The sequence below is a fragment of the Parambassis ranga genome, chromosome 2, assembly GCF_900634625.1.
Source record: "Parambassis ranga chromosome 2, fParRan2.1, whole genome shotgun sequence".
In the NCBI taxonomy this organism is placed as follows: domain Eukaryota; kingdom Metazoa; phylum Chordata; class Actinopteri; family Ambassidae; genus Parambassis; species Parambassis ranga.
The window spans coordinates 11,950,378-12,019,447 of NC_041023.1; the positions used below are offsets into that span (position 1 = coordinate 11,950,378).

Consider the following 69,070-nt stretch of genomic DNA (forward strand, 5'->3'; position numbering starts at 1 on the left):
ATGTGAGAGGAAAGCAGATTGTGAGATATGGGACTGAGAGTTTGAGAGGCAGAGAAAACAGGAGAAGGGATATAATGAGATAACATCCTGTGTTTATAAAGCTGTTTAAACCCATAGATGATATGGGCGGCTGGTGAGTAGAGCTGAAATGTGTTATTTTGAGTTTTAATCTGAACACAATTGACCAAATTATTGCATCTTCTCAAGTGTGAATTTAATTTAGAAATCATCTTTGGCTCATTTGATGAAATATGAGCTTTTTATCCTTTAAGCAGCTACTAAAACCTTATAATGTGTATATTTGAGATTCTAAGTTGCATTCATACTTACCTGTACAAAGGATAAAGTGCAACGACAGACAACTTTCTATGTGTAGCCGAAAGAAGAAATAACTCTGCAGAGTTTCGAGTGGATGGGAGATGGGAGGAGAGGGAGTCCCCAGGTATGCAGGCCACTGACTGCTGAAACAGAAAGAGAGAGAAACATTCCTTAATGCCACAGCTACAACTTTCACTCTAATTTAGCAGGAGGGAGACAAAAAGTCTTTCTCGATTCCTCCCTCCCTTCCTCTGTGTCTAAGTTTCTCTAGGTCTTTCCTGTTGGCACCGGTCCATACAGATACCATGTGGACTGGGATTCCAGAGACAGAGAAAGTGTTTCTAATCATAAGATCACATCTAGGGGATATTCCTTCGAAACTGGGCGTTCACATTAAAGATTGAGAAAAAAAGAGTATTTAATGTGTGATTATTTTCATGCAATCAAAAAGGTGAATGATTCTTAATATTCTACTATATCTGGAGAGGAGGGATTCAGGTTTTTGTTCTACTTCTTCTATTGTCTCTTTTTTTCTATCTGGCACAGTGACTGCACTGTAGATTGTGAACATTTGATGTGGGCGTGTTTTACCTTCCTCCAAACCCCTTCCAGTTCTATACTTGACCAGAAAATCCCTCATATAGTCAGACTGATCACACTTTTTGGAGCCATGGGCAAAAATGCATTTACAGAGTAAGACTGCTGAAACGGATATGATTGTTTGGTAGAAGCATACCTTTAGATATTGTACTGTTATGATAAATGTAATGCTTGTGTGTTGTTTTGGTTCAGCAAATGTTGCAAAATCATTGACTAAGAACCTATTAAATTATGTAAAGCATCTTTGGATCATCTGTGCCATGTATGTGTCCTGAGCCTGTGTTATCATGGATGAGAGTCAGACAGAAAAAAAACTCCAAGCATGCGCATCCGGCAGGATGAAGGTGCCCCGCAGATGAAACTGGCGCCAGTCCAAGCTGCTTCCCCTCACTTAACGTGAACTCACAACAACAACAACAGCAACAATTGTACGTTTACTGCAGTACTGTCATCACCTGACGACTTCTTCCTGTCTCAGGTGGTTTCAACACAGGGTCTCATTTAAACCATGAAGCTAAACTGCAGTCGCTGGTTATTAAAGTCATTAGCATGCTTAATAAACACCTCAGTGTGTTCCACTCCTTTGTCTGACAGGTTCAAGCCTGGGCGTCCAAAAATGGAATATAATTTGGCACCCTGGCTTGGGTTGGGTTCAGCTGATACAAAGGACTCTTTTTTTCAATGTGTTACTGAAGAAGCGTACGCTCCCATGGGGTATGTTGCGAAGCAACCACAAGCCCAACCTACCATTGCAAGGGATTCACCTGAGCGGTGCTCACGTGACAAACGCCGAGGGTTCATCCAATCAGGAGTAAGGACAGGTGCTTCGACATTAGAGTTTCGGAGGCGGAAACCTGCTGGTTTAGTCGAGGAAAGCCGCTCCTTATAAATGTCACTTCATCTGTACTTTTTTCAAGAGCAGACGAAGAAACGTAGAGATATTTAACAAAAGAAAGAAACATCTAATATTTAGGTGGAGGGAGGTATGAGGAGACGGTTCGCCTGGTTCGTGCGTAAAATGGATAGGTCTGCGACCCTTTGAGAGATTGTTGTTACAGTTGATCCAAGTGCTTCACTCCCGGAGAAGAAGACACTCCTATCTCCTTGTTTATAATCAACAACGTGACATTTACGTTTTGATCAGGGTCGTGTTACATCAGTTGTCCCACTGGCTGCAGCTCAGGTGAGTAGTCCTTGGAGATTTTTTCCTGCATATTGTTTACCTGTGAATCACAGTATGAGTTTGCGCTTCCGTTCTCACGAGTCATTAAACCAGTTTTACAAAGAAGCTAAACTTGGTTACACTGGTTATTCACAGGATTAGCTGGGGAGACTCAGGTAATAATGACAGATGGATAGCCAGATATTAAAATGCATTCATATTTAAATGATGACAAAGATTTTTGGTCATTGTGTGGTTGTGAATGAAAGTGTAGAGCAGAATGAATACTACATCACACAGTACCGTTGAAATTACATTTAAAGAGGACATATGTGATGAATGGTTGTTGATGGTTGGTACAGATCTCTACCTCCAAAGATGACAGAGAGGACACCGTGGTGGAAGGCATTCCTGCCAAAGAGAAAGAGCGGAGGCCCCAAAGACTCATCCCACACCTTGGGCCCAGACTTTGACCCTTTTGCACAGCGGTCAGAAAAGCAAAAAGATCCATCTCCCTCCAAGGCCCCTGGTGACCAGACCGTGCCTCAGCAGGAGTCCAAAAACAGCTCCAACCTCCTCAGTGATGAAACCTTTGACGACTCCCACATAGAGTCGGTCTTCAATGAGCAGACATGTCGCAGGAACATGAAGGTGTCCCGCTCAGGTCGGTTTAAAGAGAAGAGGAGGGTGCGCTCAAGCCTTCCTATACAGGACAAAGAGACAGAGAACGTGGCAGCTGGGGACAGACGGTGACAGTGAGGAGGAGAATGAGGTGATCAAAGACTACTTTACAGAGATGATGGAGAGTAGTTATATGAAGATGCTTCATTTCCATGAGCCAGCACCAAGAAGTCAACTGCATGTTGGTGATGTTGAAGATAACAAGCATTCAAGTTTTATCCCAGTACTGCAGGAATACAAGAAATTTGCTGATAGACATTTGTGCCAGAATGCCCCAGAAAGTCACTTTAAAATGAATGAATCAATATGCCAACAATATTCCACGATCAATGCTATAAAGTAACATACAAGCCTTTATAAAAGCACAAATGCCAGTTTCTGTCAGTACTCAAGATGTGTGATACGCTTCAGGACAATACTGCTTATAAGATGTTTACATCGTTTCTGTAATAAGAATAATATATATTTAACAATGAAGGATAATGCTCATTTGTCAATGCTTTTACAAACATGTTGATTCTAAAGGGTTAGAATAAGGTTTATGAAGTAAATGATTTTATTATATGTGTGAACAAAAACAATGATTGTGAGCAGCTTTTAGTCAGAATGCACAACACTTACCAGTAAAAAAAAAAAAATCAAATATTTTAATGAAGGATGAAGTATGGCACGTTTTATGAGGCCCTTAGCAAAGCTACTGTCACTAAGAGAAGGAGATAATGTTGCAATCTATATATCTATATGAGATATGGACACATTAATATTGAAGTAATGAAGACTTGTTTTACAGGATGACTGTAATTTGAACCGTCTGTGAATACATACATGAAGGCAAAACACAAGGAATAAATCTGATCTGCTACAGCCGTTTGTGTGTCTGTGTGACTTTTGAAGGACATTGAAGGTAACTTGTTGTAGAATTTATCTTGAAACAGCCACAAATGCAAAAAAACAACAAAAACTATTTCAATTGCAAAGTTCAAAGGGGTCATATCTACAGCTGTGTTTGTGCCTGATTATCACTCTGCCTGAAAAAAAGGCCATTGCAGTGCCAATGTTACCAATGTACAGTATGTCAAACACAGGCCAGGATTCTGCTGTCAGGTAAAGGGAGGAGCACGCTTGTGACACTGCATTCTTTTGTCACTGTTACTGGTTAAGGTGTGTGTGAGAGAGAGACCTGCACCTCGCATGTCTGTGTAAACTATGAAATTATAGCAGATGCTTCAATGCACAATCTCACAGGAGCCCGTACAAATTAAGATGCAGCAGGTCAGACCGGGTTCTGGATTCTTCAAAGCTGAATCAAAACGATTTGCAATGCCATATTTTCAACACAAGAGGGCAGTAATGCGCTGCAAACATACAGCTAGAAAACAAAGATGATGTGAAATAAATATTGTAAGATGAACAAGTGTCTGTAGTTTTAGTAAAAGGCAGCTCTCATCACATGGTGTTTTTTGGTTTGCAGGTGTAATTGAAGTTGCAGGGAAAGTTTCTTGGCACCTTCAGCCACCCTTCCCTTCCTCTCCATTGGCCCCGCACTGGCTGCGGGGTTTGTAAAGGTGTGGCTTTCTGCCTCGTTCAGTGCGCACAGAGTGCAGTGGGAATGAACCGCAAACAGCCAGAGACGTTGTGCTGCACTGATAGCTTTCGTTTCCAAACACACAAATTAGGTAAAATACAAAGTTTGTAGAACTTTTTTTAGTTGTTTACTGGAGCTCCAAGCGGACCAGCTGCCGAAAACCAACAGCGTCAGAGAAGCGGTGTCCTCAATTGACTAAAAATAACTTTTCCGCTATGAAGAAGGAGCCACTGTGAGGTCAGCTCCATCTTACTGAAGCTTTTCTGCAAACAGGTGGATATTTTGTTAAAGGTGAGGACGCTGCTTAATTGTTGTGAATGTGTTGAGTGAGAGGTTATAAGCTTCACCTGATCGTTCCCTGTGTTTGTTCAAACAGCATATGCTACCTGCCTGCTGTTTGATGGACTCTGATGTAATTGATGTTAATGGAATTATTCGAGGTGTAATTTGGTCCCTCCACTCTCTTAAAAAAGATACTTGTACATTTGTTTTCTTACAAAAATACTAAGTAGGTTTATCAACAAAAAGAGGGTTTCCTAGAATGTTTTCAAATAACTTTATTAGTTAGATTTTTCTTAACCCATGATGCTATTTAGGGTTTTAATTGGAGAGGATGGATGTGAAAATGTATGTTTTCAAAAGTAAAGCTAAAGCCTTCAGATGTAGTGGAGACAAAAGTTGTATCCCAGGAAATACTCAGGTAAAGCACAGATGCTTAAGTTTGTTTAGTTACATTAAACGTTTGCCATGAGCTCTCTCTCTGCAAAGTGTGTGAGTGTCTATTCTTTAGTCTGCAACAGCTGCCAGCTCCAGCTGTTTGCTTATGTCACATTGAATCCTCTTTACCTCAGGAGTGGTGAGACATACGAGAGGTCAAAGCAGAGCTCAGCTGACCAGCGTCCAGCGTCACCTCCTTTAAAGATCCAAACTGGCAGCGTGTCACAGAGGCTGCTTGACACAGATATGAAGATAGAAATAGCAACAGTCTACCAGTTGCAAAGAGGGGGGAAGCACTGACTGCACACACACATGCGGAATGCAAGAGTGGCACATCAACAAAAACGGGCTCTGTTTGGTGTTTTATTAAATTACTAAGGAGGAGCATGTGCAAATTCCACAGAGAACTGAGTGTGCACAGACCTCAGGCTGTTCTTCACTCATGGCGGACATCATGTCCAGAATGCCTGGTGTCAAGATGGTGGGTGGGGGTCCCAGTGACTGTCACTGCAGAATGTGGAGTTTGAAGCTTAGACAGATCCTGGAAAAATGATGGTGTAGATTTGAGCGACGCATCCTGAACTTTGTATAATCTGGAAAAAGAACAATGTGTTCGCACACTGTTACGTTTTCTGTTGGACGTCCCTTGATGTGTTTTCCACTCAGTCGCTGTGGTGAGGGCCTATGGTCGTTGACTGACGGGCAGGGGTCCATTACTCACAACACTCGCCATTGTTTCTGGTCCAACTCCTGCCACAAGGCATTGTGGGAAGAAGAGTCGCAGGGGCGGAGAGGGGAGATGTGTCAGATTTCTCTGGAGAGGATGGAGTGCGTGCTGTTTCCTGTTTTGTGCTGTATGGTGGTGAAAGCTCTTCCTGTTCAGGAAAAAGGGTAAAGGGGTCATCAAATGTGCCCCTTCACACAGTAGCAGCTTCTGACATTCAGGAAAAAAACAGAAGCTGGTCAGCAGCAGGGGTTTTCCATTAATAGAGTGTTTATTGTCTTATGCAGGTATCTGAAGCCGAGGCATGCCAGTCCCCCCTCCTCCCCCTCCACCTCCCCCAGGGCCCCCTCCGCCACCTCCACCCAGTGCAGCCCTGCCACAGGTGAGCATTGTTCTCTCTTTCAGTCTCCAGCTTTCCCTCATGCAAAGGTAAACAGTCACGTCCTTCTAGCTGATCGTCAACCAAACACCTGAGGATATTTGCATTATTGATTAAGCTAGTACACACACACACACACACACGCTCAGGATAGGACAGAGTGTAGACTCTCAGTAACAGAAGAGTGTTATGTTTCCACAGCAGGCTTGGCTCACAGTGTCCTCAAGTTAAATGCAGCCAGCACACAGAGCCACACTGCACCGACATAGACACTGGGTAAAGCAATTATCTAAAGTGTTTCCCAAACAAAAGCACTGAGAGAAAAAAAAAAGGCCAATGTGAATTATTGTTTCTCTTCTTAAGTTCCTACACCAAAAACATTTTGATTATCTATCAACTTAATATAATTTAAAGAAATAACCAAGTAGTAAGAGTAATTATTATTTAGAAGCATCAGTGTAGGCAGCATTGTTTTGATTGCTCTCTGAGGGAATATAGAGTGAACACACTGTAAACACAGCCTTGTGTTTTTTCCTCTGTTTGGCAGTGTCCATTGGAGCCTCCTAAGCTCCAGACTGGCGGAGGAGGAGGAGGAAGGAATGCCCTGTTGGCCGACATCCATAAAGGAACCAAGCTCAGGAAAGTCACACAGGTCAATGACCGCAGTGCCCCTGCTGTTGATAGTAAGTCCAACAAACTACCTGGACTAAGTGGAACTACTTTGCTACAATTAACCACATAATAGTAGAGCTGGGATTTAAATTGTGTTTGTAATCTGAAATGTATTTGTTACTTCTAAAGCAGGATGTTGTGTTTGTTGTGTTTGGCTTGTATTTGAATATATATATATATATTGAGGAAGGAAGAAATAGAAGACAAGGATGCAAACACAAAAGGACCAAAGACAATAGGCATTCAGCAGGGACAAATCACATAACACAACCACACCAAAAAGGAGTATGTCTTTTAAAATATTGCAAAGAAATGTTTGTGTGTGTTTTTTTTTCCCCAGAACCCAAGCCTAACGCCGGAGATACATCTGGAAATGGTGGTGCTTCTCAGGGTCCATCAGGTGGCATGGCACCCATGGGACCTTCTCTGAGTGGGCTCTTTGCTGGAGGCTTCCCCACTCTCAGGCCTATAGGGCAAAGAGACTTGGCAGGAAAAATCCTGGGTTGGTGCAGACATAATAATGATAGATGTGTGTATTTTTAGGAGTTGCAGTCTAACTAGTGTGTGGTTGTGTATGTTTCAGTGTGTCGATCAAGCTCATCAGCCTCCCTGAAGCCGCAGTGGAACCCACCACCTGACGCTCCCACTGAGCCTCACAAGACCGCGGACGTCCATACACCTCTCCACTGTTCACTCGCTCCCTCATCCTCTGCTCCTTCCTCACCTTCACACAGCAGCAGGCACCCACCTCCTTTCCCTACTTCCTCTCCCCCTACACCTCCACCTGCCCCTCCTTCTGCTCCTCCCCCACCTCCCCCACCTCAAGTCTTCCAGGACCGGCCAACCAACAGGCCTCCCCCTCTCCCCTCCTGCCCTCCTCCACCACCTCCAACACAGGTTACCAAGCCAACATGGCTCCCCATCCAGCATTCTCACCACATTTCTCAGCCCTCTACACCTCCTCCTCCCCCTCCTCCACCAATGTTCCAAACTCCTTCACCTGTCCCAGGGGATCGTTCCTCAGGATGTTTCTATCCTCCCCCTCCCTCTGAAGTGTACTCTGAACCATCAAGGTTTCCTATTCTACGTGACAGTCCCCTCGGGCCTCCTCCCCCACCTCCTCCTCCTCTCCCAGCATCCTTCACCCCGACCTGCCCATCTAACCTCCCACCACCACCACCCAAGTTAGCCCCAGTGCCCTCACCAGCCATGCGATCGCTTCCTCCCTCATACCCCTGCAACGCTCCCACTCGACGACCACCAGCTGTGCCCAGAAGTGCAGGTAGGCATTGGCTATGTACAGTCGTAACGTCCCGTTTTCTATTTTACCAGATTCCTCCAAGAGCATTTTTAATATAGATGTGTGTTAAAAAAAACAACAACAGTAAAAATATTTGTAGATTATTATCTGTGCTGTTTTTCTGTTGCTGGAATTTTTAGCCAAGTATAGGTTAGAAGCTGTTATCGCTACTTATTAAAGCCACCGGTATCTTTGTGAAACAGTGAAGTGTTTTTTTTTTCCAATTATAGAAAAAAAAAAGTCTAAATCGCTATTAGACAATATGTCGGATTTGTCAGACGTTGTGTGGAGTCCTGTCCTGTTGCTGATGTCCATCTCCTCTCTGTAACAGGTGTGGGTCGGCTGGCTCCACCTCCAGCTCCTCCAGCACGTTCCCCCACCACAGAGCTGTCCACCCGCATTCCTCCCCCTCCTCCTCCCCTACCCCCATCCAGTCTAAGGAACGGGCACCTGCACAGTCTGGGTAAGACTGGCATTTTACAACATATGTTATTTATCATGTCACCCAGCCATGCATGTTCAGGTTTCAAGGTGAAATGCAAGAACAAGGAATGTGTTAATACAGGATGAAAAGTGCACATGGTTGGTATCAACCACACATCACACTAATCGAAGTTGTGTTTGTACTCCAGCCGATGACTTTGAATCCAAGTTCCAGTTCCACCCTGTAGAAGACTTACCCCCACCAGATGAATTCAAGCCATTCCCTCGGATCTACCCTAGCAAAGAAAACAGAGGTAGCCACGCTGCACACATAATTTCTCAACTTTTGCCAGGACTTTGGTGTCATCTTGTTCCTCTCTGCTTGCTCTCACAGTGAACCCCAAACCACCTGGAATCAGGACACACCTCAGATGAATCTCACCCTCTTCCTCATCCCTTCCATGCATCAAAATAAGACGAAATATTCCTCCACTGTCTTATGACAGTGATAATATAACTGCCATGGACTTGTATGGATAGAGGCGTTGTGTGTATGTGTTGTGTGTGTGTTTACAGTATTTGTGTGTGTGTGTGTCTGTGTGTGAATGCAAGTGTCAAACAGGATCCCACCTTATTCTGACTATGTGACCTCTGACCACTTCAAATGTGGAATGTTTTGAATGTGTGTGAAGAGGTGGTCTCACTCTACATACAGCCGCCACATATACACACTCCAGGGACAGTGTCTTCCACTAACTATATTTAACTCTTGAAACAGTTTGTAACACTTAAAGCACTTCTGTACACATACAGTACAGAATACTCATCTGAGACTTTTGTTATGATGTATCAATCTGTCTCTCTTTGTGCTAGCACTTTAATAGTTGCATTTAACCCACAAACGCACAGCCTAAAGTTCTTTTAAAGATACAAACTGGTTTCCATCAAAGAAACATAGAATCCTCTGATTTTTCCACCTGTTTTAAATTTACCACCAAGCACACTTTTCAGCTGGTTTGCTACAAGTTGACCCAATTTCACTGTGAAAACAACTTTGCATGTGAATTTTGGCTATCAATTCTACTAACCCTGACTTTTTATTATGAATCATTGTTCATACAGTGTAGTGGTGCTCTCCTCTATTAATGTGATTATGTGATTTTACACTTACTGATGTAAGTATTATGGGATCAGTTGTTAGACTTGCCGCTAATGTATAGATAATAAATGAGGTGTACTGTTAACCTTTCCTTACAGTATGTAGGCTATTAACCAACACTAACACCTGGTAAGACAGTGCCACCTGCTGGTTAAATGTGTGATCACCAAATAAACCAAAGTATCTTTGTTTAAAAAGTTGTTTTCTACTGATTACAAAATAGAAACATGTTACTCCTATTTGGTTCTGATGTTAAGTTTACAACCCCAAAGCTCCAGAAGCAGGATGGTCTAGATTCTAGTCAGTGTGCTTTTAAATATAATGGATACAGCTGAATACCTTTGTTTTTTTACGTGATTCCTCTCTGTCATAACGCCAATTGTCCATTGTTTTCTTTTTAAGAAACAGGACAAACTGCAGTGAACGTTATAGACCCTGTGACATGTTAAGACAAGGTCAAAAATATATCCTAAAATAACACATTTAACTGAAACATCAGATACACAAACTCTTCAGTATCACACACAGCTCCACACGAAATGGGTTGAAGAGTCACACAAGAGGCTTCTATAAAACTGAAATATGTTCAGAAAACCTGAGTGACTTTCTTTCCACTGAGCTTTTCACAGTTCATCGTGTTTATAAGTGAACTCTCTGGATGATATGAAGCCATCCTTGTTCTCATCCTCTTTGGCAAAGATGTCCTCCATCATGTTCTCGTGTAGAGTGTCATTGGGAGGGTAGCCATGGCGCTCATACTCCTTCTTTAGATATTCTTTCACCTGGCAGACATGTAAATAACAGGATAACTTAATGATTTAAACATACAGAAGACACTGCACTGATTAACAAAGTCTTTCAGTATATTTTTTCAGGTAGTATTTGACATACAGGCGTAACTGAGAGAAAACTTTTTTTGGGCTTCTGTGTCACATTCTCTCTTATTTTTACCACCTCACCTCTTGCTTGGAGAGCTTCCAGTCATCGTTGAGGTCCATCTCCTGGAATGACTCGTGTGACCTTGGCCCATTTCTGATCTCAACTACCTCAACGATGAAGGTCAGTGTACTTTCAGGTGGGATCTTACCTGAAAACAGACAACACATACAATATTTCAGGATAAAGCATATAGTTGATTTAAAACAAAATGAACAAAAACATGCTAAAAGGGTTAAAAAGAAGCAAACGATGCATAAATACTATCAAGTTAGGGAAGAGACAGATGTTACTGATTAGGGAAAGGTATGCTTACCAGAACAAATCACCATATTGTTCACATGCTCCATGTTAAATATAAAGTGGACTAATGTTACTGAATGAAACCTTCACTTCAGATGGGAGTCCTAGGAAGCCATTCAGAACAAGACAGACAAATATAATATATACATGCAACACATACATTAAAATGTTACATAGAAGAAGCATGTTGTGAGGCTTTATAGATGCTACTGTACCTTTCCCTTCCTTCCCATAGGCCATGGCTGGAGGTATGACCAGCTTCCTCTTCTCTCCGGCACACATGCCCTGCAGACCTTTATCCCAGCCTTTGATCGCTTGTCTGATGCCTAGTGTGAACCACATTGGCTGTCTGTCACCGTGGTTTCGACTAGCAGACAAACACAGATAGAGACTTAAGTGTTACTGCACAGGAAAAGAAGAGAGAATCTAAGAAGGTCCAACAGACTTTTAGACAACAAGTAACAGCAGCTGGAATTAGATGTTTTGGGTTAGCCCTGGGGTTTTTTTATTTTGGGGTTTCTCAAACAACAAAAACAAAAAATGTTTGTTAATATTGACAAACGTAAAATTAAGGTGTTAAATCTACCAAAGATTGAAGAAGTCTGCAAAGTAGGTAAGGAAAAAATAAGATTTGAGTGTCATTTGAGTGAACTGGCCCTTTATCATGTCACGTGATACTAGCGAATGGATGCGTAACCAATCAGATTTGCACATGCTGCTGATACATGAAGACGCAGGTAAATCGGCGATAGTTTCTTGAAGCAACTTTTCGGAAACATGGCTCCCCCTGTAAGTTCAGTTTCCAGCACTAGTGACTGTGCATGAACCTCCAGGCCGAGCAGAGGAAGCTAAATTCCTTCTTAGCTCAGGCTAGTTGTGATTTAACATACCTGGAGTGAAACATAGTCCCGTTTTCAAAGTACCCATCGTGATGCACCAACAGGATGTCTCCATACTTGGACTTTCGGTGACAGAGGAAAGGCCTGTGCAGCACTTCTATGGTCACCTCAGCTTCAGGCAGCTTCCCCCCGCGGACAGACACCAGCAGAGAGGAGCAGAGCCAGCTCAGCACAGACAGCAGCATGCTGACGCGTTCAACTTCCAGGAGAAACAGCAGAAAACTTCCAACACATGTGCAGGCGTGCAGCTGCTCCTCTACGTGGCAGTGACGTTTCATCATGCAAGTTGTTGCAGGAAGTTTTCCTCTGATTGGCTGCTTGTCCTCAACATCCACGCCCACACACTCCTCCTCCGCAGCAGCAGCCCTTCAATCACCTGAAGACTCAGGGTAGGCCTAAAATGTGTTTATTGGTGCACAGTGTTTTCATGAAATGTACATGTACAGGCATGCAGGCAACTTATCATCTAATCATTTCCTTCTGATTTCATATCTGAGGCATCAGAAGTCACTGCATGCTGCTGCAGTAATCACAGATACTTTTTTTTTTGCTTTTGTGGGAACACATTCATTGTCAGATTATTTGGACACTCACTTCTAAAGGGTCATACATTAACAGCACTGGTTAAAGCAGTTTGTTGGGCACCAAAATACATTTGCATGCAATATCACAACATTGCACCTTTTATAAATATTATGTTTTGTAATACATTGCACAAAATTACACACCCCTGATTTGCATACTACAGTACATATAGTGTCTATCATTTTACTGCCTATTTGGAAAGGCTATTTGTTCAAGAACTCAGCTTATTTCTGTGTTAACAGTCGGCAAGTCATACACATTGTAACTTATAAGATACCATCAAAAATGTTTCCCACTATCTCCGGTGTCTATAACAGTACTGCAGCCAGTGGTCTGACAACAGGAAGGAGCTGTTCTCTGTTCTCCCCCTCAAGAGGTGGACAGATGTAAAGCTGTCTCCCAAGACTTTTCATGGCCCAGAGCAGGCACAACAGTTTCCTTTTAGCACTCTCAGTCCATCAGTTTTTAACAAGGGGTGAGACCTCTTGAGAAATCTGAAGTATTATCCCCGTGGTCAAAAGGAGGTCCTGCAAAGATCCACTGTGGCCATGTTTAAACATCAGAATTCAGGTGAAGTATTTGCAACCAGTAGAATCAATGATGCAAGAATCAGTGCATCTGAGATGTCCAAAGGATCTGCAGAGGACAAGAAAAATGGTTTTCAAAAGTGCATCTAATCACTGCGTCATTGTATTATCAGTGAACATACCCGGGAAGATATGACTTGCATGTCTGATAACCAAAGTCCTTTCCATCACACTCCTCCATGCCTTCATGTCTGTATCCGTCTCCACAGTAGGCCCACTTACAGTCTGGAGTGATGAAGACAAAGAAGATGAGCAGAGTGTTGTGGCAGAGGCAGGAGAGAGTGAGGGATAGGCAAGACGTTACTAATTTCTTTGGCAGCGCCGTCTGTTTCAGTGATGCCAATACAGCATTTTCCTGCTAATTTAATTGAAGAGACGCTGAGAGTAGTGAGGGGGTGGTAGGAAAAGAGAAAGGCTAAGATTAATGAAAAATCAAGGAAAGGTTTCACAGCGCCTACTGCTTTTATCCTGTGCCCTGCAGGCTTAGGCGCTGTGGTGTACTGCAGTTATGCTCTGCAGGGTGTCTCTTTAACAGCTGGGTGTGAGGGCATGGTCATGTAGAGCAAAAAAAAACCCAGTCTACTATCACTATTTCTAACGAAATGATTTGTCATAAGAAGATTATTTAACTACTAGTATTTTTCTTTCTTTAGCTCTACATTACTGTCTGTACCTGCATGTAAGCAAGTGAGCAAAAGAAACATGTAACTCACTGAGACAAGCGTCTGTGACAATCTGGTTTCCATCATCACACTCCTCTCCATGCTGGGCTTGCACTTTTCCGTCCCCACACATGCCAACTCTGTCCGGGACTTTCTCAGTGGACTGGAAAGGCTGGAAAGGCTAGAGGAAGTGTAAAAAGTTTGGTTATTGTTAAAGAAAAAGATTAGGCTGCTAAAAAAATGTGTGCTGGTGCTGAAGGGAACCACGCTACCTAATTTATTCCAAAAAGGTATAATACATGGTAACCAAAGCAAGTGTTTTGCAAACTTTTTTTACACTTTTTCTGCAAACTTCCAAATACATTTCCACATGACCTTCCTCAGCAGACCTGTATGGGCTTCCATCCATCTTTGTCTTTAAAGTACAGAATCCTCTGGTCCTTCCTGAATGCTATTGAATTGTCAAGATGCAGACGTTCCATCTCCTCCTCACTATTGACCACAAATATCTACAAACACACACAACAGAAAAAGAGGATGACATATGATTAATTCAGTGATGACATATTGTATAAAGTCTGTGAAGGGGTCTTACTGCAGTAACTTTATCGCTGCCACGCCGTTGTGTGTAGCTTCCAAAAGGTGCATTATTTGCTCCAAGACTGTCACAGTCACAACGGCCTGGTGGACCTGGCAGACCTTTCTCCCCCTTGTCACCTACTACATAGAGACCTGCAAGATACACAGTGTTTGACAGTAAAGTTGGCTCACATGGCTGATACATTACAATAGTAAGGTAAACTGTTAGTAAGTATGTGAATTATATTTACCTGTAGCAGGAGGACCAGGTGGTCCAGGGTGGCCATTTGGACCCGGGGGACCTGAGGGACCCATGACTCCAGGTGCTCCTCTGTGGCCCTTCATACCCTATTTCAACCAGGCAACATCCCAATTTTGTAACTACACACTGGAGGTGGCCTACATGTCACTGCCATATGTTCACAGATGGTGTGTATGTGCACATGTTTACACTGACGGGTATAAAACCTCACACCCAAGTGAGAGTCTAAACTTAAGAGCTGAGAGCTTAGATGTCCTCGTCAGGGATAAATAATGCTGTCAGTGCAGTATATGATTAATCTTACATTAAGGTCACATACATTTAAACCAAAATAACTTGTGAACTTGAGTCTAATTCTTGTCTTTTTTTCCTCCACCTGTTTGCCTCTCTTTCCTGGACGCCCAGTTGGACCTCTTTTCCCTGAGACTCCTGGCTCTCCCTTTGGTCCCTGCTCACCCTTGGAGAGGAGAAAAGTGAGTAATAATCACATGGCTCAATCTAATCTTTCTATGCATACATGATGATTCCTACCTTCTGCCCAAGCATCCCAGGCAAACCAATCGAACCCTAAACAGAGACAAAGCAGTCATTATCTCATACAACACACACTGAAATGTCTGATGTTAAAAAGCCTCTGAAATAGACACACAGATTAAATGTGAGCCCCTGAAAGACAATGTCACTTTAGGCCGTACAGGGTGTTACAGCCTAATCAAATCACTAGGTGCATGAGCTAAGAGCTTCACTGTCATAGTCGAACGTGAATAGGATGAATATTACACAATATAAATGGCTTTAAAATAATTTAGGGTCTGTAAAAAAATCTATCAAACCTTGTCGCCTTTTAGTCCTGAAGAGCCATGATCACCACGTGTCCCCTGTTAGAACACAAGGAAGGAGGAAGTAAGGTAAAAACTAGGATTTATTATTTTGAGGTAACAATAGTTGCAATTGACAAAATAATTGTGAACATGCCTTATCTCCTTTGTAACCAGGTAAACCCTAAAAGCAGAAACACAAAACATAAGAGCAGGATGGAATATTTCTAATGTGCTGTCTGTGTGATTCTGTATATAATATTGTGCATAGGAAACTAACCTTTGTCCCTGGTGGTCCCCTTAGTCCTGGTAAACCCATGAGTCCTGGGTCCCCCTTTTCACCCTTATGGAAAATATACCATAGTTGTCATATAGTGCATTTGGGATGTGCTACACACTGTATGTTTGTATAAAATCTTAATTTTGTTAAGTGCTCTAAATTGTGTCTGTACTTGGAAAAAAGCCATGACACTTACCTTGGGTCCCTCTGGACCAGGCCATCCTGGAAGTCCAGGCTTCCCTGGAAGGCCTGGAGCACCAGTACGACCCTAAGACACAAACATCACCCAGTAAAACTCAGTGACAGTATTAATGCATTTCTTTCTCCCTCCTCATTGGTGCAGTGATATTAAGCTGTTCTTTGCGTTAGGGACTCTGTGACAACCTCAAATTTTAGTGTTTGTTCTCTTAAATAACAGAATCTAATGAGAAAGTCAAACTGGCTGTTTTCCTTCTAAGGAATTCACCTATGGTGCCACTTAGTGTTGCTAATTAGTGGACAGGAATAATGCCTAAATTGGTTTCACTCTACAGCCAGTTTCCTCTGAGCAGAAGAACGAATGTTACTCAACAGTCTTACGTCTCAGTGACACTTTGACTAGAATGGCAGAGCTCCTGCCATGCTTGCAGTGTGCTCTAATTTAGCTGCCTGTCATTAAAACTGCAGCCTGTAGAGACACCGTGGACCTGCTGTGTGTGCGGAATGATTTATCATGGAGCGCAAAAGCACTTAGGGAGATTAAAGTGCAGAAGTGGAGTGCTGAGGAGGCTGGATCAGCAGGACTCCAGTAGAGGTCTGATGGAGCCAGGCCAGGCAATGAAGATGAGTGAGGAAGAAGGAGCAGAGCAGGAGAACAGGAGAATGACAAAAGATTTGCAGAGCGGGAGGATGACAGAAGACATCCATGGATGCCATCGAGCTTCGCTGTGTGGTTACATTGGCTACTGAGACCAATGTAGCATGACCCATTTAGCAGCTGCAGAAGCTATTCGGAGCATATCAACAGACAAAGCTCATCAAAGAGAATAAGGATGCATCGATGGGACAGGACAGGCAAAAGCGGAGATAGTCCAGATCCTATTATTCCAAGGGCATATGAGAAGGACCACAGAAAGAGATGAGCAATGAACAACCCCTGCAAGAGGAGGAACAACCCACCTTTGACCCTGGACGTCCAATTTCTCCCTGGAGGAGGACAAATGAAGAGAGAGGAGATGCAGTGCATGTCAGAGCAGAGAGGAAGACAAGGACACACACAAATGTTTCCAAAGAAAACTGCATTAGAGACAAAATTCACAAAACACACACACACACACACCTTCTCCCCTTTTGGTCCTCTAATTCCGGGTAATCCACTCTGACCCTGAGAAATGACACAAAACTTATACACAACTCTCATATCCCATTTCCAGCATGCTACATTTGTAGAAAGATCAATACTAAAAAGGTCATGTGTCTTTTTTCTCCATGCTCGCTTAACAATATTTCCATCTACTGTCTTAAAACAGCTACAGTAACCTGATGTATCATTTAATTAGAGTTAAACGCTAATGTAAAGCTAACCACATCAGGTAATGTTTCATTTTGAAGCATGGCCTCACCTCTGGGCCAGGTGGTCCAGGAGGTCCAGGTGAGCACCCAGGGCTAACAGGTTTTTCTTTTTCCTGCACCTCTCCTCCAGAAACACTGGGCTCCAATATGCTGGCGCTGTCCTGCATTCAACCAATCAAATGCACAGTTTGCAATAAGCAGATGTACAAATGTCAGTTACATAATCAGGTGTGTGAGAAAGTGTTTGCGAAGACCTACGGGGCTTCCTCGCTTCCAAAGTTTAGGCGGTGGAGGGAAGAGTGGTGGCGGAGGAGGTGACATGAGACAACAAGGGTCAAACCTCATGGGCTCATCCAGCAACCTGAGGGCTGAAATAAAAAGCGAGAGTTGATGATGGATAGCAGTGAAATGTAACACGCAACATAACAAATCCACATGAAAATCTTACCTGAGTGAGCTGAATGGATGCTGTCCATATAAGAGTGATGGGATAAGGTCCATGCAGGACACAGAAGGAAGTGAAGGGACACTGCAATTTTCATCATCACCAGGTCCATGCTGTTGCTTTACTTTCCGTAAAACACACAACACAATCTGTGTCACAACACACACTCTATTTCTGTTTCCTGAGCTTAATGCAGACACTGGCAGCTGTCACTTTTCCTTATTCCCACTTGAGGGTGTAACTGTTTCATCACTTCAGTCCACCAATGCCCCTCTCCCTCCCTCCCTCTCCCTCTCCCTCCCTCCCTCTCCCTCTCTCTCCTAATAAACTTGTTGCAGCTCCACACTGCAGCAGATGCAGCCACCGCTGTAATTCCAGCCATGCACCAACCCCCTCTGTGCCTGAATTAGACCAAGGGGAGGCCACTCACTGACAGAAGTCATGTCAACAATAGTAAGGCTGCCACAGGTTCATTCACACAAACATTTTTAGTGTGCTCACATTTCATGTGGTCAATGATGGTAGCCAGTAGGATTGAGATTTGCAGTAAAGATGCTCTTTAGTCTTTTCTATGTACTCATTACTTTTATCGGCTTATTTATTATTAAAAAAAAAGTACATCCTGTCCTAATGACATGGCGACAGTGTCATCTACATGCATGGTTTGTAATGTACATGATCCCGCTTACCTTCCACTTGAAATTGTGCAGCACTTGTACACACGCCGTCTGGCGCTCCTCTCACCTAAATGAAAAGCGCGGAAATGTGCGGAGACTGAGGCTCCTCTGATTTTTTGCGTTCTGTAGTCAATCCGGAACGCTAATAAATCCGATCCATTATTGACCTGCTCCTTCTGCCGGTCAATAGCAACACAATTCTAGAGAGGGGACCTTGTCCTCCCGGAGCTGAGTGCCCAGCAGAGGCCACTGGGGAGAGCCAATACAGCGGAGGCTGCAGCTCAGTCCCAGTGGGTCTGGATCAGATGCACATTAACTGGTGTTTCATCTGTATCTCCTTCAGGACAGCTGGCTGGATAACTGGGAAAAGGCTAACACTTGAAGTCCGCGTGCTTACGCTGGTCAGGCACGTTTTTTTTCCCTCTCGCCACAGTGATAGTCTCTTTAACAGAGCAATGGCGCCCTCTGCTGGGCATTTTAGCTCACTGCAAATTTTTTATTTTTAATATTTTATGTGTTGTCATGAAAAAAGAAAAATAAAACAATTTATTAAGCCTACGACGTTATTTAGGCCATTTAGCATTGTGTTCATGAGGTTGTCCCTCATTAACAATAGGTGCATTTTCTAAAGAAATTAGAGATAACATATAAAAAACAAGCAAAAATAGGAATTGAAAAATTGGCGTTTTAATACGTGACTTTAGTCAAAGTCTGAAAAATGGAACTCAGTATAAAAAAGATTATACACGTTTAACAGGTTCCTAGACCATGCCTAACTCAGAAATATCCTGATCATTATTTTTGTCAAAAGGAAGCACCTGTTTTATAGCTAGTGCCAACCATATGACATTAAATTGTAACAGATGAGTATTACACAAGTAACAGAGTAAAAACAACAGTGTGAGAGGTTAAAGTGGCAAAAAGTGCAAGTTTCAGTAAAAGTTGTAGCTAAGCAATAACATCCCACAGGAAAGGCTGCCTCTTAAAAAAATCCTGACTGAGAACTTGCTGGAAAATCCTCAAGCTACAGGAAGGCTGACTCATGTAATAATTAAAAACAGGCCTCTGCACACAAAACAATGTGGCAGCTACATTGTGATGTAATAATGTGTAGTCATAGGAAATTAAAAACTAAAATATTAAGGCAGATATAGCATTTAAAGTGTAAAATGTAGTGTTATACTCTGTGTGTTCTGTCATGTTAGGAGGTGGCATCCTTCAAATAGGCTATAAGATCTTGTCTTTCCTTTTTCTTTCTGATCCCGCTGAAGATCATCTTGGTACCTGGAATGTACTTCTTTGGATTCTGAAGGTAGATATTCAGCTTTTCTTCATCCCATATGACACCTTTAAAAAAGCAAATATGTAAGGTGCACAGAATGTTATCTGCATCCGATGGGTGCATCCAGGTTGTTAGATCAGAGCTCAGAGTTTGAGAGGAAAACTCTGAGCTCTTATACTTTAATACCTGGCAGACTGACTGCCAGTTATAAAAAACACCACCCTCCACCTTGTTAGAGTTCATACGTCCTGTACATCTGTGAACTTTACCTTTTTTGATGTTGGCCTGTGTGTAGGAGTAGCCAGGTGCCTGCCCTGTCTTTCTTCCAAATAGCCCCCACAGGTTGGGTCCCACCTTGTGGCGTCCATTCTCCTCTACTGTATGACACTGGGAACATTTCTGCACAAACACTTTCTTCCCTTTCTTAATGTCCCCCATGAGCAGCAGCTGTGACGAAAGGGAAATCATGGCAAACACACTCACAGTACAATAATATGTGAAGAGAATAGAAAGATACTGGTTACACAAATGTTGGATACTATGCAGCCCGGGGACCATGAGCAGAAGTCCCTTTAAAGCTGTGCACTGTTACGCTATAAAGAAGTTGTGAAGTTTAGGTTCAGGGAACAAGAAGCTGACAAGTTTGGATAACACATATGAAACGTCTGTTTGTGATTATCTCACTCTGTTTACAAGCTTTGGTGGAAAAGGGTCGCTGTTGGTTACAGAGCAGTTATCTACCACAACCACACAACAGGCATCTTACCGTCAGACAGGAATGCGTTGTTCAGGTACCTCCAGGCAGAAACAGTGTTTCCACTTTTCCAGGTTTCAACATTACTTTGTGTTTTGTAGTGCCTTGTTAAGTTGAATTGTCTGTTTCTAGTTGTACCGGATCTAAAAGGAAAGTATCTCAGACTACAGAAAGGAGTGGCAGGTTCCAGGCAGGTGAGGCATGTTTGCAATGTGCAGATATAAGCTGGGAGATGCTGTGAAACAGCTGGTTAGGTCACATAACTAGTTATGGTTAACATGACCTGTGTGTACGTGTATATGATGGTAAACAGTTGGGAGGTGTCTGTGGATTCATACTGTTTTGAGCTTGAATTGATTGATTACAATTTTTTATAGAGTGCCCTTATTTATTTATTGATCAAAGTCTAGATTAAACCTTTCCCAAACTATTCTGATGTAGATTTGCTGCTGTACTTTGGATCATTGTAATTTCCACTTTAACTTTTGAACAGATGCCCTCACATTGGCCTCTAGAATACTCTATATTATATACATAGGAGTGGTTGACTCAGTGACTGCAAAGTTCCTGGGTCCTATTGTTGCAAAACAAACAAAATCATCACCCCTCCACCGCCGAGCATTAAGGCCAAACAACTTTGCTTTGTTGTCCTCCATGTCCATACGACATTATTCCAGCAGTGTTGTGGTTTGTTCAGATCCAGTCTTGTGAACCTCAGTGGTGCTTCTTTGTGCTTTTAGACAGAGGAGGCTTTCTCTTGGCAACCCTTCCAAACAAACTGTTCAAGGACAAGAACAATTAACAGGCTCAGTGAGGCCTGTAGACACTGAAATGTAGCTCTTTTTTATATTTCTCTGAACATTTCATGGTCTCATTTTGCTGGGAATTTGCTGGGATATCCTGTAATAATTGACAACTGTTGATGCTTTCCATTTGTGAATAGTCTCACTGTAGAACGATGAACTCCAAATTGTTTGGTAATGGTTTAATAACATGGTTTTAAATATATTGAAGCTCACCTTTTAATCTTATGGAAGCAAAGGGGCCTATTTAGTCTTGCCGGCATGTTTGTATTGTCCTTTTTTTTGTCCTTTTTTGTTTAAAATGTATTTGCTTAAGAGCCCTTATAATCAGAGAATTTTTATTATTTATTATTTTAAACATTTCTTAACTATGTTCCTCATCTCTCCTTCTGCCTGGTAGAAACCACATTGGGTATTTCTATTTTATATATTTCTATTTTATGGTATATTCTATTTCTATATCTATTGAAATAGATATGAACATGTTGGTTTTGTAACTCTGCATAGAGGAGGTATATTTGTCGCCCTCTAGTGGACACTAACTGTATTCACTGAATCAACATAAGGCCTGGGTTTTAGGAGGGTAACAGGTTATGCACAGGAAGTTTTTTTTAATTTAAGGTGTTCATGTTTTATAACATCCACCATTCATGTATGAAGTGATTTATTTTTATTAACAAGCACAAACCACTCACTTAAAACTTTTAATATTATCGTTTAAGATGTTTTTTTATCACAGTGACATCTTAACTTTAGTGTGACAACTTTATTCAAAGGGACTAAAGGATAAACACTTCCTAAATACTCTTCAGTATTTTTAACACATTTGAACACTAACCATTTGAAATTTAAAAACACAAAATGTTGTGTTTACAGTGCATTAGATCTCACAGTAGAGCTGTATCGTCTTGCACCTCTGCTTCTTCTTCCAAGCTGGTTGTAAATTCTTCATCCCTGTTGGAAGAGAATACACGGTTTGGTTTGGAACTTGTACATTTGGGTGAGGTCAAACTGAGAGTGTATAGTTGCCTACCAGTTCACATCAGTGTTCAGTAACTGCTCAGTGGCCAGAGTCCTGAGAAGTGTCCAGTATGGACTGCTTCTGCCAAATCTCTGAGGCAGCACAGGGTTAGCTGCTTCACGGGTGTCCCTGCACTCCGCACACATTCGTAACAGCTCCCAGGACCGACCGAATCTCTGAGGCAGCACAGGGTTTGCTGCGTCACGGGTTTCCCTGCACTCTGCACACATTCGTAACAGCTCCCAGGACTGACCGAATCTCTGAGGCAGCACAGGGTTTGCTGCATCATGGGTTTCCCTGCACTCCGCACACATTCGTAACAGCTCCCAGGACCGACCAAACCTCTGAGGCATGTTGGGGGTCGAGTTTGGTGACCTGTCATCACCAGGGTCACTCTGTCTCCCAAAGCGCATGGGCATGTTGGCATGCATGTGGAGAGGTTTGGCAGTGGGCGGATAGAGCTTTATGATGGTCGGGAGGCTGAGCTTGCTGGTTGGAGGGGTCACCTGAATGTTAAAGCTCTCCAGGTCTAAACTCCGGTGGATTTCACTTTTTGTCTGGGGAAAGAAATTTAGATGAGTGGATCAGATCATTTTCATTTTTCTAATTAGGTGCCAAGCTACACTCTTTTATTTGACTGAATGTACCACTTGTCAATCATCATCAGTGACAAATTTTGTTGATGTTGGAAAAAAAAGTATTTTTTTTTTACTAGTGCAAACTATCACTTCACAAAACTCACTATTATGGTTTGCATTGCTTTTATTATTCCAATATGCAGTTTACAATTAAACTGTAGGCTATATGACACTTCAACACATAAATGCTTACATAAATACACAAATAATGTGATGATTAATTAACTCATGTATTAGTTAATTAATTCTTTTTCTTTTGAAAAAAAAAAAAACAGACAACAGGTGAGCTGAAAGAATGAAATGGTTCAATATATGTGTCTTACTTGTTGCCGTGGTTGTTTCCTCACAGAGTGTCTGCCCTCATTGCTGCCCAGCACAGTTTTATCACCATGGAGTGATTTCCCATACACTTGGAGATCCGCCGCTGCCCCCACTCCGACACCCAGCATCAGGAGAGCTGACAGCATCACTGCTGTCAACATGTTAACCGCAATATTTGACAACTTCTCTCTTGTCAGACGTAAGTCCACACTGTCCCTTATTATTAAAGACCCCTGATAACCTACGTCACCACTCACGCACATCTCAGACTGACACATGCATGTACTTCCTCACACCTCATTTACACTGAGCACATTCTTGACTCATCCACTAATCATGCAGCTCTGATGAATATATTTGAAAAGGTATGTATGTCCTAATTGGGCTGCTGAATGAACATGAGCCTTGATTTTTTCCCCCTTCCTCTCAAAGATCACAGCAAACTAACAAAACAAAGAGGTGTTCAATGAACACTAAATGGCAGCTTTATATGTTCAACACAATGTGTGCAACTTGTGTTGTTTAAATCTACAGAGGATGTGGTTTCTCATATAAACTTTACTAATTATATCCAGGTTGTCAATTAGCAGCAAATCTAACACTAGCATGAGGATGTGTTGATGAACTGATTGACAAAATGAAAACATTTATATATTTTTTCATTATTATTTCAAAACCTTAATGTTCACTTAAAAAACAATTATAAATATATTACCCCTGTAACTGTGATGGATTTTTAATTAAAGACATTTTCAAATTACTTCAACACCTTTATCATTAACAAGCTGTGGTGAAATAATGTCATCTGCACTGAAGATGCAGTTTGAGAGAAGCAGCAGTGATTAACTATTATTAACTGTGGGCAGAACAAGCTGTAAACACAACTCTGATATGTAATCTGAACACAAACCTGCTATCACGAATGACCACAATATTCAAGTTATTTCGAGTCATGTTTATGTCCACCTGATGGTCAGTCCCCTTCTTATTTGGCCCTGTTTTATTTCTATAGCTGCTAAAGGCTACATTATGTTCACCAGTGTACTTTGTACAGTAGTATATTCAGGCTGTGGACTTTGAAGAGCTCTGTATAGCTGTCGGGTGACCTTTTTTTTCCTTACAAGTAAGGGCAAAATTTAGCCAACACCTGATGATCTTTTGTTGTCATTTCCTCACCCTTGCCCTCATAACTTATGTTTTTATTCTGTGCTTGTATCTCATTTTGTAAAATTCCTCTTTCAAACATGTAGACAAAAAAAAACATCCCCTCTCTTCTGTGTCTGTGTAACCGTCGGGCAATTCAGCTGTGCTAACTATTTGCATCGAGTGTAACGTCACTCTTTCATTCCAGTTCCTGAAGGTGTCAATAGTGTTTTTAGATACACAAATGACTCACTGGAGCTACATATGTATCCCAAGCAGACAGAATGTAAGGAATGTCTGTTGAGAGACACAGAGTGATAATGACAACCCTAGGGGAACTTTAATTTGATGACATTGTTGCCATGTTGCCATATCTCGTCTCACCTTTGAGCACAGAGAGCATTTAACAGAGTGGTTTCTCAGCTGTAAAGCATCTGAAACACATCTGGTTTTAGTGATTCAGAATCAACCTTTAGATGTTTTTATGGCTATTGTTTCAGTCTATTTTTGCTATACAGTATTATCATTTACCTCCCACCTCTACTCAGCCTGTCTCTTCATGCTTTTTCTCTGTGACCCTGGCCCCAGCTTGGAGACTATAAGGGGTTTGGGATTTACGATCATGTCACTTATCCCGAGTCCTATCCGCAGAGGGCTTCACTCTACCTCAAGCTCTCCCTTTGTTCTTTCACTGAGCTCTCTGAGCACTCCCTCGAAGACCTTGTTCTCTGCCACTGTAATTCTCTCTTCGTAATGTTTTTAATGTTCATCCCTCACCACCCCGGCAGCCTTTTCATCTTTCCATTTACATGCTTTTGGGCCTCCATCTCCTCCCTTCAGCTTCTACATGCTTGAAAAAAAAATGCTGCTTGCTTGATAGAAATATAGCCCAGGTTTGATTTAAAACGACTCAGTCTTCCATAAATAACATCGTTTTTTAGACAAATCTTGCCTCCTTGTTTGGGAAATGTAGAATCTTCTGAGAATTTCATGGCTGTCTTTTGATTTAATTTTCCTCTTAAGTCCATAACAACTAGTCAAAACTGACAGAGAAGCAAAGTGAATAAATATATAAAAGGCCAAAATTTGTAAAAACGGCAAGAAAAGGGAAACAATATGAACATTGATCTTTTGCTTGTCTCTGCGAGGGATCTGGCAATATTCCCAGAATTCCACTCCTGGTTCAGGACACCCTCAGATCCCTGCTATGAGTTGTGGGGGTTTGTTGTTATCGCCCTGTTGAGCTGATTTATGCCAGGTTTTATCTATCTCCTCACTTAGACATGAGCCAGGTCATCAACACAACACTTCACGTGCCTGTACACTTAGCAAGGAGACACATTCATCAAGCCTCTGTGACAGGTAATGGCATTATCAATGATCAAATCCATTTCTGTGGAATCACAGAATTATAATGTACGGGAAGATGAATTAATGCCAGCAGGCAGACACACACAGTGCTGCGTGTGTGTGTGTGTGTCCAGTGTAAATCTGTGTCTCTGACTGTGTTGGATGATAATCATCCAGGATCCAGGATCAGTAACACAATCACACCCAGGAACAAAAGATGCCTAAAGCCTATAAAAATTCCAAGAGATGGAATTAGGAATAGAAAGGAAGGGAAACGTTGTTCTCTCTCCACAGAGTGACAGAAGGAGTTTTATGTGAAGGTATTTAACCTTTTACACAGGCAGAGCCCTGAGCATTTTTGGGACCATAAGCAGAATTTGACAGCTCTGCCCTCTACTGCAATCATCTCAGGAGAAGACCATAAATTAGCCAGCTTAATTTTCTTCTTATGACAGGCAGTAGAACTGTACAAACACATGATCTTTCATGACCTGGCAGTATGCTGTATTTTTGTCCATATCAGCAAGACCCAAGAAAAGACCAATACTTATCCTAACATGTTCCACCTCACCCAGCTCGTCTATGTCTCTCTCACTCGTCTCCTATATCCTGAAAGCAAAGCGGTTTATGTGTAAAACCTTGGTTTAGGTCCATTTAGGGCATTGGTTGACTTTAGAAAAAAAATACAGATTACCTTCATGTTTATTCTATGCTAGGGAGAAATTTAATGCACTTACAAGTAATAAATCAGTGCACTGAAAATTGTAATGTTTCCAACTAATTAGAATAAATAGAAGTTGATTTAAGATATAGGAGATTACTGCACAGAGAGAGACCTGGTGAGACAGTTTAATTGTTCATGAGGGAGATAGCTTATGGGAAAAAGCTACTCTTGTGCTTAGAATATATGACCTATAGGTGTGAGGGCACTGATGTGACTTTTACTGTCCCTTTCAGCATTCTGGAGGAGTACAGTGTCCTAAAGTGTGGGCAGGAGAGCACCCATAATCCTGTCAGCAGCCTGGACTGGACTTGTGTCTGATTAGGTAGCTGAACAAAACCAGACAGTTTTAATAAGAGCTAGTCAGCAGCAAGGAAGTACAAACATCCGTAGACATAGTCAGTTAACATGTGCCTCCCTTAGGCTAATTAACCCTTCTCAAAGCTACAGAGGATAAAGGCAACAGTGCAATTTAAAGCACGAAGTGTTGTGCATGGGTCAGGACAAGTAGGAATCGTCTTGACACGTAATTATATTCACATTGATTTGCTCACATTCACATTCTTTGCTAAATTATAGCCTGTCCTGTTCAGTCACGAATAATGGAAAGAATCCATTATTTGGTTTTGCTGTTTTTTGTCTACAGTTTAGTAAACCTAAAACTTTAAGTTGTTTGTTGTTATGGTTCCCACATAAATCCACTAGATGGCACTAAAGGATGGGACAATCCCACAAAGCATAGATGTAGAACCTGTTGTCTTTTTTTTCTCCTTTTAGGTATTGTATCTGTTTTTAGCTCATTTTTAGACTTTTGTTACATTTTGAGGTGTATATAGTGGAGAATAGTGAAAATCTAAGCTGCATTGAGCACAGAATGAAGAGCTCCTACCACCAGGTGGCACTCTAAGACACGTCTTTTTGGGGTAGGAGGAGCACCTAAAAAGAGGTGGAGAGTCTGAGAAGGAGGTGCATGATAGAAGGATGGGAGTGTCCCAGAAAAGGGGAGGTATTGTGATGACTGTCAATGAGGGGAGGTCTTGAAAGCATTGACCAATCCGAGGCCATTAGAAACTGACCAATAAGAAAAGCTGAGGAAAAGCTTGAGCAAGCAGGCAGGAAGCTAAGCAAATTACCCTAGAGAGAGAGAGAGAGAGAGAGAGAGGAGGTGGAGGATGGGAAGGATGGGGGGAGGAATGGGGGCCCTAGGAGAGGAGAGAAAAAAAAGTGGAGGTTTGCCTGAAAAATCTGCCATAGATTGTGTTTTTATTGTAATATATGTTACTTTCTCCAACATAAACTCTTATGGTCCATTCAAGTGTAAAGAGATAAATAACAGATGTACGGTGGAGAAGATGAGCGATTGAGTTTCAGCAATAAAATGAAGAATGAAGGAAAAACACTTTGATGAAAGAAATAGAGAAGTGAGGATGAGCTAATGTGTTATTAGTAAGGAAAGGGGGGAAACAGACATTGGTGAAATAATAAAGAAAGAATGTCTGATGATAAGAGATTAACGCCTGACAGGGTTTAGAAATGCCTGCTGTTTGGGGTGGAGGAAAACACAGCCCCTGTCATGTTGTTGTTTTCCTAGCTCTTACTTAATTCGAATGTTTACACGGTCATTTATTTGTTGAGTGACTTTCATGATCCTTGGGCTCTGGAAACCTCCTAAAAGCTTGGTGTTTAAATTCCAAAAAGCACTAGTGTCTGTAAGAAAATAAATACTTTTTACTTCACTCTTGCCATTAAGTAAGAGGCTTAGAGGTGTTTGTGCCAGTGTGAGAAAGAGAATAGAAGGAGAAGTAGAAAACATGTTTGAGAAAAAGCTCTATCCCTCAGTGTGTCTTCTGACCTCTGGGCCTTCTCTCTGCTCCCAGTTGGACGGGCAGTTTGGCCGCTGTTCCAGGAGTCAGCAGCGGTCAATAGGTCAAAAGACACCCACACAGAGAGCTGTACTGTGACCCCAGCCCCATCCCCTGCAGGATACAGCTAAACCCTGCACAGCGCCTGAAGCAAAACATTTTTAAACACATAAAATTTGATTAGATTTTCTCCATAAGGAATATTCTTAGTCATCAAAGTCACTTTTAATTTGTCACATGGAACAAGACTCAAGTCTCAAGTCAAAATAGTTTTCAAGAATTCATTAATGTTCTCTAACTGTAAAAATAGAGATGAGACTGTTCAACATTGTCAGTAATTGAATACTTGAGACTTTCATACACAGATAGGAAGCATGTGCTGCCTTATTCATTTACCGCTGTCTTTATGATACAGACGACAATTAGCAAACAAATATCAAAACATGACTTCAAAAAGCAAAATGTCTTTTTTGTAATTTGAGCTATTTTCCCTCTCAATGTGTCTTTGTGTTTGGTTTTACTGCAGACTGAAACTCAGACTTGCCAGGTCCAAGAAAATGGGTCCGCTAAAAACAAACATGAGCTTCATAGTAGCACGGTATAAGGGCATAATTTAAGAAATCCCCTGCATTCTTTACCTAAATTTGTACATAATGAGCTTCCAGCAGTGAAACAGCAAATGCTGAGTTGGCACTTTGCTTACCACAGGTTTCCTTTGATACACACAAAGTAAAAATAAGCATTAAGCAATTCCAAATGTTAAACTGCAGTTTGTTACGCACGTCTGCGTGCACTCTATGTCAGAGCGACTGGAGGAACAGACAAAAGTCTTTATTAAATCACTGCAGATCCAGCATAATGGCCTAAAGTCCTCCGTTCAAAAGATACACTCATTGAAGTGCATGCACTTAGCTGCGTACAGTTACAGTACAAGCACTCATGTTTCACTTCCAGGAAGCTCTCAGCTTCTGACACGTTAACCTCCATATGGAGAGTATTCAGTAGTTAATGCTATATTAAGTGTAATGCTGTCATATAATCACTTTTCTATGCTGCATTCTTGATTTTATGGGATTTTATTTTAAATAATTAAGTACAAGACAAAAATAGTTTACTGTTTTTAAATTAAAATATATTTTATGCAATAAGCATATGCTTGTTTAACACTGAATCTGTACAATTAAATATATGTATACAGTATATAATGTCATTCATGTCTCAATGAGGACACAACATAAGCCTAGCATTAACTATTCTGACTGAATTACCCTGTTTATATAGATAAAACATACGCTTCGGGAATTATAGTTTGAATAAAAGTACATATCTGTCATAACCAACAATGAGTGCAATATGGTTTTGAGAATTATAACCAGCCCGCAGGGTTAAAGGGAAACCTTTCAGTATCTGGCTTCAATAAAAAAGGAAGTGCCTGCACACAGAGAGCTAATCAGGTTGATTAAAGAGGAAATCTCTGTCAAGTTCTTGGCTCATATAAATAAAATGCACACCGAGAGCAGAGCAGGCATGACCATCAAATAGCTGCTACACTGTAGTAGAAGTGTACGTTCATTTTATTAATGTATCATTGTCCTATTTACTATATTAAGCCATTTTATCAATTAAACTAATGACAAAATGAGAAAAAAAAGACAGTGGGTTTGACAAAACAATAAACGAGGAACACATGCTAAACGATACTGTCTGTATTGGGTTTCCTCTCACTGAGTGTGTGTGTGTGTGTGTGTGGTCAGTTTTCTGTGAATAAAATATTGTTATCCTCTGATTGTTTGTGATGGTTCTGCTGTAAAAGCATCCCCACTTTCCCCTCATTTCCCCTCCCTTTTCCCACTCCTCCCCCCATGCCTTTCCCGGCAACTAGAATTGGAGAGTACATACAGTGTGTGCGTGTGTGTGCACGTGCACCTCTCATGCACACATACAGAGGAACCTGATCCAGACCACAGCTTTCAGAATGGTGTGTGGATCCCTAGAGTTTTGAAGGAAGCCAGAATCAAAGAGAGGGAGACAGAGAGAGAGAGAGAGATTTGACCTCAGTAGAGCTTTTCAGACACACACACACAAATACACAGTGTGTGAGTGTATCACTGAGTGGTGGGGACAGCTGTGGGATAGTGACATCATCTTTAGTTCCCGCCTCATGTATTTGATCTGGGCAGAGAGGAAGATTGAAACTGAAACGCCAGACTGCTTTTTGGACCCACATCCACTGACAGAAAAAAACGTGTGAATGTCTGTGTGTGTGGTTTTATATATCTGTGTGTGTGTGTGTCTGTGTGTGTAAAGGTATAGCAGCACCAATGAAACCGCAACATTGAACGATACACCAACTTCTCTCTCTCTCTGTCTGCCTATTGTTGTCTCTCTGCCTTCCTGCTGATGGATGAGTTGTATATATTCCTTGCGGTAATCAGATCCCTTTCTTTCAATAGTTGCTGTAAATACAGTCTGCTGACGTGCCACCCTGCCAGGCAGACAGGCTGACTGTCTCTGGCAGGGATTTAGCCAATGCTCAGAGGCTGAGCATCGTCCTGTGGAGGCCCCTGAGGGCTTGAAGGAACACATGATGCCTGCCTGTGATGGAATCTGTGCATGCTAACCTTGGTGTGTATGGATGTGTGTGTGTGTGTATGCTGGAAAAAGATGACAGGGGTCATCCGAGGTCTGTGTTAGCATAGACGTGTAGATTCATTAGACATCTGACTTGATTTGAGCAGTAAATTAGCTGTAAGATGGAAATGAGCGGAGCAGTGAGGTGGTGCACCGATGTGACTTTTTGCAGTTGGGTGAAGATGACACAAGAGGGAGTACATACACACACACACACACACACACACATTATACAATTTAAATGACATCTATGTCCCTCCCAACCAACAGATACCTACACAGTCTGTTAACCTAATGCCTAAACTATCTGTGTGTGTTTGAATGAATGTTTGTATAAAAGTGGTTTTAGACAAGAGACTACCACCACAAATACAGAATCTAATTTAACTTCTTTAATCAAAACAATGTGTTTAGACAGCATCTGAACACATGCTGACAGTTCTACATTCATAGAAAAACAACATCTGTGGGAGGATATGAACAAACTAGCTACTCATACTCATAGCTACCTCTGTTAGCATCAATAGTTGCTTACCAAGAGCTTTGGTGTTTGGAGTCAGTATGAGACTGTATAAAAGAAAAATAGCACTTTGAGCAGCGCTATCAGTTGATACACTATCATCTTATGGTACAAAGTGGTTATGCATTGGCATGGTTTTAGTATGCTATTATCTCTGCAATTCAGCACAAGGCACCTATTTTTCACATTTTGTCAACAATCTCAACCAATTTATTACTTTATTTTACAAATTTGTCTACATCGTAATCAAAACTAGTGAAGGAACTGCACTGGCCTGTTTCAAAATTTTATAGGTTCCCAACATGAACAGGCTGTTGCAGCTACTTGTGGAATGAGATGTTTAATAATTAAATAGGCATAATATTGGCATGTCTACATAGTACTTAGTTTGTGGAGCTTAATTCCGTATAGAAAACGCCAGTCTCTACAAGTAACATTTTATTTTGCCTTGGCAGCAGTGCTCATTTCACTGTCATGCCAATAAAGCACATTTGAAGTGAACTGAATTGACACACTAAAAAACAAGAGAGTGAGAGACAAAGAGATAGAGAGAGTGAATCTAATGAAAGAACGCAGAGGGCTACCACCCACAGGAGCAGACAGCACACAGTGTCTCACTCTGCAGAAAGTCAGCATAGACACAAAAGGTACAAAAGCCATCTGGGCTAGGCGGCTACGCTACATCCAGAGACAATAGGGGCTCATTCACGCAGTCCAGCCCAGCCAGGGCCATCTGCTCTTGGCGAGAGTGAGTGGGAGAGGGGACCCCCTGCACCTCCAGGACCCCAGATTCTCAAAAATACAGCAGGATGCTAGTCTGGAATCAGCATAATATTAGAACTGATGTATGAAAGTATGAATGAAGATGAGCCGCTTCACAACATGAACATCAACACAATAGAGGCAGTGACTGGATCGGGCACACAAAGCTGTGTCAGCCTCCTACATTGGGAATGAGAGCATGTGTGGTGTTTTTTCTGTGCAACAATGGTGAAAGCAGAGCAACTGTTACAACAGCAGGGGAGACGATGGCAGAAAAGGAGTGCACATGCATGCAAACATCTATACATTTAGCACGCAAGCACAGATGCACACGTACTGCAACATAACAGCAGTCATTCATCACTCAGTGGAAAATTAACAGAGAGGCGTGAGAGAAAAATAAAGAGACACAGAAGACTTTGACTTTTGTTTCATCTTGTGTGTAACTGCTTTGCAAACCTTGTCTGGTATTCTCTGAGCTCATGAGTGTGGTAGATTTATGGAGATAGCAATCTGTCTTTCTCACTATGTCCAGTCTATGCCTGGGCATGATGATTATGCGAGAAATGAAGTCACGTCACGCCATAGCATGACAGCATGGCAGCCGGATCCAGAGACGGATCTGGGAAGCATTGAACACACACGGAAACAAAACCACACCGACACACATCCAAGAATGCCATGTCTGCACATAACAAACATGCAATAATGAAAGCCAACATTCATCCTGTCCATCTATTATCCGCATTACCCAAAGTGACCCCCCCCCCACACACACACACACCTATTATTCAAGAAGCCTATTTGAATGAAAACTATTGTGTATTTAGCACGTTTATCCCATTAAATCACAAGAAATAATGAAGTTTGTTTTTTCACCTGATACCAGCTGCTGCCAACTGATATTGGATCACATGATCTCATTTATCGCATTTAATTTCTGCATAAAGGCAATTATTTTTACAAGCTGCCATAATCAATAGTTTTATGCTGTGCATGTTTTTTTCTCATTACTTTGTTTGGTTTTATGTCCTGGGATTGTCACTGCAGACCATGTAAGCCATTAACCAAGATTGTTAGCTTAAAAATGTTTAGAATATTAAAAGTAAATAAAACAGTGACTAGGGAGGAGTTGGGATCGAACCACCAACCTTCCGGTTATTGGACAACCCTGCTATCCCACTGCGCCACTGTTGCCCCTCAAAAATGAACTGCTGACAGGTTGTCAGCAGTCAGCAGTGTGTAGCCATGAGCACTGTGCTACAGAAATAAAATAAAGAAAGTCAAATTAAGAAACAAAAAAAAGAAAAAGAGTTTGGCATTTTAGATTCCTATTATTTTAAATCTTCTTTTTCTGTATTCGACCATCAGAGTGAAAAGACAACAATCACCACAACTAGTCTGTCATCAGCAGCCTTTGTTAAACAGTATCAGACACAATGACAACCTGTCAGCAGTTCGTTTTTGGAGATTCTATTATTCCAATGTCAACACTCTCAGCTAAAAGCTTTTGTGTATCCAGTCTTTACTTAACACTGTTTACACTGTCGATTGTGCAGACAGGTTTGCAATTTTTTTAGGTCTGAGTTTGAAGTGATTTAGAGAGGATTGTATAGGCTTACTTAGGTGGGAGTGTGAATGCATGAAAATGTGTATCTGCCTGCCTCTAATTTGTATGTGCAGCTCAAACGCAGACAGAAAAACACCTGAGTTTACTCTGAGACATCAAGGCGTGCGCTGATGAGAGATCCCATGTCAGAATTTATGCCTTGCGTTAATGAGTGGTTTTGTTCGCAAACACAACCAGAGACAGAAAGTGTGGAAATTCCCCCCTCAGCTGCTGACAGTCACTTGTCAGAAGCCACAGATTAATGAAGGAGTCTCTCAGTCAGTTGAATCCCAGAGGCCAACACAACTCACCCCTGGGGCTTAGGTGACCTTTAAGTGGTTTTAGGGTTGTGTGTTCACAAGAAATGTGAACTAACAATTTCATACCTTTGCAAACATGCTCAATTTTTAACAAGATCCATCGCTGAAGTACAGTTCTCAGGTTATTGGGAGGAGTGCATAAGATTTGTTGCTATAGTATGTTCTCTCTGTTTGTGTTGGCCAGATGCTAAAATCACAGCACAGTGGAAGCAAGAGGGGAGAAGAGATTGAAGTCCTATTTCTTTTTGTTTTATTATCTCTTCTTATGTTTCCCTGGTGTGCAACTGTTGAGAAGTGTTCGAGAAAGAAACAACAAAGGCATTTTGGGCAATAGATGCACTCATTGTATTATAAGTTGTATTTGATGGTAGTCTTATTCTGGTCCATTAGAGGAGTATATATTGTTGGAATAGTCAGGATTACATTTGCAGAATATATAAAAATTTATTGTGAAAGTCACCACTAATTTGTCTTATTGATACCTCTAACACCTCCTGCTTGTTAGAGGAGATCTGACTTTCAAAGTATTCTGATGCATTTACTACAGTACCTGCTTATCCAATAGCACATTCATTTAGAAAAAAAGGTATCCTCTTCCTTTCTGTCTGCCTTCTGTGTGTGAACCCTCAGGGCAGAAAGAGGTTTGTGACAGGCTTTGACAGGTATAGCATGGTGGCAGACCTCCCAGCTGTCAAACAAACAGACAAATCATGAAACCAGAGATAAAAAGCACAGATGCAAGGAAAGTGACTGACTGATCACTGAGCAGAAAGGGATGGATATGTATGAATGACAAAACATTCGAATAATGAATGATCTCCAGTCCCTCCCTACAGACATTCCCCCCTCCCTTGTATGTATGACTTCCCACTTAGCTCCCTCATCTCTCAACATTGGCCCCTCACCTGGACGAGTGGCAAAACTGCACCAAACGTTTGCTTCACACAAGCAAATCTAAAAACATTTCAAGTACTCCAAGTGTTGAAACTTGCCTGAGCATGAGGGAAGTAGATCTGTGCAAACACCAAGTGTCAGAAGAGAAGAAACAGAAACAACAGCAGAACAGAGTGAGCATTCAGGAAACAGTGATACAGCACACAACAGAGGCACATGTGTGTGTGTATTTCTTGGAGTAACCTGTCGGGCCTCATCACCTTGACAACCAGGCCTGTATTTCACTCACTCGCTAAATAGAGAAATTGTGAGAGGCCCCTGGTTTTGTAACCTCCCATCAAACTCATACATGCAGTTACACACACACACGCACACTACAGTATATGCAACACACTCCCACATAATCTCTTTCACACACTCATAGCAAATTCATTCTCTCCATTCATTTAGCTCACACAGCTAGAGTTTCATTTCACAGAGTTTACGCAACCTGTCGACGTCAAGCAGAAACGCTTCACTGTCTTTGCGAGTCTTGCTGAAGAGCAGTAGCACACCTGGCATGTAAGACGTAAACAGCAGGTACATAAGGTCATGGGAAATGGCATGCTTCTGTCGAGTTTGTGTGTTGTGAGGTGCGCAGGTGCGTTTGGTCTTATCTTTGTGAAAGCACGTGAGCGAGTTGCCGCCCTACTTCAAATCTGTCACCATATTTCAGCAGAAAAGAAGCCGAGATCACAGCGGCAGCCACAACATAGTCACTATGCACAAAAGACAGGATGGACAGATGAATGAATAAGACATGCATTGAGTGCGTAGCTTGAAAGATTGATGGTCTAATGGATGGATGATTTAAGCGACAAGAGAAATGACAGATGCTGCTGGATTAATGGATGGATTGACAGATAGATGGGAAAGCAGACAGATCCAAAGAGATGCAAAGTGACGAAAAAGGAAGAAAAATGAAATATTATCTCTCAGGCAACAAGAAAAAGGAGACATCATGTTTAACGAATAAGTGAATCTCTGACAACAAAATCTAACTAATAGCGTTGAAAGTGATTTATCCTTACATGTTTTATGACTTAAGCTGAAGCCTGATGTGTTGACAGCTTTTAAAGCAATTGAGAACCTGCATCTCAACTAGTCCTGGCTTTCTGTTGGAGAGTAGACTTCCGATTCCTTCCGCTTCACTGGACGGGTAAAAAAGCAGGATGGGGCAGTGGGGGCTTGCATTCCCTTGCTTCTTTGCAACAGAGCCAGCTGAAAGGCATAGGTTCCCTCTCTCGTTGCCTCGCCCTGTCACATCTATCAATGCTCCAGCTGAAAGGCAGGACAAGAGGGCAAACACAGAGACACACACACACACTTAGCACTGAAAACATTAGAAGGAGAGGGATGGGAGATTTGACTTATATGTCTGTACTTCATAATTACATTGCATGGCTTCATAAGACTTTTGTCAGGGTCTTACTGTGAGTGTCGACATCTTGGTATTTATGTCCCGTAGTGCCCATTTGTTTTTGCTGTTGTCTTGGTTTACTGTCTTTTGTCATTTGAGACAAACTGTCTTGTAAAGGCTGTTATATTTATCATTGTAGTGAATATTTATTGTGGATGCAGAACACAACACGGACATCAAGGAGTTCTTTATTTTTTTCCAGTAACTGTCAACACTTGTATGTCATTATCTGACGTTTCTAGTCAAAAAGTAGTCTTATTTTATTGTCATATGATTCTCTCACTCAACTTAGGATGATGTTGTGTGATCTGCATGTAAACAGCTCAGCTACAGGTGTGATTACACCAGACAAGGTTCAATCACTCAGACCACATTTAGAGGTGCACTGCGCTGCATATGGCCACATTCCTTTAGCTGTGTATGTTAATGTGTTCCCAGCCATGCTAAAGGGCCAACTATTCAACTGGCACCCTTTGGGTAATGAAGAGTACATATTTGTTCATCCATAAACAGTATTGTAGGTCAGGCAAATAATTTGGACAGGTTAGACTTCATCTATTTACTTTAACAAACCACTACTGCAAGATTTTCCAGCACTGTCATGGTAAAAGGTGATAAAACTGACATTTGACATTCAAAAACATTGTGGCCTTATTTGTTAATACTTCACATTAGATGATAAAAACTCCACTTCTGTGGGAGACATAAGGTTTTACTGCACACTTTATGGTTTATCCTGTTTGGACTCTTCCTTCAGGGATTATTATAGATTGTTTAGAGCACCATCAGCCATCACATAAACCAGCTTGGATGTATTTTTCTTTTGATGTGGTGGACATTACAGTTCAAGCATTTTTGTAACCAAATACAGAGAGGAATATTTTCTTTGTCTCTTCTTGTTGGCAGATGAGGCAGCCAGGACTTTTCGCTTGTCAGTCAGTTTGAGTTTAATGCTGAAATTGTTACAAATGCACACATGCAAATAATCATCTCCTTTTGTTCCATACGTGCACACAGAACAGACAAACACCACACCCAGAGGAAAAGTAGACTCTTTGGACCTGTTGAATTGTTTGGTTATAGCAAAGCTTTGTGAGTTTCTCTCGTGTCACTCTGCACTTCACAGCTGTGGGACACGGAGTGGTGACAGGTTAAAAGATACAGTATAACCTGGCACACACATGCATTTCCAAACTTGCACATACACAAGCTGAATTTTGTGCAGTGTTTGACACACGTGCGCTGACCCTTCAGTCTCGTCCACACACTCTTATTCATTAATCTTCATTTCAACACACACTCTGGCTGCCGTCAGCACATATGCTCCCAACAATCACTTGGCACTGTGCACTCTCACTCCCACTCGTTCACACACACACAAACTTACGCACACAAACTCTCACACACACACATAAACAAGCTCTCAGAGGGTGAGATCTGATTGCTGACACTGATATCAGGTCCCCCTCCTGCTGCTGAGCTGTCCATCTGGTTGCCCGATCAGAAGACAGAGTGGGGTCCTCACAGTGGGGCTCCTGTCACTGTGCATTAGGAGCAGGCTGACGGCAGATCTGAGCTGACACTGAGGATAATATTGGCATCAACAGAATCCTTTGGTGCCGGTATCACATCGGGATTACAGTGGAACATGATGACATGAGGTGGCCAGGTCGAGTCGTTTCTAGGGCACAGCGTTCCCTGATGATCCGACAGATCTTTTTCTGGATTTTTCCAGTGTTTGGGCCTTGTCCAGAGGACAAAACCAGGAGGCCGGTGTGTGAACTATTAGTAGATAAACTTTGAAGAAGCTGGTACACTCTCTTTTTAGTATTTTAGCTAATATCCAAACAGCAACAGAAAATGTGTAATAGCTCACACTCACAGCATCAAATATGATAGTTTCACAATAAGGTCAGAAGACATGACTTCTCTATCTTGCCTATATTCTGGTATCAACAGGAAAATATACAGAGGCTGCAGTTACTGCAAAACACTGCTGCCAGGCCTTACAGTACAGTAAGGGAGAGTGCTCACATTGAGTTTTACAATGAATTTTAAAAGTTTATTGTTTGTTTTCAAAGTCTTGAATGCTTGACCAAGTCTTCCACTAGTCTTTGAAACTGCAAAATTATACTTTTGTCTGCCATTCTAGTAGAAAGGTTACATAAAAACAATACTAAAGATTTATAGATTTTACTTTGAAACTGATATTTGCTGTTTTTATGTGGATCACTGTAGCTGTAGCACATTCTGATGTGAGACTGGATTGTCCACCATCATTTGACAAGTGAATCCCTTTATTAAATTCTTGTGGTGTAATCAGTGAGTTTTCAGTCTGAAATCCAGACTTCATGAATCATGTCATGTAGTCAAAAAGTCAGCCCACACAGACGCACAGTGCCAATCCACTCAACTTTTACAGTGTTGTTTTCAAGACTTCCAAATAGTGGAAGTCCTCTGTTTGAATTTTGATTCTTGCAGGGATGACTGAATCCAGTCCTCTCTAAGCCTCTGATTCACTACAACAGAGACAAATAAACTCCCAGCCTGCATTTGGCCAAGCAAATCAGTGCTGTTGAATGATTCAATCCCACCGTTTATTATGGTTTTTACGCCATGAATTCCAAATGAAGGGCTGAGCACGAACAGGCATGTAGGAAAAACCAGACACTTATGCTTTGTATATTTCTCTCTCACTCCCCCCCACTGAATTTCTGTCTGTAGCTCCTTCCAATAAATCTCTTTCCCTGAAAGATAAATTTAACTTCTTCATTGTAGTATTGTAATAAATGTAAAAAAATCTGATAAAAAGAAAAAAGAAAAAATGTGATAAATGGTTCCCTCTGTTTTCACTTTGCGGCCTGTTCATTCACAAATTCTACCAAACAGAAAGGGCTGTGTTGGGCTGTAGAGTTTTACTCTGGTGTCCCCAGCTGTGAGTTGGCTGTCAGTGAGACATTTGGGCTGCTGGCTGGGGGTGACAGGAAGGTTTAGGTGTTGTAATCAAACTCGCCTTATTCCCCCCAGGCTCATTACAATGCTCAAATTCAGCACTAATTGGCCAGTGAGTCACATGGCAGCCAGGGACCTTGTCTACCTACTAACCTCCAGAGAGAAACAGAGACAAAGCCGTTATTTTCAGTTTGAAACAATATATAACCTTTAAGCTGACTTTTTTCTGGTTTCTACAGAAGTATACATAATGTGAAATGTAACTAAATCAAATACAACTGACAGATTATTTTATTATAAGTTGTTTATGTCTCCTGTTTCATAGAAATAGAACTAAATAGATTGTTATTTGGCCACCTACTAAACATAATGAAGTGTAATACATAAAAATGGATGATGAAACCATTCAATAATTAGAAGCGGGAGATAAATAGTGCACTTCTCTATCTCTGTAACCTTCCCTTGTCAGTTCTCCTCTTTCCTCTCCTCCCTTGCTCCGTGGGTGCCTCCCTTTCTGAGATTTACAGCTAGCAGTTGTTTGACTGCTGAGCCATTACCCCAAAGAGCAACAAACTGATCTGCAGTCACTCTTTATAAGCTGTCATTTAACCATGCTCCTCTGCCGACAGGTGAGGAATGTTTTCATTCACCTCTCTGCCTCTCTGTGGGTGTCTCTCGCTCTCAGTATCTCAGATGCACAGTTAAACGCATCTTCTTCTCTGCACCTGGGCTCAGCACTTTAAAGATGAAAGGAGAAGGGACAGCAGAAGACAGAAGATGAGAGGTGGAGAAGAGCAGGAAATATGATCCATCATCAGACGGCTCCTTTCTTTTCACCTCCTGAGCCGAAAACCCCCTCCTTTGTTCCTGTGGGGTGTCACTGAATCAAAGCAGGGACACGTGTAAGCTTTTTCTGATCTCATGCCGCTACCAACAGGATGCCATCATTTGTCTGCACCTTCTAAAGCCTTTATGTGACTTTTGGAAGAATAAATCAGTTTTACGATGGGACAGTGCAGCAGTCAATTTTGATTAGGTAAAGGTCCACATACCATACTGTGCTCTCAAAGTGCACAGCTGGACTCCTGCTAGAGATCTTGGTGAGTGTCATATCCTATCAACATCATGACCAGAAATTATTCTTAGGTAAAAAAATCAACTTTGATAAGGTACATTTGCTGTATATACTTTTGCTGCCATTTTGTTTTTAGTAGTACAGCCTCCACTCACTGTGCAGCAGCAGCTCAAAAAGCAGTTTCCATCAATCAAAGGAGAGACTGTTGACGCTAATACAGAGTAAAGTTTCTCCTGTAATTTTTGCTTCCCAGATTACTAGTTTTGTATCCGTTTTAACTGAATTTGTTAGTGACCACATGCTGATTAGTAAATGTTTAAGGGTTAAATTTCTCTGCCCACCCATCAGGCATCGTGGGTAGCAGCTAGCGGAAGAGTAGGATTGTGAAAACACAGGGGCCTGAGTCTGGTGTGTCACCATTGCTCAGAGTCATTTGGCCTTCTTGCCAGTCCACACACACACTCACACGAATGTCCAAGCCATCACTTTGTATGTGACATCAGAGTTCTGACAAAGACAAGCTGGCCCAGCAGTCTCAGTTCTAACAAGCTCCAGCTGAGGGGGGACGTCGACCACTGCGAGCATTAGTGTGTGTTTAGGCTGGTACCTGCAGTGACAAGAGGCAGCCTGTATATGTGTCTGCTCCTTCATTTCCTGTTCCTGTGAGGCAGACTTCTCCTTCACACAACATGGCAGCTTACTACTGGGGGGCAAATGAGCCTGTTGTGAGTGAGTGTGTGTCAGCATGTGTGTGTGTGTGATCTCTTACCAATAGGAATGAAAAGTCATGCACACAATAAGGAATCAATCGCACTTGTTGCTGATTAAGCCATAACTCCACCTCCTTGCTCTCCTACCTCTGCCTCCTCCTCCTCCTTCTGCTCTTGCTTTTCAGCTGTGAGTGATTAAGTTGAGGGGAGGGTGATGGAGGGGGGGGGTTGGAAGGGTGAGAAGAGGGGACAGGGTACTCACTCACTGGCTGACTAATGGCTTCCAGAGACCCCCAACTCCCTGGCTCTGTGCAGCACGAGGGCTAATCAGGAGTGACGGCTGGGCCCGTTTGGACAGTGTAAAGGCAGCCCTGCTCCTGTCAAGCACAGACATGGACAGACACTCCCCCCTTCTCTTCTCACCACAGGACCCCAACCACTGGGCCGCTATTCCCTGCCACCGCCATCTGACAGGGAAATGTTGGCTAAGAAGCAGAAAGGCAAAGGACAGAGGGAAGAGGAAAAGCAAAAACTGGGAGAATAATTCAGGCTGATGTGAGGTCGAGAAAGAGAAAAGACAGCCAAAGAATAGCACACAGGGAGATACATGCAAGGCCTGTGCACAGTGAAGTGGTTGATGTGGTGTGCTGGTGGTTGGTTTGTGTGTGCTTCTGTGTCAGATTGACTGTGGGTGTTTAATGGAACCTCTGAGAAGCTGGGGGAAACCCATCGTGTTCATTTAACAGTACAGATCTCAGGAAAAGCAATACCGAGGTTATCGCTCCTGTGTGTGTATGTGTGTGTTTGCGAGGGTTACGATGCGGTCTGCTGATTCGTGCTGTTTCCACGGTGATTGGTTTCCATCACGCGTCCAAGGGCTAAACCATCGACAGCACTCTCTTTCCCTCCGACCTGACTTCTTTTCATTTTTCAATTTCACTTTCATCAACTGCTGCCGCCTGTTTTTTCATTTTTCTATTTCCAGCCGATGACAGAAAGCGTGTGAAGTGTGAAATTAGAAAGAGCGTCTGTAAATAATGGCGTGTAACATGGAGAACACACACATGAACAAACACGTACAAAGACACGTATTCTCTGTTGCATAAGCTATGAGACAAAACTCATTACCTTCAAAATGACTGATTGGAAAAAGTGAACTGAATATTTGGCTCTAATGACATAATTACAAACAGCAGACAATAGAGGGACTTCTTATTTAATTTTATCACATGGAAATTCAGAATATAACACATGCAAACAGTCCTGTGTTTCTTTATGGTACTGACGCAGACTTTAAGTGTGTTATTCCATGCTGTTGGGGTCTCTCAATGAAGGAGCCCCTGTTCTATGTCGCTTTTTGGCACATACACACACATCTTGTCCCCCCACCTGGGTTTAACTGTCTGACAGAGTGAGATGTTGGCGAGGTGCAGGGCTGGAGAAGGAGGTCAGGGGCGCGAGGGCAGTAGGGTCCCTCAGACGTCCATCAAAATGACAGGTACCCCTGCCTTAAAACTCTGTGACCCACCCCAAAACCTAGTTTCCCTCCTTTTTGGAGACACACGAAGATGCAGAAATGCACACACACACACTGAATTACCAGGACTAAAAAGTAGCCCCGCAGCGAAGGAGACCAGCTCTCCGCAATTAGAACATTCTGCGGCCATGAAATCATTCTGAAAATTAGCTCCAGGAAGCAAGAGGAGGGAGACAGAGTCCTAAAGAAAGACAAAAAGCGAGAAAAAAAATGTGAGCGTAAGAAAAAGGGTAATGTTAGGGGAGGAAGAAAGTGGTCTGGATCTCCTCAGCAGTCAAACAGACAGGCCACATGTGCTGGCAAGACGAGAATGAACGAATGAACGAGAATTATCCCAGATAATGACGGCTGTTAAGATTAACAATTAATCCTCTGGCCTCATGACATGTTAGATTTGGATCTGGGAAAATGGCTCTAAGAGGTGCGAAAGGGCTCAAACAAGGACTCAGTCAGCTAACATACACTTTGTGTGTATGTGTATGTGTGTGCCTTCGGTGGCTGACAGAATCCAGACCTCAGGCCCTGACAGCAGAAGGAACCAGGGTTCGGATCTCAGCTCATGGCTGAAGAGACCTGCTCTGTGTTCTTTGTTCATCCTGGACTTGGCTTCAGCAAATTCTGTTCTACACTGTGCAGATCTGCAGTGCTCCTGTTGCCTCAGGTTTACCCCACTGTGACCTTCTGCCATTACACAAACAGCATCTGCCAGCGATCAAACGCCGACAAGCTTTAAGTAACACTGGGACAACATTACCCCAGCCACCCCAACCCTCAGGCCATCCTGTCTTCTAAGCTTAACGTTTGAGAGATAGACTTGGGGATCACTCGCTGATGGCAATTTCTGCTAACTTTAGAATAAATGGATGTGTGTCTAAGTGTGTGTGTAACCCCAGCTGTGGGTTGTTAGTAGTGAACTCAGCTCAGTGGGGAAGGGGCACCAGATGGTGAGCGAGACGGAGCGATTGAGAGTTGAAAGAAGAGGTGTAAATCGCAATTAGAGAAGACAAAGAAAAGCCTTCAGAATGAAGAAATGTGGACAAATCACAGAACTGATCCAATTCCGAACTTTTCCATCGCTTTAATCCTGAAGAATCTTTGACTGGACTCAGTCAGTCATTCTTTGGTCAGTTCCACCTTCACATATTCTTCAAATTCCAGATTTTCATATATACTCTTCTGTAGAGGGGAAAATGAGAGGACATGCTGTTCCAAGGTTCCGTAATTCGGGTCGTGTATCGTTACAACAACATGTGTTTTTCTCGACATGGGGAAACTCTGACAGTCGAGTGAGGATCACGCGATCGGCTGACTGCTAATCAAGCAATGGGAGAGGTTGGGAATTCCTTGGGAGGCAGACAATGGAGGCAGCGCTGTGTTTTTGTGGTATCCGGAGCAGCAGGCATTGGGAAATCAAGTTCAGCTGAACAGCCAGCCACACACACAAACTATTTGACAAACATTTGGCAAGAGAAGTACCATCTTGATTAAAGGCTGTAGGCTTGATGTATGCTTCTGCTGATGACATGTTTCTTTCCCAGGGTTGTCAGCATGTATAGACATGTTAACTTTTCCTCTGTTTGAGCCTGCTTGTGTGTGTTGCTGTGCATGTCTCCTATCTGATTAGCTGCTATTTCTTTCAGGTGTCCCTTGTCCTCCTGCTCTTTAATCAGAGTTGAGGCCCCTGCCATAGCAGGAAGGAAACCCTGTTCCAGGAAGTGCCTGTCTGATGCTGTGCGGCTGGCCACTCTGAGGCCTTAGTGCCAGTCGGACATCTATTCATCGGAGGAAAAGGAAAACCTCCATCCTAGTAATTCCAAAATCCAGTTACTGTAGAATCCTGTCCTAAATGGGTGGTTTGGTCTTTTTTGTGTTTGTTTTAAACTCCGTTATGGCCTTTGTGTTGATTGATGTGACAGAAATACACACCGGTTACAGTCCGTGACTCAACACCCCTGCATAAAATTTTCTAAGAATGTTCTTTTTTTAAAATAAGATGCTGAAGTGCATCATGGGTCACCGAGCCCTCACTTATGTGCTGAGTGATGATGTCATACTTAGGAAACCACCACTGGGACAGCAAGAGGAAAAATAAGAGCTGTAGCATGAACACAGAGGAAAAGACAGAGATTGGAGGCGACGGTTGTGATGTGGAAGAGTGTTTCTGGGCGCCGAAGCTAAGAGTGCGCTGTGCGGTTGCTGGCCGGCTGAGGCTTTTTAATAAACAGCCTGTTGAAACATGACAGGACTATTGGGTGAAATCATGGCTGTTTTACTGTGATGACTGTTATGACTCCCTGAACCTGGAGTCAAAGCACATCAGAATAGGGAAAGAGCAGAATTGTCAGTTTTTATGATTGTCAGTGGTAACACATTTAGCTCCTCTACATTTGGACCAAAATGTGTGTTCACTGCTAAGACCCTTTTAGATTCAAAATTCAAGATTCAAGAAGTTTATTGTCAAATGCACAGCACTTTACAGTTACACTGAGCAATGAAATTCTTACTTTGCGAGTTCCCTTCATATGACTTTATACACAACTAAATTAAGATAAAAAAAATAAACAGTAGACTTAGGCATAAGAATAAATAAAAATATGAATAAACAATAGGAAAAAAATAAAATAGAGTAAGCAAAATGTGCAGTTCTATGTACAGAATGTGCAGTTCTATGTACAGAGGTAGGACGTTTAGAATGTGCAAATATTTTAAGAGATTGTACATGCAAAAACAAATATGTGCAATTTTTGCATTGTGGAAAGATAAAGAAAAATGTTCAGTCAGTGGTTCAGTAGCCTGATGGCCTGTGGATAGAAACTGTTTTTTAGTCTGGTTGTCCTTGCTTTCACGCTCCTGAAGCGTCTGCCTGACGGCAGGAGTGTGAACAGTGAGTGCTGTGCTTTTATTATTCATACTACCAAATAAGAGCTCATTTAAATTTCCTTTTCTAAAGTCAGAATTGTCCGGATGTCAGGTATCAAAATTACTAACTTTGGTTTTGGTTATCCTGGCCTGAGTTAAATCTGAGCAATCTGAACATTAAACACTTGTTAGAACCAATAGATTTTACATGACTGGAGAGTACACAGCTATATAAACATCAGTCATTCAATCACCTGCAGTATTTTGTGAGAAAACCTTACACCCACTAGCTGTTATTGCATCTTTGTGACAGCCGGCTTTTGAACGTGCACTTGTGTATTATTTGTGTGCCTTCAGACTTGATCAGACAGTATGTCATCAAAAGCCTGCCATTTGTTGGGGAATCTTGTTTTTGTTGGCGGAAGGTTCAAATATGACAGATTATCTTAATTTGGACACATCTGGCAGTTTGATTGTTTTTTGTGCTTGTTCACCCTAAACACCCAGAGTTCCAACTGATATTATCTTTAACAAGTTGACAACATATGTTCTGATTATGTGTTTGCACAGTCTGTGTTTTTTTCCCAGCCAGTGCTTCATTTTATGTAATGCAAGAGTCAATCCACATTTGTTTGCATGTTCTACAACTGGCATTGTGATATAACATCTGAACACAACTTGTCTGTTCAGTCTGAGCACACCTTGAAGACTGAGTGTGTGCTGTGAACATTGTGGTTGTCAACTGGCCATAATAATGCTGCAACCATGGAAAATAGACAAAAACAGTCTGTACCAACCACCCACTCATGGCAGTCAGTGCTTCCAAAGGCAATTTAGAGGACAGAAAGGATGCTGATGTGAGCAGAAAGCAACCGTGCCTACTCTAGTCCCTCAATAGACATATTATACTGCTGTTAGGGTGAAGGGTGAGAGGTTATAGGTGAAGGGGAGGGTGGGTGTGGTGCTGCAGGGGAGGGGGGCTTGAATCTTGATGATGGCTCTCTCCCTTATCCGTACACCAGCTGCCTCTGATGTGCGCACACACTTCCACACACATGCTGACATTCATGCGTAAGCACACTATGTGCATTAACCCACTCCACCTCTATCCCCCCGAGCTCCATCCACCATTTTCAATGAGGACTTTTGCACCGTTTGATTCCAGTATTATTCACCCCTTTTCATGCAGGTGCTTCATGTTTTTTTCCAGCTCTGTCCTGAGGTCACAGTTTGACATTTAACCAGTGTGCTGGGCTCATTATGATGCCTAACACATTGTATTAACTGAGCACTGGTCTAGACTTGATGGAGATGCCACACTGAACGGGAATGGCATTAAACTGCTGCTGATGGGCTGTTTGTGGTGCAGTGGCAGGTCACAATGGAGATGCAAGAGGTGCTGATAGGCTGTCAGAGGTACAGGCCCGCAGGGCAGATGTTAAACACACTGTGACTGAGAGGAGACAGAGCGAGAGACAGGGCTACTGTCAGAGCCTGACCGCTGCACCAAACTTAAAAAAAAAAAACATACAGAAACTGCCATGGATAATGAGAAGATGAAGGGAAGAGCAAAGAATTTGTTGCTGTTTCAAAGAGAACAAAGTTCATGTTTCAAGATTAGACCTCAAAGTGTGAAACATCTGCACGCTGAATCAAGTCTAATCAAGCTGTGATCAAAGATCTCACATCTGTGGGAAAGAACTTGCATAGCTTGGGCGAATACGATGAATTTCTGATTTCTTTCCTAGGTGGTTTGATGTAGGTCTGAGCCGTCAAGGTGATGGAAATGAGCACAGGCGCTGATCCGTGGGCCCGATCTACACGTGTGCTGGCCCGTGAGTGCTCCGAAGATCTCCACTTCTCCTCCTCCTTCTCCTTCTCTGTCATCCCTCCGTCTCTCCCATGGTTTCCTCCCATGGTTTATTATTACGATATAATCGCTTCCATCTGCCTGTCAAGCCACCGGGTAGACCAAAATCAGGAACAAAAGACAGTGAGAGCAGGAGAGAAAAAGAGGGCAGGAGGGATTTTTCTCTCCAACACAAACACGTCTCCTCCCTCCTCTCTCCTCCACTCAAAGTCCCTCGTCAGAACAAATCAAAATGCTGCAGAGTCACTTTTCTCTTTCTGTCCAGGATATTATAATTCAGCATGACTTCTGGACAGTTTCATGCGCAATTAGGAATTCAGCAGCTCTGGGCAAGAAAATGTGATTCAAATTAGTGCTGTATTACATTACTGTTTACTTATGATCCTGCCATCTCACTTTCTTTCTCTTCAAGGCCTTGTGTGTGCATATATGAGCATCTGGATGCATAAACGCATATATGATGCATGCACATGCCCGACAAGAATTTATTCATATCCAAGAACTACTTTTCTATTACAATCAATATGAACTTGTAGCTGTGGTGGTTGTAGCAAAACAACATAAGCTTGTTAGATTCCCAAATGACACAGCAATGACCGGTAGCAATCAGCTGTGTTGCAAACAAATACAGTGTGTTTGATGTGTGTATCTTGGGTCAGTACAGGGGCAAGGGAATACTCACACACAAACCACACAGGACCCCCAGTCCTCTGATCTCAAATCAGATTAGCCCATTGCTCCAATTACAGCCAATCAAAGCCAATTAAATCCAATTATGATCTATTATGGATAATTAGAATGCCCCAGAGATTGATAGCTCAGCGAGATGGGGCACTCAGCTGTCACTTTCAAAAACTGACACTCATCTTTCTTTTTCTTCGGTTGAGCACTCCATCTCTGTCCAAATCATGGGGCAGGATCTTTTTCCTGCTGACTTCAAAAAGACATCATGATAAGATGGGAATCTAAAAATATAAGCAACACAAGTCTATGTCTTTCTTTTTCCTACTTTCACATCTGTGTTCTCTTTTCTCTGTTGCTTCTAAATTATGGTGCTTCCTACTGAAACGTACAATGCTGAAATGAATGACCACCAGTCTGCTGGGTGTTGTAACCACTGCCAGTTAGAGATGGTTTTCCTTGCTGCATTTCTAAGACATACGACCACCTTGATTGTCAGCCACAAAACAATCCTCTCTTTCGGCAGTTGGGTATTTTGGTAATGTGGTTTGCAAGCCTTAAGTAAGAGAAGGCCGGGACATGCTTTTTTTTCTTAATTTCAGATCATTTCCAATGTAATGTTCTTAAAAAATATTGAGTGCCCTGCGCTTATATTTTGTGATGTTTCCCTGTATGGTGAATGTTTTTGCAATAGTTCAAGCCCTCTCACTGGGTGCTATGGAATGTCTATGGGATATGTTATTGTATGGCTTTGAGTTTCGGACTGCCAAGGGTGTTGATGTTTGACTTGGGTTGATACGAGGTATATGGACACATATTTCCATCTTTTAGACATTGCCCAGGCCTGGGGAAATGTGGAAAATGAAACATGTCTTCAGTTAAAACTCAAGCTGACATTCTTTAGCTCCACAGGTCCATCGCTTTTGTCCATCAAACGGTGGGGGCTCCTGTCAGTCAGAAGGTCAACCTCTGACCAAGTCCTGTCCCACCTCCTGTTATCATTAAGTCCACTTAAGGTTGTTATAGCATAGCCTTTCATTTTGACAATTCTGTTTTCCATTCCACAGAGCAATTGATGTTATCATTTTGATTAAAATCGCTGCTTAGATATTCGGCTTTAATGCCTGACAGAGAATAATGAGGCCCATTCCAGAAAAGGTCCAGCCAAGATAAAGTGCATAAAAGTGCGGAGCATAGCCTTTGCTGTTTTGAGCATTTTGAAGACTGAAATAATTGCTAGAAAATACTCACATAAAAGTTTCCTTCTGTTCGTCAGATTTCCATGATAGTGCCTGCAGGGTTTTTCTCTTTGGATGGGAGCTGAGCCAAACTGAAACAACCTCCACCTCAAATGGTGACATAAATCTGGATGAACCCCATCACTGATTGTGAGATAACATTTAGACAGTGTTTTCTGTCTTTTCCTATGTAGCATGCTGAACATTTAACTCTGTGGTTCCTTGTTTCTCTTGGGTTATATAAGTTCATATACTGTATATCTGTGTGTGTTTGGGGTGTGGGGTTCAAAGGAAATACAGAGGATAAACAAACAGACTTGCAGAATTGTAGAAGGCTGAGTGCTGATTGCATGGCTTAGATTGACTCTGCCCTGGTTTATTTGTGTATGTCACTGAGATAAACATCACAGTAACCCTTCAACAAGAAAAATGAACCCGCAAGAAGATGGACACTGGTGAGCAGAAACCACTCACACATGTAGATTTGTACATGCTCAGATGTAGAATGTAGCCGCAAACACATAGGCCCCGTCTGTTTCACATACACACATTCCTTCGTGCCTTCCCTGGCCCCTGCAATGAAGAGACCTCTTTAAGACCTGTCAGTCATTGCTGGTCACCATGGAAGTGACTTGAGCTCACAACAAAGGCTCTTAAGAGTTTCTCACAAGGCAAAAAGACAGCACGCAGAGAAAAACAACAAAGAAGAAGACAGGAACGGACAGCAAGAGATTTACAGGGAGACAACATCAACGCTTGCAAGGCAAGGAGATTGACTGACTGAGCAAGTGAGATGCCATGCAGATGAAGACGGATTGAATGGATGTGATGGACAAATGAGACAGAAACATATTGTGATAAAGAGGTTGGGAGAAGGCTTAAGAATAAGAAGCTAGATTTATCAGGCCTCATTGAATACAGCTGGAAACCCCTTCCCCACCATTGCACACAAATGCAACCAAAATACCACGTAAACACACAAATATATACTCTGCACATGTACAAAGCAAAGTTCTCTGAGCTTTTTTGTATGTTTTAGTGGTTGAAGGCCGCTGGTAGTGGTGAAAATAGAAGGAGCGTGGGACCATGGGCCAAGAGGTGAGGGGTCAAAGGGGACTGGGGCAACCGGCCTTTGGCTGTGGGGGCCAGATGGGCGTGTGGGCCTTGGGCAGTGTGCCAGGCTGAAAGGCACTTGGGTGGGCTCAGTGTGGGTCTGCTGGGAAATAGGGGCATAGAGCAGAGGGTGGAGACCACAGAGAGTAAGGGTGGAGACACACACAAGGATTTCCTAAAGCCAACTGAGCATCAACGTAATTCACCCTTGTAATGTTTTCAAAATGTGATTTTCCAATAAAAAAAATCAACCCTAGCAACAGAGAAGAGAAGAGAAGAGAAGAGAAGAGAAGAGAAGAGAAGAGAAGAGAAGAGAAGAGAAGAGAAGAGAAGAGAAGAGAAGAGAAGAGAAGAGAAGAGAAGAGTTATATCCAGAATAAACATGAGGAATACTACCCTGCAGCTTGCCTGTGCCCCATCTTTCTCTCTCACGCACCTTAACATACACAAACTGAGGTCCTTCTCACACAACCTTGTGCCTATTTAGACTCCGTTTAAAACACTTTTCATCCCAGTTTTGACTGAGGGGCACAACTGAGAGGCAGTCAAGCTGCTCCTTAAGACTCAGTGACACAGTGATAGAAAGCAGCACAGAGCAGTGACAGACTGAGTGAAAGGGAGAAAGAGAGGGGAGGAGGAGAGACAGTGAGGAAAGACAGAGGCCTTCAGTGGAAGCAAAAAATACCCACAGAGAAAGAAAGAAAAAGTGAATGACTCGTTTTATATAGAGGGTGAGAAGATGAGAGAGAGCCAAAGAGAGGCAGAGGAAAGGGAGGCCAAGAGGAAGGAGAAAGAGTGAAGTGCAGTGCTGAAGAAGAAAGAGAGAGTTGGTTAAAGAGATTACTTTCAGGTTCAGAGACGCTGTTTCTGGCTGTTTACTGGCTGTCACTCAGTGCCTGGCTCCTAGGGGGAGGGACGGCTGGCTCTCATTGGTGTCATTCACCTGCCAATCGCCCTGACAGGCGGACCATAGGGCCCCATGTTGTGGTGCGGAAACTGTCTGTCAGCCACGCAGCAGCTGCATATGACATCATCCAAGATCAGGTTTGAAACATGCATATGCAAGCTGTGTGTGTGACAAAGAACATACACACATACATGTTGGACTATGGAAATAACACACCATCAACATCTTTTGCTGCCTAAAAACACAGGCACTAAGACACACAACTCAACTCCCTATGGATAGAAACTCATGGCCTTGCCAATCCCCTGGCTGTCCTCCCCTCCACTTTGCAACCCAAAAGTCCTTGTTACTGGCAGGGAAACAACCTTAGGGCATCTGTGCACCAGAACACACACATATTCATCTGTACACATGACACCCAGACAGGCAGCTAAAGTGGAAAGTCAGATTTGTGCATACATTTTGGCAGTAATTAGGCACACGCGTAAACACATGCACACAACGCAGATGAAGATCAGTACGTAAATAAACCCTGTCTCGTTTACCTTGGTGCACACATACATTCACAGGACACACACATAGCTCACACAGACACAGTTTGGCAAGCAGACAGCACCCATCTGTTTAGAGCTAATTTAACATGGTCACTAAAACAAAGGAGACAGAGGCCCGTCCTGTGAATAATGATGAAGTGACTGTCAACTGAAAAACACTTCTGGCTCTTGTGTGTATGATTTACTCTGCCTATCTCAATTGGTTTGCACAACACAATGATTGGGAAACAAACTCTTCTAAAGCAGTGAGTATATGGCTCTTGTTTTTTTCTTGTTTTGTGTGGGAGGAATCACAGTCAGATTCAGAAATGCACTGTGGGATCAGACCACACGGGCCATCGTTTGCTGTGTGTATCAGTAAGCCTTGGGCTCCCACATTGCCAGATCACCATGCTGGACCACTTTTGGCAACCACTGCATAACAGAGGCACGGCACAAGATCTGCTATTTTGGGGATTCTCTCATCCATTTGTACATATCATTGCTGTGAAAATAAATTAAATGACCAATGTTATTTAGTTAAAATATGTTTTTTCTGACACAGTTTAAATGTATTTTCCCCCAGTTGTTTACATTGTGGTGATTTTACACTAAAGTCGGATACTTCCAGAACACAAAAGGCAAGCTTGCATGCACACATGCTATACACACACAAACAAACGTGGCAAATAGGGAACTGTTGAACCATATCACTGTGACAGCTATTATGACAGATGACTGTATCATCTTAGAAGGAAATCTCTTTCTTTCCTCGCTTGTATCTGCTAGGCACTGATTACTCTCTGGCTTGTGTCTGGTTTTCTATATTGGGGTCAAAAGGTAACATTTTCAGAGGTTGTAGAAGTAAAATAAAGGGGGCACTTTAATCTTTGTTGCTTATAAAAAGCCCTCACAGATTAAATAATAACATGCTTGGATGACATTAAAGAGACTAAGTCTGTTTATAAGAAATAAATTAATGAAAAGCTTCTTTCAAATAGATTTTTGCTTTATGTGTTAGGTTGATTGCCTTGTCTTTATCACAAATTGAAAGTCAAAGGTTACCCATTTGCTTATTTACATTGGTAATATTACTTGTTAAAATGTGTTTTTTTCATAACCCCTCTGATCTTCAGTCAAACACTGGCATGCAGGCATTCTGTGCAGGGAACACGCTGCTCTGCTCAGTGTCCTCGGCTCTGCCTGTGATGTGTTGCCTGCTGACAGTTTTGTCTGTTGGCAAATGCAACCAGGAGGTTGTTCATGGACCATGACAGTCCACAGATTCCAGAAGTGCCTTGCATGAATGCTCAGAGAGGTCTGAATTGTTGGCCAGCGACATCTCACTTGGATCACATAAGGTTGCAGCCCACATAAAGACATAAAGATGTTACTTTTCTTTAAGCTGGTTAAAATCAAAATAATGTAGAGTATATGTACATCTGTACTCTTATGACACCGAGCTTTGCAGTTAGTGGGTTAGTTACATACAACAGAGACAAATCTGGTGATTTCTGAAGCAAACTAATAACTAGGGATGTTCTTCTGCAGGCTCTGTTCTCGACTCTTTTCTTTGCCTCGTGTTTTTTCTTCATGGTTCTAAAGCTTAAAGTGATGTTATTCCAGATGGCTTGGTGCTGTACAGAGAACAGACAAGACGAATACTTCATTGAAAATATGAAAATATGTCAGCATGCAGACATCATTATGGCTGCCTCAATCATTTAAGCTCCCCAAAAATTACATCCAGGCCCAGAGAAAAAGAATAATATGTGTGTATGCATGCATGATGGCTCAACATGTATGCCTCTGCATTTGTAGAGAACTCAGATGTGCAGATTTCAAACACATGTCTGGTTCTTTCTCAGAAACCTCAACAGCAAATCATTATCTAGTGCTAACCCAATTAGTTTTACATCTGGTTTAGAAGCCTCAAACAGAGATAAATAAATAAAAAAACACAAGACAAACTGAGACACGTAGACTCAGAGACTAAAATGAACACAAGAGTGTTTTACAATCCTCTTCTGCTCACTGTTTTATTTCACTCAGACTGGTCCTTAGGAGCTGGTCTCCATGTGGGGTTTGGTCTTTCCCTAAATCTGCCTCCAGTGGGCCCTGGAAGTGCCCCCATGCCAAATGAGCAGCGTAAAGTATGGCCCAAGGCATGGCCCAAAACGACACCCTCACAGCATAGCTGTCAGCTCATGAGCCAATGCACTAAAACATGAATGCAGCCGAACTGTTCGGTTTTATAGCCTACAACTCCCAGTCACAAGCCCTCTAATGCCCCGTTTAACAAGCTGAAAATCCTCCATTTATTTCCTCTCCATCACCCTTTAGGAGCTCCTCCATTACTATTCACAAACAGAAACGGGCTGAAATTCACTCCATGAAGTGTGTATATGGTTGGGTAAGTTGTTAATGTGTGAGCGTTAAAATATCCTCTATGCTGCCCTGTGCATGTGTATATGCAGTAGTATGTTTACAGAGAGAAAGAAATACTTTCATGGTAACCTCGCCAATAGACAAACTCTTTTAGACCTACTATACACTTTTCAAATGGCTTTAAGACTTTTGTGTCGGCCATTCTAATTGTGTACACAGACTGTAGCAGATGGCAGAAGAATTTTAGGAAGAAGAAGAGTGAAGTTTAGAGATAGCGCTGTGGGGTCGAGAGGTCTGGGAAGGACAGGGTCCTGCTCTCCCATCATAAACACAGCAGATTGAATGAAGTCCTCATCCGCGTTACACTCCACAAGTCACAGTCCTGTGAAACTAGCACCCTGTCCCCAGCACGCACCCACCCCGCCGCCCCTTTAACAATAGTGTCACTCATGAGGGCCAAAGAGACACAGAGACTACTCCATCATGGGTATTAGCCATGGGGATCAGTTGCTTTAAACAAGAGAGGAGGGGTGTGTTTTTGCAGCCTATCATGTAACAACTGCATTTGAAGTTTTGTCTCTATTTATTAGATGAATTTCTCTTTCAAATTGGTTTGTAGGGACAATAATGTAGCAACACTTTTGCCTAAGCTTGTACAACATCCTTCCCTATTTTTGTGCATTTCAATCATCTCCAGGTGTATAATCTAATTTTGTTTCATTTTCATCATAGGTTTCACCACTTTCTATGCAAGTGGAGAGCGTTCTTTCCGCTTCATTTCATTTTACAACATATCCTGTGGGGTCCTGTTTTACCATCTCTGGGAGAAGAAATTAAATCAATTTTGAATGCACGACACAAAACGGCAATGAAAGCTCTGTGTTAAGGAGATCTGGCTTAATACGGGGGTTGCGGTTACAGTATATTTTCCAGTGAGGTTTTGTTTGCTTGTTTATTTTGCTAGTTTCCACCCTGAAATACTTAGATTGGAAACATTCAGTGGCCTAACGAACCAGTGGTCTTGGAGTGAGGAACTTCGTCTGTGAGCCTAACAGTTTTCCCCTCGTAACACCAAGTGTTTTCTCCTTGTCAAGCATGGCAAATCAGGGGTCCTCATCAGTTATATGTGTGCTTGTGCTAAATCCTGCTCTTTAAGCCCTATTTTGAGTCAACCTAAATGTCAATGGAAAACATGTTATTCATGTAATGAAGTAAAAGACTTGCAAATGTAAATGTTGCAAATGGGAGCTATAAATATTCCACATTGCAGGGATTATGTATTCCTTAACAACTTTTAAGGATGATCAGCAACCCACATGAGCCACACACATCTTTACCGATACACCTCCGAACTATTTTTTTCTGCCCATGTGTTTATAGCTTTGGGAGGACATGTTTATGTTTGACACCGTGACAGGACTAGAATCCTCAAGAGTGCTATGATGTGGACAGGAAACTCTGAATCTCTCTCCCTCACAAACATTGTACACATTTTCCCACTGCTCGCCCAGTTCTCTAAAATAACAGCTTTGACACGATCTGCGCCGTGTTGCCGGTAACTCGAGAGCAGCCTGCTAGAGTACGGAGCACTGAGGAATCCTGTGAAAGGGAGGCAGTCAGACAAGCCAGGAAAGCAGTCCATGCTGGGGCTGGTATAGAAATCGATGAGATGGACGGTATAGAGGACCCACAGAGAAGCCACTGGGCCTGTGGCCCTCATGAGAAAGAACATCTTTATAGGACTGACAGGGGAGATCAGTGTTTTTTGTCTAGCAAAGAGGATCATTCAAGAACTGTACCTTACAGGTTTTTCATGGCAGTGGCACGAGTTAAGTACTCTACAAGCACACTTCTACACACAAAATCCTACTCAGGCCTCTGTAAACATCTGTCAGCCATTGCCTCCCTCTTCCACCCCTCCTCTCCAAGCCCTAGCAATTCAGCATGCCCTTTGACCTTCAGCTGAAGAAAGAGCAACTGTGACTCTCTGGCAAAAACTTGCAAAGACTTCAATTATTTGACAACTACCACAAAAGGAGAGACAGATTTAGCTGCATGGCTGTATATGGATAAATCAGTCTTATCATAACAGTAATAGTTGTTTGGCTCAAGGACTTCAGAGAGTGCAGCTGTACATTAGACGATTACAGTAGAATGCAGCAAAGTGGAAATGCCTTGGGTTATTTAGTCATTTTAGTGGCTTGTATTTTTGAAAAATGTCCCCAAAGTGTTTCACATAACAGATAAATTTGTCTGAAACTGCTCTGTGCCAATTGCAACATCACCACATAGCAAATATCTTTCAAACAGTTGTATAGTACACAGAATTGTATTTTTGAATAAAATAAGCTATAGACAGCTGAAGCTCATCATCTCTGCTTCCCATGAGATCCAGACCATCACCATGGGTCCTATGGACACAGACCAGAGCCCTCATTGCTCTCCCACTCCCGCCTCTCTCTGGGGCCTCAGGTTTCCCCTCCATCCCTCCTACCCTCTCTGCTTCCAGGAGCCCCCGCAGGCCTCCCTCACTCCCCACATCAATTACAGCCTTTCCCCGTTGCGCGAGCCCCTAGCTCTATGACCCCAGGGGTTACCGAGTCAGGGAGGTCAGATGTCATTCTCCCCACTGCTAACCCAGGCATCTCTCAGAAGTTTCCGGCTCTGTGTCTGAAGCCCTGCAGCCACTCAGAGCAACACCCACATGACCCTCAGGCAGCTGAGGGGAGAGAGGGATACCCCGTTATTCCAATAAACAATGGCCTGTTCCACTCAGTCGTGTCTAGCAAGCTAATTGTTTCTCCTGAGAAACATTTCTGTATGCAATTTTGTATTTGTTGTTATGCTTTGGGTCCTTCTGTCCATGGATTCAGCACACTATTACTATTTCTATGGGTTTAAAGAAAGTAAGTTATCCTAACACTTAAGACACTCATAAAATGCTCCATGACTTTTTATGTTACACTGCAACTCTGCATGCTCAGTTATCCCACTAAAAGAGCACTTTTCTCTCTGCTGTTTTGAGTAAACCAGGACTGCTGTGTCAGTGGCAGGCCACATTGATGATTTAGGTTAGTTTCTACCAATCTGCATGAATTTATAATAAATGATTTACTTCTTAATATAACATATCCCCTTTGTTTATGGATCCACAAAAGCACTCCATTGCTTTTGTGGATCCATAAACAAAGCAAAACAATAAAAACTTTTAATGATGCACAATACAAAGACACATTTCAACTTTGTCTGCTTACCAAAACACAAGGACATACAATTATTGAGGATAACTCCATAACCACAATAAATACATGAAGGAAAAGGAAGAGGATGAAGAAGAAGAAGCTAACAACAAACAGTCAAACGTTGTAACACACATAGTCAACCAGGTTATATAGCAAGTCGATGACCACAGAGTTTTTGACGTAGAACCCAGAACTGTATTTCTGTCATAGTTCCCAGACCTTGCAGTATCAATACCAGACACATTATCTCTAATGGGAGGGTCTGAGGGTGGAGGGAAGAGGAGACAGGGAAAGAGAGAGAGAGAAGGAAAGAGAGACACAGAGATTGTAAAGGGACGGTATCTCTATTGATTAACTGGAAGAGGACCTCCACTCCACCCTCTCCTGTCCAGACATATGGGGTAATAAGGACCACTCTTCTCCACTAACCCCCCCTTTCCTCTGCTCTGCTCTCCCCTCGCCCAAGCTAGAAAGCCTTTTAATCAGCCCCTGGGGGAATACATAGATATGATATGGGTGAAAAACAGAGGGGAAGAAAGGGAGAGGAAAAGGAGACAGGGTGAGAGGAGTCCATTAGTGAAGCAGACACAATAACTACAGGAACAGAACCGACAAGAGGTTCCCTTCAAACACAGAAAAAGGCAGATATGCACAACAGGCCTGAAAATACAAACATCCTGTATGCTTATTCAGAAAGGATATAAATAATATGCATTCTGTTTTTTGCCCCTACACTTTCTCCATTTCTGCATATGATGATGTGCACTGTGTTTGTGCAATACACATGTGAGTGATACGACTCAAGAGTTTCCAGGTCACATCACAGAGGGCTGTTTTTTTTTTTTTTTTAGATTGGCCGGACCATTTTCCTCTGTTTATGTAGGGCCTTTCTGTTTTCTTTTCCAAGGAGAAGGATGCCAATCTCAGCGAGCCAGACTAACTTTATCAAAGCGACCATCTCAGGCTCTGACATCAAATCCACAACTGCTTCTCATGCTGAAAAAAAAAAACTGTCAGCGCCTCACCCCATTGCTGGCCCCTCAGCATTTGGTCTCTTAAGAAATGATGAGAGAAGGGAAGGAGAGAGGTGAAGAGATGAATATGAGGAGAGGATGTTAATTCTGAATGTGTCAAAAATAGTTTTATTTTTTTAATTCTGACTGATTATAATTATGTCTCTATTTAGTTAAACAACAAAATGTCGTGCAACTACAACACATTACTTAGTGGACACAGTTTGAGCTCTGAGAAGTGAGGAGCCCACACAGGCAAAGCATTGCAATGAGCAAAAATTGAACAGCAGCGCCCTCTCATGGTCACCAGTCTTTTGGCACTTTTTGACCAAACCTAACAGCCAGAATATTATAGCATGTTACGAGCTGAAACTGGCAATAAAAGTGGGTAATTACTGTATTTTACATGGCCTGGTGTGCCAATGAGCAGCAGCAGTCCTATAATACTGTCTATAATAGATGCATTACTGCTGATGGAAGAAAGGAGAAACGCTGCTAACTGGAACACCGCTGCAGTCAGTTTCCTGCTGACCACAGGGACACATAACATGGAAAAGTCTGCTCAGTCCATCAGCATTAAAACAAACCATCTACTGAAAAGAGAGAGAAATAAAGACCTAGAAAGAGCTATGCATTTTTTTATTATTACAACTCAATTTGCAGGGAACGAGCCTGATGCAAAATTGCTTCCATATGCCCCCGCTGCGGGGCGCCACAGAGTCTGCAAGAGCGGCCCTCATTTTTTTCTTTCTTTTTTTAATGATGATGAGTTACGGTCTGCGATTGGCTAATGAGAACTGCAGGAACTACTGAAGTGAACCAGTAGGAAAGCAGGATGTTAGAGCCTCCATTTGATTGGCTAAACGTGCTTGTCAATCAAGCAGAGATGGGGTCTGGAAGCAGAGAGCGGCCAGTTCGTTGTTTTGCTCTCTGGAGGAAAGAGCTCTGATGCACAGACCAGTTGGTCTCATACACACACACACACTGCTTCTGAATCCTTTCTGTTTTAGTCCCAATGCATTTATATTTGATTAAATGCATCTTTTCTTAAAGCTTAAAACACATATTTAAATACATAAGTGTGGGTGGATTATTTTCCAATTATTTTGATTATAATAGTCAATTCAGATTTATTGTATTTGAGGATCCAATATAAAATACATATTATCGTTATTAATAAGGAATTTAACACATTTAGATATTTTGAACCTTCGAAATAATTAACATTATAATTTTGCCAGTAAATATTTACCACCACTGCAGTTGCAGGTTAAAATTGGTTTTTGGTGTAAATTAAAAGAACAAATATTATTTTGTGATTTTCTTGTTATCGGTTATTTTATGAAAATAATGCAACTACACATAGCTAACTTTTTGGATAATATTTAATCAGAATCAGAATCAGAAATACTTTATTGATCCCAGGGTTATAATATTGTAAGTAATGTTTGTAATAATAATAAAAACATATTATAATAAAATCAAATCATTGCAAATATATTTTTATTCAGCTGTCTACAAGTCCTGCAAACTTAATGATTTCTAAATAAAACCGAATTTAGAGTATTTATTTTACATAACTTGTTCATGTTTCTCAGTCATCTCATTTAATAACTTTAATCAGCAACCCATGGTTACTATATAAATAATATTTCCATAGCCTACTCTTTCTGTGACAAGTTGAAAGGCTTACATGCCTACATTTTGACAGCCAATATTTTTAAAAAAGTAATTTAAGAAAATTAGTTTAAAAAAATTAAAGGACACAAGGATCAGTCCTTGTGTCCTGCCTTGTATTCAGCATAATTTAAGGTCTGTCCTTAGGTCAGTGTATGAAAAATGACAATCAACTAAACTGTGATTCCACATGTAAAATCACGACAAAGTAGTCCCACGGAAATCACCACGAGTTTCCTCTTAGGTTTCCCATGAGTCTTTGCGGGGGACCAAATAGTGCGCAAGCGCACTAGACCTCGACACGTCATGTAGTCTTCCCCCAATCAGCGCTGACCTCAGAGCAGTATGTGGGGATGATTTAAGAGCTCTCCCCCAATAAATCTGTCAGAACTTCACAAAGTTGATTTAAATGTGTTTCACATCGTTATGAAAATACTTGTGGATTAATCAAGTGACTGCACGCTGGCGGCAGATCAACTGGGGTAGATGATTTTTTCGCAGGTTCTTTAAAGAAACGCGATTTGGAGCGTTTAGATCCTGGATTTGTCTGGTTGCAGGTCGAAGTGTGTAAAGCTTGAATGAGGCGGACCACAGATATCACGCTTTCTGTCAGTTCTTTATTATTAATATTATTTGTATTAATGATTTTTTAACGCTAACAGCATTTGGGGATTCTGAAGCAGTGCGTATTGCGCCTGTCGTTTTTTTACAGCATATTTCATGATGATGTCAAATTTAACCTGAAATCTTCCTCAGCAGCTGCTTGAGGTATTGTGTAAATGTTACATTATAGCAATATATCAATGTAACAATGCTGCAACTGCTTCCTCGCTGAAGTGTAGTAGCCAGTTGTCAGATAAGCCCAACATCACGTTTGACTTGATTTGTGCCTGTTCTGCAGGAGGGCTCGTTGGTCTGCTGCTGAGGCAGCCGAGCTCTCAGGCAGTGTGTGTTGAACTTGTTGTGTTGAACTCGACTTGTTATAGTCTCCCGTTACTGTTCCTGTAACTAAACCTGATTTTCATAGACGCATTCGTGATGCAGTGGGACAAAAATCAGTCCAAAGGAGACTATTCCATCTGTAACAGTGGATTTGCATTACACTTCCTAAATCAATCCACATTCTGGCAGACACAGTATAGAGACGTATGCAGGGAATTAAAATCCAACCGTGTATTCAATATAGTGTATGTGCTCTCATTACTATTTCTCTTTTAAAATTGACCTTTATAAAGACCAAATGTGTGATGTCATAGGAGTTTTGTGTGTTCATTGTTTCGTTTCACAAGTAGCATCAAGTACAGTGTTTATTTACATATTGCCACTTTACGGCAGCAGGTGTCGCAATGGAGCCAGGTCTCTGACAATATCTGTTTTCAGTTGGGGAGACTTAAGAACCTGAAGACAGTGATGTCTGTCAGCTTTCACCATCATACAGACACAGAAATGTCTAGAAGTAACTGTTTTACTCTACATTTGTAGCATAAATAGTAAACAATAACACTGTAAATGTTTTATTCTGCACAATTTGTACCTCAGCTGTATGTATGCCACAATAAATGCTTTCTAACTAACCAACCAGTGTCTGTTATTTTAATATAACTCAAGGCTCTCTTTAATCAGATCAGAGGGGCTATCAGAAAGATGTTTGACATTTGGGCACTCAGCCACCTTATTGCAAATGCATAACAGTGATATGTAATCTTTATCATTTGTTTTGTGAACATGCTGTCACTGTGCCTTAAGATAGTAATGTGTGAAAATCAAATATAACACATAAATGCAAACCTATTTTCATCCTTAGATCAGTTTGTGTCTTTGTTGTTTTAGAAGTTAGTTGTGCTGTAGTCTGTATGCAGCACTTACAGGTATCACTTCTCTGCTGGAGGGGGCAACAGAGAGGCAACAATGCTTATTGGCTGAGTGAATGTGTTAAATAAATATGTAAAGCGGTTCTCTCCTATATAGTTCAGAGCAGATAGACAGCATCTTTTAAAGAAAAAAACATTCTTTAGAATCCAGCTGACCTTATTACAATTAGCAGCCACCATATGAATTAACATGTTGAAGGGAGGGGGAAATGTAATGAAAATCAAAATCTCACATTATAAAACTGTGTTCAAATAACCTTAATATTCTTAGTGATTCTGATTAAAGCTCAGTTTGACTAATGTCCGGTGTTTTTTTGTTTTTGTTTTTTTTTGGAAGTTTGGAAGATCAAACTGTAATTCAATCGCTTGCCAGTAGGATATAAATGGCACAAATTTAGGTCAGTGGCACAAACGTCAAATAAATGCAGTTTATCCAAACTTAGCAAGTCGTATTCACCACTCAATGAACTATTGAAACTTTGGACCTAATCCTACAAAGAACAGTACATAATAGTTGTGTAGCGCCGCTACTTTACCATTATTCATGTACATTCACTGAGTACGATAACATTGAGGTGGAAGCTGGCTGCAGCGAACAGCCGTCCCTGCCGCTCATTGGTTAAAACCATTATGGACAATCGTTTTGTCCAATCACATCTTGTTGCGGTGATCGCTTTGGTCCAATCGGCACGCAGTATGCAAATTCTGAAACGAAGTTTCCCCAGTAGCAGCACTCTGCACTGACAGCATTTAGCTTTTCATGTTTCGTTTTCTTTTTTCATTTCAGCGTGAAGACAATTGTGAATAACGGTTATCGCCGACGGATAACTTATGTAATATACGATACGGAAGAGCAACGTCTTTGCCATGATTGCACCAAAAGCTTCCTTTTAACAGGTAAAGCTGATAGCTAACTGCTAACAGCTAGCATAGCTGTCTAACGATTTCGCCGGTACAGGCGGACCTCTTTGTCTGACAGGGGAAGGCGTGCTCTTTTGTTAGGCTTTCCCTTTGTCCATTCGGGAAAGAGGATTTGTTGGGTCAGGATTTCACAGGCATCTGTCGTTCTGAAAGTATTTGGAAAATGCAAATCGCGAAAAAATACTTCACAGAAGGCCTGATTCAGTTAACCATCTTACTCAGTTTGATTGGAGTTCGCGTGGATATCGACAGCTACTTAAGCGGCTACTATACCCCTCTGACAGAGATTAACTTGGGACCTAGCTCAGCCTACACCCAGACACCCTTTCATATTTTAAGGGACACTCTTGACGGGTACAGCGTGCACCCAAAATGTCCTGAGTTGGACTATTTCTTTGCAAGTCGCCGGCTTCTAGAGGAGGTGAGGAATCTTGGTTCTCCGCGGTTTCCCACACAGTTGAACGCATGGCTGGTACACCAGGTGTCTGCCACTGACAAGGCTGACAGTGGGCCTTCAACCAGCAACAACACTGACACCAACTCAGGGTTAGAAAGCACCGAAGAGGAAGCCAGAAGTGTCAGTGAACACCTACCTGTCACTGACCAAGAGGTGCAGCAGACCAACCCTGAACTCGGACAAGGGCCTTTTGGAGCTGGAGCCTGTGGGTTTTTTAAAGAGGCAAGTGTTGTGTAATGTTCCCTAAAGTTATGCAGCATGTGTTTCTAACAAAGCTTTACTACTTGGTATGACTATAAAAGTGGGTAGGACCAAGTAATTAACTAAAGTTTTAAACTTCCGCAATGGCTAGCTAATGCTATTGCTTGTTAACTAGCATCACTAACCAGTGTTGTATCAAGATGGATGCCCATTCAACAAGTAAGTTATTATATTGTAACATGTCCTGGTGTAACGAGAAACGAGTTGGCCTACTGATAGGTTAAAAATGTAAAATATGCATTCACTTTCATTTTGTCTTGAACTGCTTGGTATGCAGAAATTAGTTAGGCTTGGCAATGCTTGCATTGTTACATTCATCCTGACAATTTGGTAACTGGGCGTACAGACCTTGTCTGATACCTGGTGCTTAAAATGAATTAAGGAGGCATTGAAGTGCCACTATGTGCAGTTATCTGTCTGCTGCACCTGTCACCATTTGGTATGAAACTTTAAACCCTGTCTGAATACCAACCAGAGGATTAACTAAACAAATAAATCAGACCCTAATTATACCAATGTAAAAATACATGTCTAAAAGTACTATCTGCCTAGCTTTGAAGAAGAAACCAGTATTTGTTATTTTTGTATTCCATATAAAGGGGATTTGTAATCTGTGAAGGATAATCAAGTCTCCCAATAAACCAGTTTTTCTAGCTCACAGAACAAACAGCTGCTTAGTGGATGTTATGTCCTGAGGGCAGTTGATGTCGCCAATTGTGTAACTATATACCCTTTCTACAGACTCAGCCACCAGCTGTGGACCTTGAGAGGTGGAGAAGTGAGGCTTAGATCCACACCCCTTTTTCTTACACAAAAGCAGTGGTCCATACTTGAACACTACCCCTCCCTGAATTCTTGTTTCCATGTATAATGTGACATTGTTATCACCTTGCAGTCTTCTCTCCCTCGTTTGTGAAATTTTTGGTATACCAGATTGTTTGGCAGAATGTGGTGGTTTGTGGAAGTATGCCATTTCAAAGGACAGGGCTGCATCTGTGATATTCAAAAGTTACAATCAATAACTGTCTGCATTCATTACCAGGATAGTTTAGGATGTGAAAAACTACCCCAGTAGAAGTTGACAAGCTCAGACAGAGCTTGGGCAGAACTGGACTGGTGTAGAGTACAAGTTGTCTTATTTTTGCCTTAAGCATCAACATGAAAAACTGATAGAGCAATTATTTTGGGGATAAAATGAGAACCTTACTCTTTCTTTTACGTGGGCATGGACAATATGTATATTTTTTGTTAGCAGATAGAGATGTCTAAACTTTTTCACTTTTCTCAGGTTATCTTTTAGGTTAATGGCCCTTACTGTTAAACCAAGTACTTGAATATATACATTTTCATACATTTCTGTCATAACAGCTGCTTCTAAGCTATGTAATTATCTTCAGTGGCTGGGTCAGGATCGGTGAGGATGTCTGCAAACAAATGGTATTAATTTTTCCCTTTAATTCTGTCTTCCTAAACTCTCCATCTGCCTATTTGTCCTACCAGGGGGATGATGCTAACATTAAAGAGGAGGAGGAACCTACTGCACTCACTCAGCTGGCTCACAGTTCCACACTGGAACAAGAGGTATAAGATTGACAGTACAGCACTACACATTGCATCAGTGTTTACGTTATGCATTTTAGCCAGAAAGTCACATTATCACATGACAGCTGCACTCAAATTGCACCATTCTGATGACAGTGCAGTTACACCATGGGAGATTAAGGTTGTTGAAGCATAATAATAACTAAATGTCTAATGACCTTTCTACACTGTGCGATTTTTAGCGATCTTATAAGACCATTGCATGACACACTAAACGACATGAATCTAATAAACTTTGGTACAACGTCAAGTTTGATGCGTGCAGATTGTACGATGACCATTCACTGAATCGCAGGCGATCGCAGGTTATGACGTATGTCAACATGCTAGGAGGAGGAAGACATGGATGCGGGGTGACGGGTCATAGCAGCTGTCACACTGTAAGTCAGTCATCCTAAATTTATGACACCGCTAGAATTTTATCTCAGCTTGTCTTTGGTCGCAAGACGCTGACAACGGCCGTCGTGGAACCTGTCTCACAGTGCGATGTAAGACCACCGATTTAGAGCCACGACCAAAGATATCTCCACGATTCTCCTACGATGCTCGTCTTTCGTCTGGGACAGCCCAAAATCGCACAGTGTAAACCGGGCATTAGAGGAAAATGCTTGGCTTTTCAGTTACTTTCTGTAACAAGTCATACAGACATTTTTAAGAAGAGGATCACATCTCAACAGCTTTCTCTTGAATTTTTAAATATTAGTGTGTTACAATTAGAGACATGTCATGTTGTCACCTAACATTTATGTGTTTTTGTCCATTTCAGAGTCTGCTTGAAGGCATCACTGCACTCTCTAATCCAGTACATCAGCACCCTCCTACCATTGATATTGACCAGCAGTGGAATAATTTACTCTCTATTGCAGACCTTGATGTGAGTTTCCTCATTTGATTATGCCTTGTGTAAAATTACATAAATAGGTTAAAACTTATATACATAAGCAATGAAACATACACCAGACATTTTAGCATCCCATGTTGATTTAGATTTTGTATAAGATTTGTTTACAGCTGTTAATAAACCCAACTAAAATGTGTCGCATGTGTAGGACCTGGACTCCCTTGTTAGTGAGCGCCTTTCAGACCTGGACACCGACATGACCAGTGCCATCAGCCAGGATGTCAGTTTGCACGATGCCATGGTGTCCAGTGCTGGAGCGTTTGGTGTTGTGTCTGGAAGAGCAGAGACCAGGACATTCACCCAGCAACAAAGAGCCCCCTTTCGACTAAACTCCACAGGCTCTTCACGTGCTTTACCAGGGATGGCTCTGGGCCTCGCTGCACTCCCCTTTGCTTCAGTATGTAATTTAACAGAAAATGGGTCATCAAATAGTACACTGGGGGACTGCTTGGATGAGGCAGTGTTTGATCAGATAAATCAGCTAGGTTTGGAAGGCCTTGGTACAATGGACCCTCAGCTGATTGACTGTCTGGAGAACATGAACTCACAGGTCCTTGAGGACTTAGACTCGGACTCTGGTCTCTCTTTGGAGAGCTGCTCTGGAGGTCCAGTCTCTCCAGGTTAGTTAAATCTTGCAAGTACTTGTAAAGATAATAATAAGATAATATTTACAACAATAAATTGTAAAGTCCACAATCATTAAATCTTCACTCCTCCCTAGGCTCTTCCGAGATGTCATCGTCATCCAGTTCGTACTGCGAGGATGAATGTGGAGCTACAGGCTACAGCAGTGAGGTAGATTCACTCCCCCCGAAGGGCATCATGAACAGCACTACAGTGTGGTCACCTGTAGATCTGAATGAGAGCGTGTGGCATGACCACAGCTACTCATCTCCAGCCTTCTTCAACCCGCCACCAGTAACACTGTCCCAGAAAGGCATAAAAGAGGAGCCTCTCAGCGATGATGATGGGCCGCAGTTGGAGCAACGGGATCTGAGTCGTGATGAGCTGCGCGCCCGTGCTATGTGTCTCCCATTTTCAGTCCTGCAGATTGTCAACATGCCTGTGGAAGAGTTCCTTGAGGTCCTTGATGGTCACGGCTTCTCTCCAGAACAGGTGACCCTCCTGAGAGACATCCGCAGGCGTGGGAAGAATAAATTGGCAGCTCAGAACTGCCGCAAGCGTAAACTCGATGCCATCACAGGGCTTCAGGAGGAGGTGGAAAGGCTGCAAGTTCAAAGGGACAGACTTCTGAGGGAGAAACAGCTTACAGCCAAGACAATGGGTGCAGTGGGCCAACAGATAAAGCAGCTGACCAGAGATGTCCTGGCAAGGCTGAGGGATGATTCGGGACAGCCCCTGAACCCAGACAGATTTACCCTGCAGTGCGGGTCAAATGGGAGGGTTGTTGTTCAGCCTATAAGACGGCCTGCTGTCTCAACATCAACGGGCAACAAAACTGACAAGAGGAAGAAGGAAAAAAAACAGTGATCCAATGTTTTCCAGCTAAGACTGTTTAGGTTTTTGAAAACGATAAACTTATTAACCTTTTTGGATCTCCTTCTTTGAAAGTGTGTGGATTCACCGCTGCTGGGAGCCTATATTGCAAAAAGAAGAGACACTTGGAACATAAAAAAACTCTGTAAATAAAATGTCATGGGATATATATAGCTTACACACTGGACATTCTTTGCTTATGTACAAGGCAGACGGGGTGGTTTAAAGGAACACCTGCTAGCAGTGCTATCAGTGTCCCTTTGTGCCTGTTAACATGAAAGTCACAGTCTTATCATTTCTACAGACAAGTGTGGGCCACCAGACATGTCAAAATGTCAACATGGCGGCATTGTGACAGTTACTGGATACAGATCTGAAAGGGAGGATTCTGTTTGTTTCTGTGTAATCTTGCCTCTCAGTGTATGTCTAATCAGAAAAAGGCAGAGGTTAAAGATTGTATTTATTAAAATTTGTTTGGTTTCTAAAATACTTATGTGTATATTAAGACTGTCAAGGACAGCAATTTCTTTTCAAAATGGTGTCTTTATCTCAAAGTGATGAGGATATTTGAAAATTAGTCATTTAAATTTTACAGATTACTTTTAAGGGCATGTACTGTTAAGTAAAATTTTGAAATGAAAGAATTGCATTTCTTTTCTTTACATGTCTAAATGACATGAAATATACCAATGATCAAAATGAGAAGGCCTTAATTTGCATTCTAAAATTGTTATTGGTTGTGTACATGACCTACAGACACATAACTGTGTTTGGCAAGTTGTATTCTACCTCATGCCTTAATTTTTATTCATGTTTGGCAAAATATAAAAAAAGTTCATTTTTTTTAAGGGAACTGAAAATGCACTCAGTAACCACAGATCCTTCATTGTCGATGTGACCCTAACATCAACTATCCATTCTCCAAGAAATACAATCACCACCTCTATTAATAGGTTTAATAGTTTGGATGTTTTAATGTTTTTTTTATCGTTTTTTGAGATTATCTGAGAGTTGAATTAAGTATTAATTAGAAGTTGCCATCTTATTCATTGATACACTGTTTATATGGTCAACTGAGTGAGTGAAATACTAGTTTTTTCCTTTTTCTTTGTTCTGGTTTGGCCATGAGTTTACATTGCTGTTTATATACATTTCAGTTTCATAAATGTTTTTCTTTGTTTCTGAATGTGTTTGATTGCATGGTGATTGCTGAAAGTATGATTTGCTTAGAGAGAATTTGAGTTGCCCCTGCACACATTGTCCTTTCTGATTAAAAACATATAAACTGACTGTATCATTCTCCCTAATGCCTTAAATAACCTTTGTATCAGCAAGAAAAAAATGATGATTTTTTTACGGCTGTGATTATCA

The 69,070-nt window shown here is 41.9% G+C and overlaps 7 protein-coding genes across 8 annotated transcripts; 3 read left to right on the forward strand and 4 right to left on the reverse strand.

The window, feature by feature from the left end:
* The first annotated feature begins 1,771 nt into the window (after window positions 1–1,771).
* On the forward strand, window positions 1,772–3,616 carry LOC114451014 (proline-rich protein 15-like). Its single transcript, XM_028429520.1, has 2 exons — window positions 1,772–2,101; window positions 2,443–3,616. Exon 2 carries the CDS (start codon window positions 2,459–2,461, stop codon window positions 2,831–2,833), a length of 375 nt encoding a protein of 124 aa, XP_028285321.1. The 5' UTR covers window positions 1,772–2,101; window positions 2,443–2,458; the 3' UTR covers window positions 2,834–3,616.
* Window positions 3,617–4,361: 745 nt separating this feature from the next.
* wipf3 (WAS/WASL interacting protein family member 3) lies at window positions 4,362–9,600 on the forward strand. The gene is made up of 8 exons (XM_028429093.1): window positions 4,362–4,637; window positions 6,075–6,169; window positions 6,714–6,849; window positions 7,179–7,340; window positions 7,422–8,120; window positions 8,470–8,601; window positions 8,771–8,875; window positions 8,956–9,600. The coding sequence occupies exons 2-8, from the start codon at window positions 6,092–6,094 to the stop codon at window positions 8,994–8,996; spliced, it is 1,353 nt and encodes a 450-aa protein (XP_028284894.1). The 5' UTR covers window positions 4,362–4,637; window positions 6,075–6,091; the 3' UTR covers window positions 8,997–9,600.
* LOC114450930 (peptidyl-prolyl cis-trans isomerase FKBP14-like) lies at window positions 9,527–12,128 on the reverse strand. The gene is made up of 4 exons (XM_028429392.1): window positions 11,850–12,128; window positions 11,175–11,326; window positions 10,680–10,807; window positions 9,527–10,502 (listed from the first exon to the last, which is right to left on the reverse strand). The coding sequence occupies exons 1-4, from the start codon at window positions 12,041–12,043 to the stop codon at window positions 10,344–10,346; spliced, it is 633 nt and encodes a 210-aa protein (XP_028285193.1). The 5' UTR covers window positions 12,044–12,128; the 3' UTR covers window positions 9,527–10,343.
* Window positions 12,129–12,257: 129 nt separating this feature from the next.
* Window positions 12,258–18,651, reverse strand: LOC114450700 (acetylcholinesterase collagenic tail peptide). 2 transcript variants are annotated; one of them, XM_028429018.1, is made up of 18 exons: window positions 18,317–18,651; window positions 17,631–17,746; window positions 17,441–17,550; window positions 17,233–17,343; window positions 16,950–16,994; window positions 16,790–16,816; window positions 15,828–15,899; window positions 15,632–15,694; window positions 15,509–15,535; window positions 15,367–15,411; window positions 15,065–15,100; window positions 14,910–14,990; window positions 14,523–14,619; window positions 14,288–14,424; window positions 14,082–14,201; window positions 13,744–13,873; window positions 13,153–13,255; window positions 12,258–13,079 (listed from the first exon to the last, which is right to left on the reverse strand). In XM_028429018.1, the coding sequence occupies exons 2-18, from the start codon at window positions 17,737–17,739 to the stop codon at window positions 13,010–13,012; spliced, it is 1,383 nt and encodes a 460-aa protein (XP_028284819.1). In that variant the 5' UTR covers window positions 17,740–17,746; window positions 18,317–18,651; the 3' UTR covers window positions 12,258–13,009. The 2 variants fall into 2 exon arrangements, with proteins under 2 accessions (XP_028284819.1, XP_028284811.1); XM_028429010.1 differs by having other exon boundaries at window positions 17,631–17,751.
* A 340-nt stretch (window positions 18,652–18,991) lies between these two features.
* On the reverse strand, window positions 18,992–20,492 carry LOC114451022 (cytochrome c-a). The gene is made up of 3 exons (XM_028429532.1): window positions 20,353–20,492; window positions 19,856–20,033; window positions 18,992–19,651 (listed from the first exon to the last, which is right to left on the reverse strand). The coding sequence occupies exons 2-3, from the start codon at window positions 20,022–20,024 to the stop codon at window positions 19,506–19,508; spliced, it is 315 nt and encodes a 104-aa protein (XP_028285333.1). The 5' UTR covers window positions 20,025–20,033; window positions 20,353–20,492; the 3' UTR covers window positions 18,992–19,505.
* Window positions 20,493–22,172: 1,680 nt separating this feature from the next.
* Window positions 22,173–23,284, reverse strand: npvf (neuropeptide VF precursor). Its single transcript, XM_028429490.1, has 3 exons — window positions 23,126–23,284; window positions 22,507–22,721; window positions 22,173–22,338 (listed from the first exon to the last, which is right to left on the reverse strand). The coding sequence occupies exons 1-3, from the start codon at window positions 23,282–23,284 to the stop codon at window positions 22,173–22,175; spliced, it is 540 nt and encodes a 179-aa protein (XP_028285291.1).
* Window positions 23,285–62,779: 39,495 nt separating this feature from the next.
* nfe2l3 (nfe2 like bZIP transcription factor 3) lies at window positions 62,780–68,970 on the forward strand. The gene is made up of 5 exons (XM_028428802.1): window positions 62,780–63,660; window positions 65,200–65,280; window positions 66,068–66,175; window positions 66,351–66,822; window positions 66,924–68,970. The coding sequence occupies exons 1-5, from the start codon at window positions 63,145–63,147 to the stop codon at window positions 67,691–67,693; spliced, it is 1,947 nt and encodes a 648-aa protein (XP_028284603.1). The 5' UTR covers window positions 62,780–63,144; the 3' UTR covers window positions 67,694–68,970.
* The last annotated feature ends 100 nt before the right edge of the window (window positions 68,971–69,070 follow it).

What these genes read in the sequence shown, in the direction of transcription:
- npvf (XM_028429490.1), bottom strand. Translation starts at nt 23,284, where the DNA reads ATGTTGACAGCAGTGATGCTGTCAGCTCTCCTGATGCTGGGTGTCGGA. An exon ending in GGAAACAACCACGGCAACAA is followed by an intron (nt 22,722 to 23,125) that starts GTAAGACACATA and finishes TTCTTTCCCCAG; the next exon opens with ACAAAAAGTGAAATCCACCG. An exon ending in ACCCCCAACATGCCTCAGAG is followed by an intron (nt 22,339 to 22,506) that starts GTTTGGTCGGTC and finishes GCTGCCTCAGAG; the next exon opens with ATTCGGTCGGTCCTGGGAGC.
- LOC114450930 (XM_028429392.1), bottom strand. Translation starts at nt 12,043, where the DNA reads ATGCTGCTGTCTGTGCTGAGCTGGCTCTGCTCCTCTCTGCTGGTGTCT. An exon ending in CTATGGGAAGGAAGGGAAAG is followed by an intron (nt 10,808 to 11,174) that starts GTACAGTAGCAT and finishes GTCTGTTTTCAG; the next exon opens with GTAAGATCCCACCTGAAAGT. An exon ending in GGAAGCTCTCCAAGCAAGAG is followed by an intron (nt 10,503 to 10,679) that starts GTGAGGTGGTAA and finishes CATGTCTGCCAG; the next exon opens with GTGAAAGAATATCTAAAGAA.
- LOC114450700 (XM_028429018.1), bottom strand. Translation starts at nt 17,739, where the DNA reads ATGGACCTGGTGATGATGAAAATTGCAGTGTCCCTTCACTTCCTTCTG. An exon ending in TTTGGAAGCGAGGAAGCCCC is followed by an intron (nt 17,344 to 17,440) that starts GTAGGTCTTCGC and finishes GGTTGAATGCAG; the next exon opens with GACAGCGCCAGCATATTGGA. An exon ending in TGTCACAGACGCTTGTCTCA is followed by an intron (nt 13,256 to 13,743) that starts GTGAGTTACATG and finishes TCATCACTCCAG; the next exon opens with ACTGTAAGTGGGCCTACTGT.
- LOC114451014 (XM_028429520.1), top strand. Translation starts at nt 2,459, where the DNA reads ATGACAGAGAGGACACCGTGGTGGAAGGCATTCCTGCCAAAGAGAAAG.
- nfe2l3 (XM_028428802.1), top strand. Translation starts at nt 63,145, where the DNA reads ATGCAAATCGCGAAAAAATACTTCACAGAAGGCCTGATTCAGTTAACC. An exon ending in CCTGTGGGTTTTTTAAAGAG is followed by an intron (nt 63,661 to 65,199) that starts GCAAGTGTTGTG and finishes TTGTCCTACCAG; the next exon opens with GGGGATGATGCTAACATTAA. An exon ending in TCTCTATTGCAGACCTTGAT is followed by an intron (nt 66,176 to 66,350) that starts GTGAGTTTCCTC and finishes TCGCATGTGTAG; the next exon opens with GACCTGGACTCCCTTGTTAG.
- wipf3 (XM_028429093.1), top strand. Translation starts at nt 6,092, where the DNA reads ATGCCAGTCCCCCCTCCTCCCCCTCCACCTCCCCCAGGGCCCCCTCCG. An exon ending in CAGTGCCCCTGCTGTTGATA is followed by an intron (nt 6,850 to 7,178) that starts GTAAGTCCAACA and finishes TTTTTTCCCCAG; the next exon opens with AACCCAAGCCTAACGCCGGA. An exon ending in CGGGCACCTGCACAGTCTGG is followed by an intron (nt 8,602 to 8,770) that starts GTAAGACTGGCA and finishes TTTGTACTCCAG; the next exon opens with CCGATGACTTTGAATCCAAG.
- LOC114451022 (XM_028429532.1), bottom strand. Translation starts at nt 20,024, where the DNA reads ATGGGGGACATTAAGAAAGGGAAGAAAGTGTTTGTGCAGAAATGTTCC. An exon ending in ACAGGCCAACATCAAAAAAG is followed by an intron (nt 19,652 to 19,855) that starts GTAAAGTTCACA and finishes GCTTTTTTAAAG; the next exon opens with GTGTCATATGGGATGAAGAA.